Genomic DNA, 51,753 nt, shown 5'->3' with positions numbered 1-51,753 from the left:
ATAATATCCTGTTCTTGGGAGTATCAACCTGCATTGCAATCCAGCATGCTCCTTCGTCCTTGTATAGATAAAAGTTCTGCCCAAGAACAGGAAACTATAAAGATATGCGCTTATCACCAAATACTTCGGAATTCAGACTGTCTGCACTGCGGTGTGTAACTCTTATTCTCAGAGCTCAGAAATAAAGAATCTTGGTTTCACTTGGACTCCAGCAGATCCTTATTTTATAATATCCACTACAGGCCCCAAAGAAACTATGTGGGGAATACTTGTTTCATGTGGATCTAAATCAGCTTCAGGTAGCCTAATCTGCTCTAAACAAAAACCTTTCCAAAAAAAGACAATATACACACTCACCCTTGCAGATAAAAAAAAAGGAAAACCACTTACAAAGCCATAAATAACTGTTTTACATAAGTTCTGTATCAAAACAATCCACACAACATTATACATCTGGAAAAAAGATTTCAGAAAATAGTTTATTCTTGTCAAAAAAAGTCACTAATTTCTTTTGAAACAAAAGACTGGTAAACAAATCTTCAGGATCTTACAGTAGATCACTGACATTTCACTTTAAAAACAACACGACATGAGAAAAAATATGTAAAAATAACAAAAGCAAGACAGACTGGACAGATGTACTCCCTTTTTAATTCCCTATAGGCTGTTCAAGTGAAACAGTAGTCCAGGTGGGCCAGCAGTTCTCTGTGCTGACTAGTGGCGTATGGAGCTCTGCACTTTGGACACTCCAGGAAACTCTCGTCCAGGAGGTTTTTGGAGGTTGAGGTGGGGATGGGACCCTCAATGGACAGCCTCTCAAACTCAGGCTTGTAAGAACTTGGCTCAGAGAAATGAGGCTCGCTCTGCTGTTTCTATAATAATAAATACAAATTAATAAATTGGTCTACAGTTGCTTATCTGAAGACAGCAAATGTATTCATGATGACTCATTTGAAAAGCAGAAATGTCAAAAGAATTGATCCGTGAAGCAACATTTCACAACACTTACTTGATTGCTGGATTCTAGTCTTGTGATTTGGTCCCGAGCCTTGTGCAGCTCTTTCAGGACCTTGTGCAGCTGATGCTGTAAACTCTGTCGATCAAGCTTCTCGTTCCCAAAGTCTTTGGCAGACTGCTGGATCTGGGGGGAATAGACAAAAGCAAATCAAGAGAGCACAGCAGATCTTGGACGTTCCATTGCATAAGAGATGTTATATAACTGATTATTTCACAATCTAGAGTCAGGAATGGTTTACGTTGCCAACACATACATGTTGCTCCAGTATAGCAACTCTCCTCTGCTCCTCGTTTTGGTTTAACAGAGTTTTCTGGAGTAGATTCACCTGAAGAGAAAAGTATTTGTCTTAAAAATAAAATAAGGAGATTGGAACAGTGGGAAAGTGTACAGGGGGGGGGGGGGAAAGAAGGTAGAAGGTCACAGACGGGAAAGTGGCAGAGAGAAAGGGATCACTCCCTTCTCCAGAGGGTATGGTATACTAATATATATATACTGATATATATCAGTTGAAGTCGGAAGTTTATATACACTTAGGTTGGAGTCATTCAAACTCATTTTTCAACCACTCCACAAATTTCTAGTTAACAAACTATAGTTTTGGCAAGTCGGTTAGAACATCTACCTTGTGCATGACACAAGTCATTTTTCCAACAATTGTTTACAGACAGATTATTTCACTTATAATTCACTGTATCACAATTCCAGTGGGTCAGAAGTTTACATACACTAAGTTGACTGTGCCTTTAAACAGCTTGGAAAATTCCAGAAAATGATGTCATGGCTTTAGAAGCTTCTGATGGAGGTGTACCTGTGGATATATTTCAAGGCCTACCTTCAAACTCAGTGCCTCTTTGCTTGACATCATGGGAAAATAAAATGAAATCCGCCAAGACCTCAGAAAAAAAAAATTGTAGACCTCCACAAGTCTGGTTCATCCTTGGGAGAAATTTCCAAACGCCTGAAGGTACCACGTTCATCTGTACAATCAATAGTACGCAAGTATAAACACCATGGGACCACACAGCCGTCATACTGCTCAGGAAGGAGATGCGTTCTGTCTCCTAGAGATGAACGGACTTTGGTGCGAAAAGTACAAATCAATCCCAGAACAACAGCAAAGGACCTTGTGAAGATGCTGGAAGAAACAGGTACAAAAGTATCTATATCCACAGTAAAACGAGTCCTATATCAACATAACCTGAAAGGCCGCTCAGCAAGAAGCCACTGCTCCAAAACCGCCATAAAAAAGACAGACTATGGTTTGCAACTGCACATTGGGACAAAGATTGTACTTTTTGGAGAAATGTCCTCTGGTCTGATGAAACAAAAACATAACTGTTTGGCCATAATGACCATCGTTATGTTTGGAGGAAAAAGGGGAAGGCTTGCAAGCCAAAGAATACCATGCCAACCGTGAAGCACAGGGGTGGCAGCATCATGTTGTGGGGGTGCTTTGCTGCAGGAGGGACTGGTGCACTTCACAAAATAGATGGCATCATGAGGAAAATTATGTGGATATATTGAAGCACCAGCTCTAGACATCAGTCAGGAAGTTAAAGCTTGGTCGCAAATGGGTCTTCCAAATGGACAATGACCCCCAAGACCTCAATCCTAACGAAAATTTGTGGGTAGAACTGAAAAAGCGTGAGCGAGCAAGGAGGCCTACAAACCTGACTCAGTTACACCAGTTCTGTCAGGAGGAATGGACCAAAATTCACCCAACTTATTGTGGGAAGCTTGTGGAAGGCTACCTGAAACGTTTGACCCAAGTTAAACAATTTAAAGGCAATGCTGGCAAATACTAATTGAGTGTATGTAAACTTCTGACCCACTGGGAATGTGATGAAAGAAATAAAAGCTGAAATAAATCATTCTCTCGACTATTATTCTGACATTTCACATTCTCAAAATAAAGTGGTGACCCTAACTGACCTAAGACAGGGAATTTTTACTAGGAATAGATGTTGGGAATCGTGAAAAACTAATTTTAAATGTATTTGGCTGAGGTGTATGTAAACTTCCGACTTCAACTGTGTGTGTGTATATATACAAAAACATTGGACACACCTTCAAATTAGTGGATTTGGCTATTTCAGCCACACCGTTTGCTGGCAGGTGTATAAAATCGAGCACACAGCCATGCAATCTCCATAGTAAAAGTAAATGCATGCTTTTCAATCGATCACTGCCCGCACCTGCCCGTCCATCCAGCATCACTACTCTGGACGGCTCTGACTTAGAATACGTGGACAACTACAAATACCTAGGTGTCTGGCTAGACTGTAAACTCTCCTTCCAGACTCACATTAAGCATCTCCAATCCAACATTAAATATAGAATCGGCTTCCTATATCGCAACAAAGCATCCTTCACTCATGCTGCCAAACATACCCTTGTAAAACTGACCACCCTACCGATCCTCGACTTCGGCGATGTCATCTATAAAATAGCCTCCAACACTCTACTCAACAAATTGGATGCAGTCTATCACAGTGCCATCCGTTTTGTCACCAAAGCCCCATACACTACCCACCACTGCAACCTGTACGCTCTCGTTGGTTGGCCCTCGCTTCATACTCGTCGCCAAACCCACTGGTTACAGGTTATCTACAAGTCTCTGCTAGGTAAAGCCTCGCCTTATCTCAGCTCACTGGTCACCATAGCAGCACCCACTCGTAGCACGCGCTCCAGCAGGTATATCTCACTGGTCACCCCCAAAGTCAATTCCTCCTTTGGGCGCCTTTCCTTCCAGTTCTCTGCTGCCAATGACTGGAACGAACTGCAAAAATCACTGAAGCTGGAGACTCATATCTCCCTCACTAGCTTGAAGCACCAGCTGTCAGAGCAGCTCACAGATCACTGCACCTATACATAGCCCATCTGTAAACAGCCCATCTATCTACCTCATCCCCATACTGTATTTATTTATTTATCTTGCGCCTTTGCACCCCAGCATCTCTACTTGCACATTCATCTTCTGCACATCTACCATTCCAGTGTTTATTTGCTATATTGTAATTACTTCACCACCATTGCCTATTTATTGCCTTAACTCCCTTATCTTACCTCATTTGCACTCACTCACTGTACTTTAGTTTTTTTTCTACTGTATTATTGACTGTATGTTTTGTTTATTCCCTGTGTAACTCTGTTGTTGTATGTGTCTAATTGCTAGGCTTTATCTTGGCCAGGTCGCAGTTGCAAATGAGAACTTGTTCTCAACTAGCCAACCTGGTTAAATAAAGGTTTAAAAAAAAGACAAACATTGGCAGTAGAATTGCCTTACTGAATAGCTCAGAGACTTTCAATGTGGCACCGTCATAGGATGCCACCTTTCTAACAAGTCAGTTCATCAAATTTCTGCCCTGCTAGAGCTGCACCGGTCAACTGTAAGTGCTGTTATTGTGAAGTGGAAATGTCTAGGAGCAACAACGGCTCAGCCGCAAAGTGGTAGGCCACACAAGCTCACAGAACGGGACCGCTGTGTGCTGAAGCACGTAAAAATCATCTATCCTCGGTTGCAACACTCACTACCGAGTTCCAAACTGCTTCTGGAAGCAACGTCAGCACAAGAACAGTTTGTCGGGAGCTTCATGAAATAGGTTTCCATGGCCGAGCAGCCGCACACAATGCTAAGATCACCATGCGCAATGCCAACTTCTGGCTGGAGTGGTGTAAAGTTCGCCGCCATTTGACTTTGGGGAAGTGTTAACGCGTTCTCTCGATGGATGAATCAAGCTTCACCATCTGGTAGTCCGACGGACAAATCTGTGAATGGCGGATGCCAGGAGATCACTACCTGCCCCAATGTATAGTGTCAACTGTAAAGTTTGGTGGAGGAGGAATAATGGTCTGGGGCTGTTTTTAATGGTTCAGGCTAGGCCCCTTAGTTCCAGTGAAGGGAAATCTTAATGCTACACCATACAATCACATTCTAGACGATTCCGTGATTCCAACTTTGTTGCAACAGTTTGGGGAAGGCCCTTTCCTGTTTTAGCATGACAATGCCCCCCCGCACAAAGCAAGGTCCATACAAAAATGGTTTGTCAAGATTGGTGTGGGAGAGCTTGACTGGCCTGCACAGAGCCCTGACCTCAACCCCATCAAACAACTTTGGGATGAATTTGAACGCCGACTGCTAGCCACCTAATCGCCCAACATCAGTGCATCAGTGCATAAATGCTCTTCTGGCTGAATGGAAGCAAGTCCCCACAGCAATTTCCAACATATAGTGGAAAGCCTTCCCAGAAGAGCGGAGGCTGTTATAGCAGCAAAGAGGGGACCAACTCCACATTAATGCACATGATTTTGGAATGAGATGTTTGACGAGCAGGCGTCCATGTAGTGTATGTGGTCTGGCACAGAAAACTGTCATTAAATCCCCAACCATATTGAACTGCTAAATTAAACTCCAACCTCTACCCGGCAACTTTTCCACAGGCCGTGGTTGCAAAAGAGAATGCTTTATAATCAACTCACCTAGCCAAACAACGTTGCATAATAAACACACCAAGACCACATCTCCCTGGCGTATAACTATACCTGCAGCAGCAGCTCAGCAGACCTCTTCCTCTCCTCCTCCAGCCTGGCGTCCATGCTGTCCAGCTCGGACCGCATTCTGTCGGCGCGGTCAGCCGAGTACTTCCTCTCCTCGCCGACTGTGTGTTTGCTGCTGAGGCGCTCGGCCTGGAGCTGCTCCCGGGCCTCGACCAACTCCATGCACCGCTCCTCGTACCGCCTCTGGAGCTCGCCCAGCTCCCCCTGGGCCCGCGCCGCCGCCTCCTTCTGGGCCTCCACGTGCCGCTTGGCCTGCAGCAGCAGCTTGTCGTAGTACTCCTGCAGCTGGGACGAAGACTTCTCTGGTGCTGGGGGAAAAGGAAGCAGGGTTAGAGTCTTACATGCTCCTCTATACCAGGGGTATACAACTCTTACCCTACGAGGTCCGGAGAATGCTGGTTTTCTGTTCAGCCTGAAACGTAACATTTCACCCACCTGGTGTCCCAGGTCTAAATCAGTCCGTGATTAGAGGGGAACGATGAAAGAAAGCAGTGGAACTGGCTTCGAGGTCCAGTGTTGAGTTTGAGGGCTCTAAGCAACACTTATAAAACGACCCCTAGGAAATACTATTTTCAAGTAGACTGTGCTTTACCAAAGTAATAGCTAATTAGTAATGCTTAATTAATAGCTAGTTGATAACAGATAATTAAGTAACTTTCTAGTCCAAACACAGATTAACAAGCATTAGCCCCTAGAGTAGGTCCGGAGCATGCTGGTTCTGTTCTACCTGATAATTAATTGCACCCAACTGGTGTCCCAGGTCTAAAATCAGTCCCTGATTAGAGGGGGAAAAATGGAAAAAACGCAGTGGAACTGTCTTTGAGGTCCAGAGTTGAGTTTGAGGGCCCTAAAGGATAATTATTTTAACCACATGGGAAAAAATGTCTAGTGTTGAATCAGCCTTTATAATGCATTTTGGGATCTGCCGATTTAACAGTGGATTTACTCTTGACAGCAAACGCCCCTTTTTTTACCGTCCGAACAGCCTTCTTTGTGTTGTTGTTGGAGTGCTTGGTTGGCTTGATTTAGTTGCTGCTCCAACTCAACGGTCCTGGCCAGGACTTCCTTCACATAGGCCTCTCGCTGCTGATCATAAACCAGCCACTGTTGGTTCTTCTCCAAAGCCTTTTTGTAAACCGAGGAAAAACACATACTTTGGGGGGTTAGATTACACAATTTTCCTTAGCACTCAAAGAAAGACAATGGCATATTTAATCTTGACAAGTTGTTCAACTCACATCTCTCAAGTGATCCTCAACTACTGCAACCTCACCGGTGAGTCCCTGGCCATTCTATCAAATTGTAAAGAAAACACAGGTATTAGCCTATATCAAAACGATGACATAGGTGTTAACAACCTCTTTCTACATGAAGACTTGGTCTGTTCTATGTGGACCAGAGTGAAGGAAAAGCAGCCAACAAGTGCTTGGCATATGTGGGAACTGTTGGAAAAGCATTCCAGGTGAATCTGGTTGAGAGAATGCCAAGAGTGTGCAAAGCTATCATCAAGGCAATGGGTGGCTACCTTGAAGAATCTAAACTATATTTTCATTTGTTTAACACTTTTTTGGTTACTACATGATTCCATATGTGTTTTTTCATAGTTGATGTCTTCACTATTATTCTACAATGTTGAAAATAGTAAAGAAAGAAAAACCCTTGAATGAGGTGTGTCCAAACTAATACATCTAGTGTATAAGAAGCAATTATTAGTACCATAATTGTCATATATATATTTTTTATATATATTTACACGATGATTGACCACTTTTCCATTCACAGTCATGGGAGATCCTGTCTTCTGCTAACAATGCCTTCTGCTAACAGGGCAGTCGTTCTCCCCTGGCTCAGGCCCTTAACTACACTTCGAGAGGAGTCATGGGTTCATAAACTCGTAAACTTCTTCCAGATGGTAATCCCATCCTGTAATACCGAGACTGGCTGATCATATGACGGGGGAATTATGTACAGCATGGTAATGCCGTCGGTGAGGAGGGCCTGTCAGGAGGCGGATTTCCTTGACCTCATGGATATTCCAAAGTTGGAGACGGAGAGATGTAAAACGAGCTCTCTCTTGATGAATAAGACTACTGGCTTTCCTCATATCACAGAGCCACCTGATCTGAGAGTAAACAAGTATTATGTCAGACGACATGACATTCTGAAAGCAACTGCTGCCATCTAGAGTGTAAAAAGAGAGTTTCACCTTGAGATTTGGAATGCCCCATGACCACAACATTCATACAGGAAACTGTAACACATCTTAATATGGAGGGGAGTGAACTTCAGTGTCATCTTGTTACACGTACACTACATGATCAAAAGTATGTGGACACCTGCTCGTCAAATAGCTCATTTCAAAATCATGGGCATTAATATGGAGTTGGTCCCCCCCTTTGCTGCTATAACAGCCTCCACTCTTCTGGGAAGGCTTTCCACTAGATATTGGAACATTGCTGCGGGGACTTGCTTCCATTCAGCCACAAGAGCATTAGTAAGGTCGGGCGCTGATGTTGGGCGATTAGGCCGGCAGTCGGAGTTCCAATTCATCCCATAGGTGTTCGATGGGGTTGAGGTCAGGGCTCTGTGCAGGTAAGTCAAGTTCCTCCACACTGATCTTGACAAACCATTTCTTTACAGTTGGCACTATGCATTGGGGCAAGTAGCGTTCTCTTGGCATCTGCCAAACCCATATTCATTCATTGGAATGCAAGATGGTTAAGCGTGATTCATCACTCCAGAGAATGCATATCAACTGCTCCAGAGTCCGGCTTCTCGGCCATGGAAACCCATTTAATGAAGCTCCCGATTAACAGTTATTGTGCAGATGTTGCTTCCAGAGGCAGTTTGGAACTCGGTAGTGTGTCTCGCAACCGAGGACAGACTATTTGTACGCGCTACAGCACTTGGCAGTCACGTTCTGTGAGCTTGTGTGGCCTACCAATTAATTTACACTTCTCAATGACATTTATTTTTTGGGTACTTTTTGCCTCTTTTTCTCCCCAATTTCATGATATTCAATTGGTAGTTACAGTCTTGTCCCATTGCTGCAACTCCCGTACGGACTCGGGAGAGGCGAATCACGACCTCGCCAAGCCAGACTGCTTCTTGACACTGCCCGCTTAACCTGCAAGCCAGCCGCACCAATGTGTCGGAGGAAACACCGTACAGCTGACGACCGAAGTCAGCTTGCTTGCCCCCAGACCGCCACAACGAGTCGCTAGAGCGCAATGCGGCAAAGACATCCCAACCGGCCAAACCCTCCCCTAACGACGGTGGGCCAATTGTGCACCGCCCCATGGGTCTCCCGGTTGCGACACAGCCCGGGATCGACCCGGATCTGTAGTGATGCCTCTAGCACTGCGATGCAGTGCTTTTGACCGCCGGCCACTCGGGAGGACCCACTTCACAATAACAGCACCTACAGTTTACGAGGGCAGCTCTAGCAGGGCAGAAATTTGACAAACTGACTTGATGGAAAGGTGCCACATTGAAAGTCACTGAGCTCTTCGGTAAGGCCATTCTACTGACAATATTTGTCTATGGAGATCACATGGCTGTGTGCTCGATTATATACACCTGTCAGCAATGGGTGTGGCTCTAATAACCAAATCCACTCATTTGAAGGGATGTCCACATACTTTTGTATATATAGTGTACATTCTCTCCATAACTCAGCCTTGGCTAACAAAATGGATCAAAGTCTAGGCACCCTCAGCAGACTGAAAATTCCTCTCACCCACCTGTAAATCAGGACCCTGTTTCTCCAGTGCCTGACACCTTGCCGACACTGCCACCAATTTGTTCTTCAGATTCCCTGTCTCCTCCGAGAGGGACTGGAACAGTTTCTCTCTGTACTCGGCCTCTCTCCTCCCCTGGTCCAGCTGAGCCTGGAGCGAGGCCACCACCTCTCCCCCATTGGAATGCAGATGTTGTCTCAGAGTCTCTAGCTCCTTGTCCTTAGCCAGCAGCTGCTGAGTGTTCCTCTCTCTCAACGTCTCCAGAGACAGAATCCTCTGCAATCAATTGTAACGTTTTAATGAATTGAATGAAATGTGGTAGTGCACAAAAATGCTTAAATGAGCATATCACAACTCCATCAAGACAGAATTTCAAAAGCAACGGTTTACAAAATGACACACCCATGATGCGCAAAATGCTAAACCCAGACTTCCACAATGTCATATGGTCAAGTTTATGAATATATTGAGTGAAAAGGTTGTTTTGGTTTAAAATAGTTGCTGTTTATGAATGTAGGCTACATCAGCACTACTATATCAATCCTATTACATTTGGACTCTATAACTTAATAATAATAATAATCATTGGGCTGGCAATACTGCTTAGCCCAAACGTCTGCACAAACTACTACGCTTTAGCTACCTCCAGCAGTTTGCTTTTGTCTGAGTCTGGTGGCCTCTCTGTTCGTTTTGACATTTCCTCCATCTTCTGCTTCAGATGAGCATTCTCCTTCCTGAGTCTGTCCATTTCTGCTTCTGCCTGTTTTGAGCCACTGGATTTAAAGCCTAACTTGTTGACAATGGTCTCCTTGGTGCCTTTTGATGCCATGTCTGGAGTGTTACCTAGAAAAACGATTTTGAAGTTGAATGTTTATACTAAACGTTAACAATTAAATCACTCACATTTCATTCAATGGCACATTTCCAATCAAGTCTAAATATATCTAGTTAGGTAGGCAATAGAACAGGCAATACTAAAGTTTATTTCATTAGGCCTAAATGAAATTCATTTTGCACTTGCAGTGAGGCCTAGTTATTGAAATTAGCATGCCAGACAAAACAGACACTCAAGCACAAACCAACAGAAGAACATGCCTAACTGAAAAAAAGTTTAATAGGTACTATAACTTCACAACTGAATGTTATAGCTAGTTATCTAGCTAACAAACTACAGAACATAATCTTACCAAAAAGATACAGATCATTTGCTAGAATTTGTCGGCCATATATTTCTCTTGAGTTGGTGACTAATGCTAGCTAGTGACGTTACGTTATGTGCCTGTCAAAAGTATCTGGTCTGGCTAACAACACAGCTAACTAGCTAAGCGTTTGATCGTTCAACCCAAACTGTTTTCTAGTGTTAAGAAAACATGTATGCATCTTTAAATACTCATAAAATATAACTCACAATATAGACCACTGTTTCCAAAATAACATTCTAGGACGCTTGACTTGTGAGAATGAAATGGCCACTTTCTACCTTCCTAGTTGAAAAGTTTGAATACAGCGCGTCTGGGCGTCATATCCGGGAGTCAGATCATGACGCTGGCACTCCTTTTTTTTAAAAATCAACCACCACTAGAGGGAAAATTGCTATCAGTAACAAAGTAAAGGAAGTTTCATTTAAAATGCTACATAGAATTTATCCTGTGAAACATGTTTTGGAAAGATTCAAGCTGAATATTGACTATAAATGTGATTTCTGTGGAATGGAGTAGACCATTTTGCATTTGTTTTTTGCCTGTATTTATAGTATAGTAATAGTATAGTAATTTTTTGGATTGACATTCAGAATTGTATTACAGAAAAATAGGACCGGTTGTACAATTTAATGGTTTTGATATAATGATTTATTTCAGAAATTCTGACATTGATAAAGATGTAGTATATGTAATTCAACTGCTAATAATATTAGGTACATTTCATATTCACAAATGCAAATGGTCTAATTCAAAACCTAACTTATTCCACTTTATAAATGAATTTAAACAATATTGCACTACTTTAACTAAAATGAAAAACAAAAAGGCAATTAAAACTTATATTAGTAATTAATATAATTCGTTTGTTTAGGATTCCTGGCAATGTAAATAGTTTGTATGTATGCTTGTTTGCATGTGACTATTCCTCTTTTGTTTGTTGATATTTGTAAAAAAAAAAACACAAAATAGAGACAGAGTACTTTTATTGACCAGTCCAATAACAATAGAGCGCCAATTAACTTGTCATGGGACAGACATTAACGTACAAATATGAATGGAAAAATAGAATTTGCTCAGTCTAGATTTATTTTTGTCCTATATATCCTGTTTTAATAGCGCCATGCAAGTACTAGCACTTTTTTTTACAGTATTTTCCTACTTATTTCACTGAGCCAATATTTTCCTCTGTCAACACTTTACACAGGATGGCAGCACACTGCCCTTCCCCCCAAAATCCCCACCCACCCAAAGATCTGTATAATGACGAGATGCTCATGTCTCCGTCCTAACAATGGGAGTCGTTGCCTCAAAGGCGGGAAGGCAGGCAACAAGTTTAGAAACGCATTGGGCTCAATTTTGGCGAGAGTGAAACCTCTCTCTTAGCCCATTCCTCTCTGACCCACCCTTGTTATTTACCAAAATTTAACACGGGTTCAAATTGGTGCTGTTAGCTTTAGTGATGGGCTGGTGGTGATGGTGATGCTGCGCGCTATTTGGGTTGTAAAATAATTCCAGAACAATACTTATTCCTATTAGTGAGTATCATAATGTTGCGGGTTGTGGTAGAATCTGCTAAAGGTCTGCCTAAAAATAAACTTGGAAGTACACCGGATCCCGTAGCATCTATTATTTTTAAAGGTAAGGAAGTGCTCTTACTTTTTATGTCCCAGAGATTATATTTCTGTATTTTGATCCACAAATCTGATGGGCTGCTTTATTGGGCTACTCCATCACCTTACGAATAGAAATGTCATAACGTTTTGTTTTGTGGCATTCCTTGAGAAAGAACAAAGGTTGTGAGATGAAGAATAACGATGGTGTAACCTATTGATTGGTTAAAGCAGGATGTAGACTTTTTAAGTAGGCAATAACTTTTCATTGGACCTAAACTGTTGAATGTATCAATTCAATATTACCTGAGTTATATTGACTGCATTGGCATTCTTTTACTCTGTACAAGTTGCTAAGAATGGAGTACTTTCTTAGCAACTGTAAAATGTGACTGAAATAAGTGAGAAAAAAAAACAAATGTTACTTTCAGATGAAAAGAAGAAAACCAAATCAATTGACAGTGAAGTAAACCCAGTTTGGAATGAAGTAAGTACTTTCTGTTCAAACAGAGTATTTGTCCTTGGGAAAGTTGTATTGCCAAAGCAAGACTAGATATGCTCAAAAAAGCTACAACTCTGATAGTGTACTATTGTAGGCTTCTGTATAATATTGTCATTGCCTGCTCTCTAATAGGCTTAATAATATAATTTGTGTGTACCTCAAACACCTTGGCAGTGCCCCTGATTTGATAAGTAATACATGTCATGTTTGATTACAGGTCCTTCAGTTTGATTTGAAGGGCTCTGTGCTTGATTCCTCATCTTACATTGATGTGATTGTGAAAGACTACGAAACTATTGGGAAAGATAAGTAAGTGGCCCACACATACACCTCAACGTTCCTTTTTGCAACTTAAACAAGACTTTCTATTGGACAAATTCAGGTAGGTCCCTCACTGTTCCATTTGCTTCGATTTAAGAAATGTTTTGCAACAGAATAGGTGGAATGAATACACCCCTGCAGTAATAGGGGGGGTTAGGAGAGAGAGAAACCCAGTTTGCTCCACCTCATTAAAACAGAGCAGAGCCGTCCTCTAAATGAAGTTGTAAAGAGCTGCCTAGTCTGCAATGTGATTACAGGAGGTGGTAAGACTTCTACGACTACTACAAGATCTCTTAATCTGTTCAATTTTAATGAAGGTATACTGTAGATTAGATCAACCTCCTGCAAATTAACCCCCAAAAGGAAAGGGTCAACTGCAGTCTTGAAACGGTTCAACCAGAGCTACATAATGACATAAACAGATCAGGGCTTGTAGCATTGCGTACGATTCAATTCCCAATATCTACTGAGAATACTACAATGCATTCTAGTGATAATGTTCATGGAAAAGTAAGTTAGCATAGCCACTGTTTCAGGAGACCTCATTGTTGGTTCAACATGTAGCTCCCACACCCTACTTGCCATGCTCAGACTCCCTTGCAGTGAGTGGGAGAGGTGATCCATCTTAGGCGACAATGAATGAATCCCTGTTTTTTCTGTTGGCATGAGCTGGATGGCACTTGCTGATAGGGAAAGATTGTATTCATGTAGGATGAAAAAGTTGGGAGAGTTCAGGCCACTAAGTATAGACCAAAGTTAAAATGTTGTGGTGTCTGTAGTGTTTTCCATTCACAGAGGAAAATACATATGGTAACGATCTGGAGATGTAACCACAGAAAGAGCTTCCACGGTTTGCCAATTAAAATCATGAAAGCTTTGTATGTTATGAAGACAACACACAGTTTACAGAATGTAAATGTTTTAGTGAGATTTATTCAGTAAAATGATCATGTCTGTGAGTCCTGTGTATGTAATGTAGATTAGCTACAGTATTCTGCAGCTCAGCACATTTGAAATTGGATGTCTGATTTTCCAGTTTTGTCAGTTGTATTCATGCATCAGTGCAGGCCATGTGATGTGAGTAAAGCTTTCCATTGAGTTAGCCTAATCTGACACACGCTCTGACGATGTGGGGGAGTATAGGGACTCCTCTCTCACAGAGTTTTCCAGGGTTTGTTATGGCACTTTGTAACCCTAGCAACTTGGGAGAGAAATGTTTAAGCTTGTGATTCTGGACTTATTAGATTTGGGCAGGAATTCCTCAAATGACCCCAAAAAAACCAACATCCCCGGGTTTATTATCCTGCATTCCAGAAGAGTATCAATCTCCAGAGAATTCAAGTTTCAGCCTCCCAGATGTAGAAGAGATCAGTCTGAACACTGCATAGGAAATGTAATATTCCCCATAAGCAGAGTGACCAGTAAAGATAAATTGCAAAGTGTGAAAAGATCAATGACATTATTAACAATAGCCACCAGGATGTTAAATAGTATCCTGTTTGTAAAGACATGAATCATGATTGGAGGGTACAAGTTCAAATCCTTGAAAGGGTTGTAACAATTTGTTAGCAAGTAATATACTGTAGGAGAAGATGGCGTAAACTGAGGTTTCGTTTGAGTGTGAAAATGAGTGGGTTACAGTGGTGAAGAAGAAGTCAATCAAGAGAAGGAAAGTTGTGGTGGAAACTAGGAAACCCCTAGATTAGTGAGGGTGTTGGATCTATGCTACCTGGACAATCCGTTTAACATCGCGAGGAAAATCTGGAATGTGTTGGAGGAAAGTGTGACAAGAAGTTGTCTTATTTCGATTTTTTTTGTGTATCTGCGGAGCAGAAGAAGCATGTTTTAAGCCTCAAAAAGATATAGGAGTGGAATGTCAAGGGGGTTATATCTGGGGTGGCGCAAGAAGTGAAGGTCAATGATATAACTGAAGACATCGATGGAGTGGTTGGTGCATGTCGACTGACCCGTATGGTGGATGGAGAAAATAAATTGACTTTATCCATACTACTGTTCTTTGATGAAGAGTCTCTCACATCTCATATACAGTTAGGATTCATGAGATACCCTGCAAGAGCTTTTGTGCACAAGCCCCTTAAGTGTCATGAGTGCAAAATATTTGGTCACGTGTCATGTGTGTGCGGAAGGGAATTGTGGAGGCGAACATGCGCCCAAAATCCTGGAGTGCCCTGTTAGGGTGAAGGAGACCGAGGTGGCAAGAGCAAGGTGTGTCCAGTGTGTGTCCTATCTGGAGGCGGTGAGAAGAGTGGAAGGAACGAGTGGCGGGGAAGAAAACAATAGTAGTAGCGGCACCACAACCAGTTAAGGGTTCTCATCAAGCGAGGGATCGTGAAATGTTACATGTTAAAAAGGAGGACTTTTTATATAATTTATTGCAATGGTCTCAAACTGTACATCGCAAGTGGAGAAACATTCGGAGAAAATGGAAATCATTGTGAATGCAGCTGAACGTTTCTTGGGTCTTCGTGATTTCACAGCCGAGGCCTTGCGAGAAATCCTGTCTGTGAATGTTTCGCCCTCACAGGCCCCTCAGCCTGTGTAGGGATATATTTTGGAATGGACTGTGATTGAATAAGTGGGATGGGTTTTGTTTGTTGATGTGTCTATTTTGTATGATGTCATTTTCCCCCCTTTGCCGCAATGGGTTTTTATTTTCTTGTTGACTACCTCATCCAGCTGGTGGTGGTAATGCACCATCAATATTGGATGTCGAACGCCATCATCGAAGAAGAGCAGATGACGGTGCTCTACTGATATGGATATTGCTGCAGTATTTTAATTTCTTACAGGCACCTGATGTTTAATCAAAGATTGAACTATTCATTATCAAAAGTAATTTCAACCCTCACCTTTTGTATAGTATGAAAGCTGTATTTGTTTTTACACCTAACCGTATCTGAAGTTTACCCTTGTTTTGTAGGTTTCTAGGCTCTGCAAAAATCTCACTGAAAGACCTTGCAACTGGTCAAGTCAAATCCTCTCCATCTAAAGATGTGGCTCTTGTCAATGAAAAGGGGCAGGCTATTGGGGTATGTTTTTCACTGAGGGGATTCTATTAAACTGGCCCTGGGCACACCGGTCTATGGCCCGTCATGTGACCGGGCATAGCCGGTGAGGGAGGCGCACCCTGCTCAAATCAAACAGCAATCTGTGCCGTTCGGTTATGTTGTCAACAAGGCAGCATGATCCATCGTTCAGAAACATACAACATCTCTGTATCATAAAATATATGCTCTAATTACTTTCAATTGGGAAGGCAGATAAAGCATAAAAAAAAAAATCAAAAGCAATCACTTTTGCGTGTGAACTCAGAATCCTACTCATTACTCTACGTGCTTAACCTATGTCACTTTTGTTTTGAGCAGACTTCACCGGCGGCCAGAACGAGGCAGCCCGGTTCCAAAACAAACACAATCACTTTCCACCCAGTGCAAACTACGCCTACCCAAGCGATGGGCCAGATTAATGCAATCCCCTCACTAGTTATTAATGGGGAGTGCAGCCACTCACCAGCTCCCAAGGATGTGGGGAAAACAATCATGCAATCAGCTCAAATTGAAACACCTGTTTTCCCTGCAATCCTTTCAATCCCTATTACCCAATTTTAATTCAACAGTTATTATCTTAACTACAATAACCACATGAGCATAAAAAAAATCTGTTGTAATTTTCCAATCTGAATTTTGATACCAGCTTGTTTTAATGAGGTGATTGATTGATTGATTCCACCAATTATTCACCTTCCAGGCCACGGTAAGCCTTTTGATTCGCTATGACCCTCCAGCCAATGCCGCTCCAAAGCCAAATGACCCACAGGAAGGAGCTACAGCTGGTGATTCTGGTACGTCATGTGGTCTGTAGTGCCACAGTAGCATTTGTCTTTGGGATCATGGAGGACTTTTGTTTGCTCAGCTCTGTGGATGAATACTTTGATTGCACAAAAGAGCTATCTGGTATGCTTGTCTTAATCATCAAAATCATCGAATGAGAAAGAAACATCGCAGAGCTATTAGTATTTTTGCTTTGTTTTCCTGTCAACCATGAAGTGGTAGGATTATGGAAGGCCTATGAGTTTTTGGATCCTTGTATTAGCTGTTACTTCAGCAATAAATCTTTGTGCAGTTGAATATACTTTATCTGGTGACTGGTTAAGGTTGTGTGTGTGTGTGTGTGTGTGTGTGTGTGTGTGTGTGTGTGTGTGTGTGTGTGTGTGTGTCTGCGGTGGAGGTGAAGAGCGGGATGGGGACTTTATTGATGGAGGACAGAGTGGCTGTGCAGGGGGAGTCTCCTCCAATGGTCAGCCTGGGAACCCTAACCAAAGACTGGTCAGTAGTACCAGGAAACGGAACCGTCCCCTGGCCAATAAACCCCAGGACTTTCAGGTGAATTCTCCCAAAGCGGTTCTAACATCTATCTAAACACAACTGTCCATACTGCGTAACATTGTTTTCACTCCCTTTTCTCATTCTCATCTCTTACCCTCAGATCCGTGTCAGGATCATAGAGGGGCGACAGCTCCCTGGGAATAACATCAAACCTGTTGTGAAGGTGAATGTTTGTGGACAGACTCACAGAACAAGGATAAAGAGGGGAAACAATCCCTTCTTTGACGAGGTAAAGACAGCCATGTTGATTAAACTTGAATAAGTCCATGTGTGCAGTACATTTGTCCTGAAGGTTTATGTGGCTTTGCTTTTCTCATTAAACCACGCAGATTCATTTCTCTTTACAGATGTTCTTTTACAACGTCAACATGTTACCATTAGACCTATTTGATCAATATATCAGCTTTCGGGTAAGTTGAACTCAACATTGGTCATTTGGCACTAACTGATGAACTTTTCAGTTACTATGTATTGCATTTCATTCTCGCTTGAATTAACAGTACTCTCATTCTGTAGGTGTACGACTCCTTCTCTCTGAGAGCTGACAGTCTCATGGGGGAGTTCAAGGTACTCCACCTTTCCTCTCCACCTCTTATTAAAACATTCAAGGATTAAGGACACGAAAGAGTCCAACTTTACAATCCCTTACTCGATTTATGTATTTTATCAGTCTGAGGTATTACCCATCTTTCTTTGCTTCCCACAGGTTGATATCGGCTTTATCTATGATGGACCAGGTAGGTTTATGGAGGTGACTCTCTGTATTTGCAATCTCAATGTTTATTGAAAACATAAGTGCTCATTGTTCAAATGTGTATATATCTTAAATGCATTGTTAGTTGTTGGTTGTCTAGCTAGCAAATTTGAGCCATATTAGTATAGACATCAGTCAAAACATCTCTAAACAAGACATGGTATCAATAACTGAAATTAGCCCCTTATGATTCCCCACATGGCATCAGCTTGTCATTGTTGTTAGCTGTCTGAACATTCAGAATCATAAAAACTCACGCCTTCCGGCCACATCGATCCACGCGCGTCATTTATGTGATGTCAGACAACCTGTCTATGGAGGTAAATGTTGTGCCCATCTGTCTCACAGCTCACTCTGTGATGAGGAAGTGGCTCCTTCTGAATGACCCTGACGACTACAGCTCGGGGGCCAGGGGATACCTCAAAGTCAGCATGTTCATAGTTGGGACGGGAGACCAACCGCCGGTATAGTAATACGTTCAGTAATACAATCTTTAGTTTGGGTTTACCTCCCACAGTTCCTCAGTGTTTCCCCTATATGCATTTAACATCGGCGCACCGCTACTGCTAAATCGTGGCCGGCGCTGCAATTAAAAATAAATGATGTATATGCCCCAGGAAGACCCCCATACGCTGCACCCCCCTGTCAGATTTACACGGAAATAACGTCTGTCCCTACCATGGCAAAGTGTGACACCAGTTTGTGTTTGTGACTTCTGCAGGTAGAGAAGAGGGACGTTAGCGATGACCAGGATGACATAGAGAGTAACCTGCTGATGCCAACGGGGGTCACTCTGCGTTGGGTCACCCTGTCTCTCAAAGTGTTCCGGGCCGAGGACATTCCCCAGAGTACACCACTCCTATATCTAATGTCGTAGCTATCACGTTCCGCTGCTGTTGTGGTTGATTTGTTATGCTTTAAGGTTCTTCAGCACTGACTTTTCAGTGCTTGCTCTCTACGCTTAAGATGGGTGTGCATCTGTGCTAGCTATTCATTTAGAAAAGTGTCTCTCTCTCTTGAAACTGAGATTCAGATTGATGTGGTATATACTTGCCTCTCAAAACAAACTTAACCAGTATGTTTTTTTGTTGTTTTTTTTTCATAGTGGATGATGCCTTTGCCCAGTCAGTGAAGGATATGTTTGGAGGGGACGGGAACAAGAAGAATCTAGTAGACCCTTTTGTTGAGGCCCGCTTCGCTGGCAAAAAGGTATTCCCATTCCTCTCCACACAACTCAAATCAAGGGGAGGATTTGTTTATTATGGAGATGGTTGTGAAGTTGATATGTATATGTTTGTTGTAGCTGTGCACCCAAGTCATTGAGAAGAATGCCAACCCAGAATGGAACCAAATGCTGAATCTTCAGGTTAAGGTAAAAAAAACACACTTGTGCACTGGATTTCTGCTTTGGTAAATTGATTCAAAACAATGATTTTACAAAATCTTTCTGCAGTTCCCTTCCATGTGTGAACAAATCAAACTGACCATATTTGACTGGTAAGTCAACAGTATCTCCTCTACTGAACACTAATGTATCCATTTTTAAAGCACTTCATTTGCGCTCTGTCAGTTTTGTTCCACCCTACCTCACTGTTTTAGAAAGTATGCATCTGAATACTGTTCTGAGGTTCTGCACAAATAGGGCCAGGAATTCTTCCTGGTCACATGGGTCAAAAATACCTAAGGAAAACCCCATATGTAAGTCGTGTATAGTCAGCCCCCTTTAGAGTGCCTCCCTAGTGCGCTCCCTGCCTGTATGCTGTGTAATGGTGTCTCCAGAGTGTGGTCAGTCCGTTGTTATTTGGCCTGGGAGGAACTTGGCCGTACTATAGTATGAGTCAGTCAACTGCCACTCCCTGTTCCAGGCTGGGATTCTGTTGGCAGGGAAACGCCACTGTTGCCTTAGTCTGTTGCTAGTGGGAATGGTGGGAAATCAGGGCAAGTCAAAGGTTAGGAAAACCGTGTGTCCTCTAACGTGTGTCCTCTAAATGTGATGAAAGTGAAGTTGACGGTGGATAATGTTGTGATATTGCACTTCTTATGCAGGGATCGCTTGACTCAGAATGACTCAATTGGCACCACGTACTTGAATCTGGGCAAAATAGCATCCTCTGGTGGTGAAATTGAAGGTATGGTTCGATTGAGGTCTGTTACACTACGCCCCACTATTTCTCTTTCACCATCTATAACTCAAGTATATGATTTCTATGCCATTGTAGCTTCTAGTATAACAGTATTAGTTGTCTAATTACAATATGTCCATTCACTTTGGTTGTTAAATGAATAGGTCTATTCTATTCATCTCTATATTCCATTGTAATTGTCTAATATACAGAACATGCCTTTTCTTTTTCTCTTTGTCTAGACGAACATGCGGGATATGGGTTCTCTCAATCACGTAAAGGTTCAATAGATGCGATACATTTATTAAAGTACCATCCAGTGCAAAAATCTTATTTGGCCCTGTACCACTAACAAGTCATGTCAAGGATACTGCAATTTGCAGTACTGTATACATCACATTAGTCAATTCCTCAGATTATAGCCCAGCAGGACCTTTCAAAGAATTTAGAATGGATTGAATTTGACCCCAGACAATGATTACTGCACTGAAGTTACTTGGTGAATGTGTGACTGCTAAGAGTTGTGCCCGGTCAATTCATTTCTGTAGACCTTTGAGTACAATAGCATGATATTTGAGTGTAGTGAACACCTATAATTTCAAAGTTGTCCTTCCTTGGTACTCAAAAGGTTACAGCAAACAATTTTGCTTCCTGTCTAACCCTTCATATTCAGTTATGGAATTTTGTGACTTGAATATCATTTGCGTGCTTTGTTTGTGCTGTCGGAGTTGCCTGCGCTCCTTTTGTTTGCCAAAGATGGAGAGAAAGCTCATTTGCTGCATATGTTGCATTTCTAAGTTGCTGTGTGAGGCTGAGATTCTTTGTGTAACCTAACACTCCAATGAGGGGAGAAAAAAAACACAGCATAAGTCCCCTGTGAATTTGCATGGGCAGATGCTCTAGATTTGCTACTGCTGTGCTAGCCGTTCTCCATCCAAGAGATCAGCTTCTGACATGCAGAACTAACTCCACAGCTTTGTGCAGCTCATCATTTAGACACATTAGTAAAAAAATGCTATTTCCTCCACAGGGAAGACTGGGGAGTCTGAGGTGGGTTTTCTGCCAGCCTTTGGGCCTTGCTATGTCAACCTGTATGGGAGTCCCAGAGAGTTTACTGGGCTTCCTGACCCTTATGAAGAGCTGAACTATGGCAAGGTAGGTCCTGCAAGGGAATTGAATACATCTCCAAGCTTGGAGATGTTGACAGTTCTCTACATATGGACTTTATAAACTAATGTTGACATTCAAATGATCTATACTTTTCTTTTTGACAGGGTGAAGGGGTGGCCTATCGAGGAAGAATCCTGGTTGAGCTCTCGACTAAACTGGAAGGCAAGCCTGACAAGACTGTGGATGCGATCCCTAGTGACGACATCTTGGTGGCCCAGGTACTGTAACCTGTACTCCCATTGGATCTTAATCAATTTTACCTTACCCTTTTCTCCTATAGGCATGTCCTGTTTTGGTGGTTATGACCAAAGGAAAAACAAAATACATGCTACATCTTTGAATAATAAAGTTTTTTGAAATGTAAGTCAATTAATATTTTTAATCGAAACCAAACACGTTTTATTTTCTGTTCAGAAATACCAGCGTAGGAGGAAGTACTGTCTGTGTGCCGTGTTCCACAGTGCCAGCATGCTCCAGGAGCCTGGCGAACCAATCCAGTTTGAGGTCAGCATCGGCAACTATGGCAACAAACTGGACACCACCTGTAAACCACTGGCCTCCACTACCCAGTACAGCTGTGCTGTTTTTGATGGTAAAGGACCAAGCCACCTTAGAAATTAAACTCATCTGGTAATTGGTACCTCTACAAGAGTATGGCAATTTAACTAATTTGTTTATTTTAAACAGGTAACCACTACTATTACCTGCCCTGGGCTGACACAAAGCCAGTGGTTGTCATCACATCATTCTGGGAGGACATCAGTCACCGTTTGGATGCAGTCAATATCATTCTGTACATATCTGAACGCCTGGTAAGATAATGTGTTAATTATTATTTATTTTTTGCCATGGCAAATTTTATTCATAGTATAAAAATGTATGCACACTACTGTAAGTCACTCTGAATAAGAGCGTCTGCTAAATGACTAAAATGTAAATGGTATTCTAATATTATTCATAGAATGTATGACTACAATGTAACATTTTAGTCTATTGCTCCTTTCAGCAATCTAACATCACTGCAATGAAGACGGCCATCTTGGCTAAAGCTTCTGACGACTGTCTGGCAGACATCTGGCTGAGGCTGGTGAATCAGGTGATCGACGATCTTGACAGGTAAATGCTTCCTTGTTTAATGGATTTAGTTAGTGAACATTGGGATAATCTGTTGGGGTTCAAAGAATAACTCCATGCTGATCTAGCTCAAACACAGCGAATATAACTCTTAACCCAGTATTTGTATCTAACCCAATCCCCATCATACCAGTTTCAAAGTTCCAGACCTGGAGGGCCAATCCAACCTGACTGCCCTGGACATCCAGATCAAGAAGCTGCGTGACAGAGCCCTGCAGACCATCATGGAGGGGGCCGACCGTATGAGAGACGAGCCCACCGAAATCAAGGACACCCTGGTGGACATCGAGGGCTGGCTAGACAAACTGAAGCAGCTTGCTGATGAGGTAGGTCAAAGGTCAAGCTGTTTGTCTGGGCATGATATACTTTTGGTAAAATGCTATCAATAATCAGCGATTTTATAATGGTTGAAAATTGGGGCTATAGGCTCTTCACATTTTAAGTACAGTACCAGCCAAACATTTGGACACCTACTCATTCAAGGGTTTTTATTTTATTTTTACTATTTTCTACATTGTAGAATAGTAGTGAAGACAAACTATGGAATCATGTAGTAACCAAAAAAGTGTTAGCTTGATTTGTTTATATTTTAGATTCTTTGCCTTGACAGCTTTGCAAAGCTGATCTGTGGTTTTTGGTTACTACATGATTCCATATGTGTTATTTTGTAGTTTTGATATCTTCACTATTATTCTATAATTTAGAAACTTGTAAAAAAAACTAAGGGAAAAACTCTTTGAATCAGGTGTGTCCAAACGCTTGACTTTTACTGCATGTTTCCATGTACAATTCCCTCTAAATTACCCTTGAAGGTAGTGGTAGGGTTGTATTAACTGGGAATGCACAGTAATTGACATTGTGTGTTTACACGTGTCCCCCTCCAGCCCCAGAACAGCATGCCTGACGTGATCATCTGGATGCTGAGGGGGGAGAAGAGAGTGGCGTACAGCCGCATCCCAGCCCACCAGCTCCTCTACTCCACCTACAGCGAACAGGCCTGTGGACAGTTCTGCGGCAGGACCAGGACTATCTTCATGCAGTACCCTATGGATAAAAACAAGGGACTGAAGGTTCCAGTCCAGATCAGAGTCAACCTGTGGCTGGGCCTGTCTGCACACGAGAAGAAGTTCAACACTTTCTCTGAGGGGACGTTCAGTGTGTTTGCTGAATTGGTATGGTTCTATGAAAATTACTCCCTTTTGAGTGTTGAACTTAATAGAAATGGTGTGGAGATTATTGTATAATGCGTCTGTCCACCCCCACCCCCCCTTTTGGCAGTATGAGAATCAGGCCTACATGCTGGGAAAGTGGGGAACTACGGGTCTGGGTTTACGCCACAAGTTCACCGATGTGACTGGCAAACTGAAGCTGAAACAGGAGTACTTCCTGCCCCCGCGAGGCTGGGAGTGGGAGGGAGAATGGTTCATCGACCCAGAGAAGGGGTAAGACGCATGGTTGTGTTTTTTACAGTGGTAGAATATTTGTAATCTGCGCTCCTTTATCACAATCAAACGAAATCAGTCATGTTCAGCAGACAGGGCACACCATTGTGAAACGTTTTGAAACGGAAAATGTATTTTTCTTCATATTGGGTAAATCTAGGTAGGCCTTCCCTGTTTCTTGTTCTTTTCTTCCCTTTGGTGCCTAATGAACATGACCCAGCTGCCAGCTCATTGGTTGTTTTCATTTCTCATTCCATCAACCACCCATTAGTGAGGAGTGTTGTTGTACCAGGTCTTTTTGAGCAGGTTTTAAGTCTGTGTAATAATCTCTTTGTGTGTCTGTACAAGTCTGTTGACAGAGGCAGATGCGGGACACACTGAATTCATGGATGAAGTCTTCCAGAACGAGACTCGCTTCCCTGGCGGAGAGTGGAAGCCTGCTGCCGAGCCCTACACTGACGTGGTTAGGGAACACACAACAACACACACAAATCCACACAACAGTGTTCAGGTAACTGAGGTGTTGTTCGTTGTGTTTGCAGAATGGGGAGAAGACCCAGAACCCAGGGGAGATGGAGTGTCCTGCAGGCTGGAGCTGGGAGGCTGAGTGGACTGTGGATGACAACAGGGCTGTGGATGAGAAAGGTCTGCTTTCACACACTGCTTGACCTTGCAGTGGAGGACTTGACATTGGGCTCTGTAATGTCTACTACTGTAGAAATGACCTGTAGTATTTTCAAGCATTGTGTATGAATTTCTAAGGTGTTTATCTGAATGCAGGCTGGGAGTATGGAATCACCATCCCTCCAGATGAAAAACCCAAGTCATGGGTGCCAGCAGAGAAGATGTACCACGTCCACCGACGGAGGAGAGTGGTCAGGCCCAGGAAGAGATCAGCTGCTGGTACAACCACTGAGGTCAGTGCACACTGTGCCAATAGGAAACGGTAATTAAATGTTGTGGGTGTCTAATATATTCCCCTGCCTTTTCAGAAGCGAGACCAAGGAGACCCGGAGGGCTGGGAGTTCTCCTCTCTGATTGGCTGGAAGTTCCACAGGAAGGCACGTTCCACCGACACAATCCGACGCAGACGCTGGAGGAGGAAGATGGCCCCCGCCGACCGCCTGGGGGCATCCGCCATTTTCAAACTGGAGGGGGCGCTGGTGAGCAACTCCGGTCCTCACGGGCTGCAGCTTCTGTTGGTTTTCTCTCCTCTCTGGCATGACGACACTGTCTTGTCCAACAGTTGTCCATCCCTGTTGAGTGATTCATTCTGAGGGATTTTTGATTGTCTTTGCAGGGGGTTGATACAGACGAGAAGAGAAAAGATGATAAGGTTGACGCATCCAAGCCCTTTGGTGCCAATACTCCAACTGTTTCCTGTTCATTTGACAGTGAGTGCTTTAGTTACACATAGTTGGCATGAATTTCTCTCTGCCTGATACTGGCCTTAACCTTGGGTGTTTTTTCTTTCTGCAGGGTCGCACGTCTACCACCTCCGCATCTACGTTTACCAGGCCAGGAACCTTGTTGCCATGGACAAAGACAGCTTCTCGGGTCTGCACATCTCCCTGTCTCGAATCCTCTTTTGATTTGGTGGCAGTTGACACGTGAGATATTATGAAAATGTGGACTTATTATCTAACACACAATGTGTTTTATCTCCTCCTAGATCCATATGCCCATGTGTCTTTCCTGCACATGAGTCAAACCACAGAGACCATGAAGGCTACTCTGAACCCCACGTGGGACCAGACCCTGATCTTCCATAACATGGAGATCTACGGGGACCCCCAGAATATCGCCCACTATCCCCCCGATGTGGTGCTGGAGTTCTATGACAATGACCAAGTGGTGAGTGTGATCAAAGTCCCGTCAGTTACTCAAGTTATCAACACAGTCCCCTATTGACTGTGATTTTCATCCTGGCTGTAGTTGGTTAACATGTTGCTCTCTGCCCCAGGGGAAACACGAGCTGCTGGGTCGGAGCACGTGTGTCCCCCTGGTGAAACTGAACCCAGGCATGGACCAGACCCCCCAACTGCTGTGGTCCCCCATCACACACAAGGGCGAGCGGGCTGGGGAGGTGCTTGTGGCTGCTGAGCTCATCCTGAAGGATAAGGTGTAGTACCAGGAGGAGGATGTGGAGCAGTATTGGTTAGTGGGGTAGGCTTATAAGAAGAGGGTTATGTGTATTGTGTAAACTCTGTCTCCAGGGTATTGGGATGGACCTCCCTCTGGTTCCTCCCAAGAGGGCAGAGCATCTGTACATGGTGCCTCAGGGGATACGGCCTGTGGTGCAACTCATGGCCATTGAGGTAAAACTACTATAATTCAGTAATGTCATAACATCCCATAGAAATGGCAAGTTTACCTGCAATTTCCCACTATATATATTGTGTTACCCTGTGTGTGTGTGTGTTCCAGATTCTGGCCTGGGGCTTGCGCAACATGAAGACCTACCAGTTGGCCACTGTGTCCTCCCCTAGCCTGGTGGTGGAATGTGGAGGAGAGGTGGTGCAGTCTGCTGTCATCAAGAACATGAAGAAGAGCCCCAACTTTCCTGGATCTGTCCTCTTCCTCAAAGTGGTAAGAGCTGCTTGCTTTGGATCTCAGGCATGTTTTTTTTTTTTTGTTGATAAAATGTTGACAGTGCTAATGGGATACACGTGTAGGCATCCTCTCATTCCCTCACTCGGGGGATCGATGTCAAAGTTGTCTCGTCTTTATCCTCAGCTCCTTCCCAAAGAGGAGATGTACACCCCTCCCATCGTGCTGAAGGTGATCGACCACAGGCCATTTGGCAGGAAGCCAGTGGTTGGACAGTGTACCATAGACACTCTGGAGGAGTTTCGCTGCGACCCTTACATCATCCAGAAGTCATCCATGTCATCCAAAGGTAACTTGTCTCTATCATACACTTACTACACATGCATACTACCACCCTATGTTGAGATTGAAATGGTTTTCCAACATATGCGATGTACATAAGAAATTGTCTCGACTTGTCTTTGTTAGTGGCTCTGATGGCCGCTTCTCCTCGGGACATCAGAATTGACATGGAAGACAGGAGGCCTCTACTTGAAGCTCAGGTATACTCTGGCATCCCTCTCATTCACCATATTTTGTTGGACATTACACTCAGAGCTTTTAAGGTTTATTCTATCTAATAAGTGTCTGAATTTCACGTCGACACTTTGACTTGCAGTTTGTGTAGAGTATATCAGCAGCAGTCAACAAAATGGCTGCCACCTACTTCTCATCTTGTATGTATGGTCATCTATAGTTTAACTCTATAGGCTGGACAATGACACTGCAGGGTTGAGGTTGCCTCTCTCAAATCCATGTTTAGATAGATGAAATGACAGCTGCGGAAGGAGTGAGTTTGAGCAGAGTCAAAATGTGATTCATCCAAAGAAGTAAACAAAATGAAAATAACTTTGAACCTGTTTTTTTTAAGTTTGAGTTTAATCTAATAGAACAGGACATCTGTGTCCCATATTTAGAACTGAGCAACAACAACAAAAAAACGTATTGAAACTATTCTCTTGATTTTGCATTCTCACATCTTGCCTACTCATTCCTATAATCCAATGGATATTGCTGATCAGGAGAACATATTAAATTGTGTGTTATAATTGTATGCATTTACAATTATTTAAAATGACAGAACTGCAAATTATACCACTTTTGTAATCAATGATCAGCCTTCTAGTCAATCTTAGCTCGTGCATTCAATGTCCAATCGTGACATTGGGGATCATTGAATCAAATAAATAAGCTGTTTTTTTTTCCCTTGACACCTTGTTTACTTACCTTTCCTTTCATCCCATTCACCTTCCTTAAAGCATGCAGAGAAGGTAAGATATGAGAACGTTTACGCACAGCTCTCTATCACACTGATGTACAGACTTGAATTTGATATATTATCTTCGCTTTCTCACATTAGGAGAAGGAGACAGTTGATTGGTGGAGTAAATTCTACGCTTCCATTGGCGATCAGGAGAAGTGCCGTCCTTACCTTCAGAAAGGATATGACACTTTGAAGGTGAAGCCTTGACATCTCACACAGAATACATCTGAATTAGCTGCACTGATTAATTGGAATATAGTTTTTCCCCCCCCCCCCCATACACTCGAATATAATTTATCATCTCTGTTCTCAGGTGTATGATAACGAACTGGAAGAGATTCCTGAGTTCAAACAACTCACCGATTTCTGCAGCACCTTCAAACTGCAAAGAGGCAAGAATGAAGATGGGGTTGATGATCCATCTGTCGTTGGCGAATTCAAGGTGGAACAGCAGTTGATCACCGTTGTTTCACAAAATCCCTACACTTACATGTCTCATGCATAACATGCCACATTTGGCTCAGTTATACAAATGGATGGAATGCATCAGTCATAAATCAGGCTATTGCTGTGTTCTAGTGGTAGAGTTGATGCACTGCTACCTGTCAGTGATGGCTGACTTTTTTTTTCAGGGCTCTTTTAAGGTGTACCCTCTCTCAGACGACCCGGGTGTGGCTCCTCCTCCTCGCCAGTTCCGTGAGCTGCCTGAAAGCGGGCCTCAGGAGTGCCTGGTCAGGATCTATGTGGTCAGAGGCATCGACCTGCAGCCCAAGGATAACAATGGCCAGGTGAGTCTTTGGAGTTATAAGTTTCTATCTGTAAAAATGTGATTCTTTAGATGATTGGCTTCAAAGTTCTAAACCCATGTTGGTTTGACATTGAATGGTGTGAGCAATATTCATCTCGGATTTTTAACTTTACAACATGAATTGGGGTATTTTGACTTATTCCACATTTTGTTGCAGCCTGAATTCAAAATGGATAAAAAAAAGTATAATTCTCACCCATCTTCACACACTACCCCTAAGTGAAAACATGTTTTTAGAAATGTGTGAAAATGTATTAAATTAAATGCAGAAATATAATTTGCATAAGTATTCATACCCCTGAGTAAATGCATGTTAGAGTAAGCTTTGGCAGCGACTACAGCTGTGAGTCTTTCTAGGTAAGTCTCTAAGATTGGCCCACCTGGATTGTGCAACATTTGCCCATTTTATTATTTTCAATATTCTTCAAGCTCTGTCAGATTGTTTGTTGATCATTGCTAGATAGCCATTTTCCAAGTTCTGCCTTAGATTTTCAAGCAGATTTAAGTAAACTGTAACTAGGCCACTCGGGAATATTCAACGTTCTCTTGGTAAGCAACTCGTGTATATTTGGCCTTGTGTGTTAGGTTATTGTCCTGCTGAAAGTTGTATGTGCCTGGTGGAAAGCAGACTGAACCAGGTTTTCCTCTCAGATTATGCATGTGCTTACTGCTATTGCGCTTATTTTGATCAAATAAACAAAACTCTGTAGTCCTTGCTGATGACCAGCATACCCATAACATGATGCAGCCACCACCATGCTTGACCATATGAAGTGGTACTCATTGTGTTGTATTGGATTTGGTCCAAACATAACGGCTTGTATTCGACAAAGTTAATTTCTTTGTCACTTTTAAAGTTTAACTTCTTAAACAGACATTAACTGCTTAAAGTCACCATTGGCCTCATTATGAAACCCCTGAGTGGTTTCTTGCCTCTCTGACAACTGAGTTAGAAAGGATGCCTGTATCTTTGTAGTGACTGGGTGTATTGATACACCATCCAAAATGTAATTCATAACTTCACCATGCTCAAAGGGATATTAAGTGTCTTTAAAAAAAAGTTTGACCCATCTACCAATAGGTGCCCTTTGCGAGGCATTGGAAAACCTCCCTGGTCTTTGGTTAAATCTGTGTTTGAAATTACTGCTCGACTGAGGGAACTTACAGATAATTGTATGTTGGGGTACAGCGATGAGGTAGTCATTCAAAAATCATGTTCAACACTTCTTGCACATAGAGTGAGTCCCTGCAACTTGTTAAATTAGCAAATATTTACTCCTGAACTTATTAGGCTTGCCATAAAGGTGTTAACTTACTGACAAGACATTTTAGCTTTAAGTTTTTATTCATTTGTAAAAATTCTCAAGACATACCACTGATGTTATGGGGTAGTGTGTGTAGGCCAGAGACAATTCAGGCAGTAACACAACAAAATGTGGAAAAAGGTAAATGGGTGTGAATACTTTCTGGAGGCACTATAGGTAGTGAACCTTGTTATGTCTCTGTTTTTCCCAAAATGAAGATATAACCTTAGAATTCTAAGCTCTTGCGTTGTCCATTGCCGTGTTGCTGCCCTCGTCAATTTTACGCATACTACATTGAATCGCTTTACTGTTGCAACATGTTTTCTCAATTTGCCTTTACTTTACAGTGTGATCCTTATATGAAGATTGCCCTGGGGAAAAAGTCAATTGAGGACCGAGATAACTACTTACCAAATACCACCAACCCTGTGTTTGGAAGGTAAAATCGCACATTTAATATAGATATTTACTTAGCCTCAAGATCTTGTTATGGATAATATTGTACATTACACTTATACTAAATCTCCTTTTTTTGCAGAATGTTTGAGATGACATGTTTCTTGCCTCAAGACAAAGACCTGAAGATCTCTGTGTATGACTATGATCTGCTGAGTCGCGATGAGAAAGTGGGAGAGACGGTGATTGACCTGGAGAACCGTTTCTTGTCACGCTTCGGCTCCTACTGTGGCCTACCTCAGACATACTGCATGTGAGGATACTTTTTTCTACTGTAAATCTTAATGTGGTAGTTCACTACAAAAGGCCCCTTGCCTTCTGTTGTATAGCTCCAGATACCATCTTTTATTTATATTTTATTTTACCGGGCAGGTCAATTAAGAACTTATTTACAAGGCAAAGGCCATTTGCCAGTCCATTATGGAGGACTGATTGGTTGTGTTGATCTCCCTGAAACAGTTCGGGAATCAACCAATGGCGCGACCAGCTAAAGCCCTCTCAGATCCTTCAGAACCTGGCCCGCCTCAAAGGTGTCTCTCCACCCATGACAGAAGACAATGGCAACACACTGTCATTCAATGGGGAACAGTACACCCTGGCTCAATTTGGTAATTCATAACCATTTTTTTCTTATTGTTTAATGTTCATTTTAGCGATCTGAGGACAAGATTGTTTTGTGTGACCAGAGTAGAGCCTTTATGTGACTTGAGGTAACCCACTTTTACCATCTACATTTTAGAGGCTAACAATGAGATCCACCAGCACTTGGGCCCTGCCAACGAACGGCTCCATCTGCATGTGCTCAAAACTCAAGGATTGGTGCCGGAGCATGTGGAGACCAGGACACTGTTCAGCAGCTTCCAGCCCAAACTCTCTCAGGTCACTGTCCATGTTGTCTTCATCTTTAATATGTCTAACACTGCTTCCATGTATCTGAGACTAACTGTATTTGTACTCACTGTATAGGGCCGCCTTCAAATGTGGGTGGATGTATACCCCAAAAGCATGGGCCTTCCCGGACCACCCTTTGACATTGCACCACGCAAGGCCAAAAAGTAAGAATCGTTTCTCAATTTGGTATTTCAAAGTAATCTTGTCTATAAACGTCTATTAATGAATACCATGTCTCCATTTAGGTATTTCCTTCGAGCTGTTGTTTGGAACACCACTGATGTCATTCTGGACGAAACCAGCATCACTGGGGAGCACATGAGTGATATCTATGTCAAAGGGTATCAATCAATCAATCAAATGTAGATTAACATTGAAATGCTTACCAAAAATGCAGAGAGGAATAATAGAAAAATAATAACATGAGGAATAAATGAGTAATGATAAATTGTCTATATACCCGGGGTACCAGTACCGAGTCGCTGTGCAGGGGTACGAGGTGACATGGGTGGCTGGAGTCTGGCAATTTTTAGGCCCTTCCTCTGACACCACCTGGTATAGAGGTCCTGGATGGCAGGGAGTACGGCCCCAGTTGCGGTCGGATGCCAAGCAGTTGCCATACCAAGCGGTGATGCAGCCTGTCAAGATGTTCTCAATGATGCAGCTGTAGAAGTTTTGGAAGAGTTGAGGGCCCATGCCAAGTCTTTTCAGCATTCTGAGGGGGGAAGAGGTGTTGTTGTGCCTTCAAAACTGCTGGTGTGTGTAGGTGTGTGGACCATGATAATTCCTTGGTGATGTGGACAGCGAGGGACTTGAAGCTCTCGACCCACTCCACTACAGCCCCGTCGATGTGAATGGGGGTGTTCTCGGACCTCCGCTTCTTGTAGTCCACGTTCAGCTCCTTTATGTTGTTGAGGGAAAGGTTGTTGTCCTGGCAACAAAGCCAGGTCACTGATCTCCTCCCTATAGGCTGGCTCATTGTCATTGGTGCACAGGCCTTCCACCGCAAACCTAATGATGGTGTTTGAGTCATGCGCTGCCACGCAGGTGTGTGTGTGTGTGTGTGAACGGGGAGTACAGGACGCACCCCCTGTGTTGAAGGTCAACATGGCAGATGTGGTGTTGCCTACTCTCACCACCTGGGGGAGGTCCGTCAGGAAGTCCAGGATCTAGTTGCAGAGGAAGAGGTTCAGTCCCAGGGTACTGAGCTTAGTGATGAGCATGGAGTGGCACTACAGTGTTGAACGCTGAGCTGTAGTCAACAGCATTCTCACATAGGTTTTCCTTTTGTCCACTTGATAGAGGGCAGTGTTGAGTGCAGTAGATATTGCGACATCTGTTGGGGCAGTATGCAAATTGGTGTGGGTCCAGAGTTTCTGGAATGATGGTGTTGATGTGAGCCATGACCAGCCATTCAAAGCATTTAATGGCTACAGATGTGAGTGCTACAGGGTGGTAGTCATTTATTTACTATGGTGGTCTGCTTGAAACCTGTAGGTATTACAGACTGGGTCAGGGAGAAGTTGAAAATGTCAGTGAAGACACTTGCCAGCTGGTCAGTGCATGCTCGAAGTATGCATTCTGGTAATCCTTCTGACCCTGCAGCCTTGTAAATGTTAAGCTGTTTAAAGGTCTTACTCACATTGGCTACGAAGAGTGAGATCAGTTGTCCGGAACAGCTGGTGCTCTCATGCATGGTTCAGTGTTGCTTGCCTCTAAGCAAGCATAGAAGGCATTTAGCTCATCTGGTAGGCATGTGTCACTGGGCAGCTCGCGGCTGGATTTCCCTTTTGTAATCTGTGATAGTCTGCAAGCCCTGCCACATCCGACCAGCGTCAGAGCTAGAGTAGTAGGATTCGATCTTAGTCTGTATTGAGGCTTTGCCTGTTTGATGGCTCGTCGACGGTTGTAGCGGGATTTCTTATAAGCGTGCAGATTAGTGTCCCACTCCTTGAAAGCGGCAGCACCAGCTTTTAGCTTAGTGTGGATGTTGCCTGTAACCCATGGCTTCTGGTTGGGATATGTACGTACAGTCAGGGTAGTGATGTCGTCGATGCACTTATTAATGAAGCCAGTGACTGTGGTAAACTTCTCAATGTTATCAGATGAATTCCGGAACATATTACAGCCTGTGCTAGCGAAACAACAGTGCTGTAGTTTGGCATCCGCTTCATCGGAACACTTCCATATTGAGCTCATCACTGGTACTTCCTGTTTTGGCTAGGATCTAACTACTACAATGGCACATTACAACCTAAATTATTTAACCAGTCAGTTTGTCTTTCCAGTTGGATGCCAGGTATGGAGGAGGACAAGCAGAAGACTGACGTCCACTACAGGTCTCTGGACGGCGATGGCAACTTCAACTGGAGGTTCATCTTTGGCTTTGAATACCTGCCCACTGAACAGCTATGTCTGGTCTCCAAGAAGGTGTGTTGAGGCTTGACAAAAATATTACAAACGGAATAGTGTAGTAAGATAAAATTGAGACGCATTTCATTGGCAACAATGTTGCTTATCTTAAACAGGAGCACTTCTGGAGTCTAGACAAAACAGAGTTCAGGATACCCCCCAAGTTGATTGTTCAAATTTGGGATAACGACAAGTTCTCATTGGATGATTACCTGGGTGAGACACCTCTCTAGCACTATGAATTACCATACAATACTTTCTTTCCACCAAAAATGTTCATATGTTAACGTTGCTTCAGCTGATCAATTCTGCTATTAACATGTTCTTCTGCTCATTTTATAGGCACAGTAGAGCTGGATCTGCGTAACCTAACCCCTCCTGCCAAGACTCCAGAGAAGTGCAGTCTGGGTATGATGGAGGTGATGTTGGATGCAGGGCCACACAAATCAGACCTGACCAACTCACTGTTCGCTCAGCAGTCTGTCAGAGGCTGGTGGCCCTGTGTCATTGAACAGGATGGGAAGGAAGCCCTTGGTGTGAGTACAGCTTAGCGGTCATCATTTTAACAATGACAAAACTAAGACTATAAATCAACCTGGTTTTAGGGTCTCTGCAGTAGATTACTAAATTGCAAATCAGAGGCATATGTGAAACATTGTGTGGAATAAATCTGAAATAACATCTTGTGTAGGGGAAGGTCGAGATGACTCTTGAAATTGTGGCTGAGAATGAGGTGGATGGGAAGCCTGCTGGGAAGGGCAGGGATGAACCCAACATGAACCCAAAGCTTGACTTCCCTAAGTAAGGATTTCCACTGGTCTGTGCGGATTCACCCTTTCATAGGCATATCAGAAATGTTTACCTCCAATACTGTATATACCATATTAAACTCCTGTTTTCTCCTCTTCCAACATCAACAGCCGTCCAGACACATCCTTCTTCTGGTTCACGAACCCCTGTAAGACCATGAAGTTTATTTTGTGCCACAGATTTAAGTGGATGTTCATTGGACTGATCCTGCTGATCCTGGTGCTGCTCTTCATCGGAATCCTGTTGTACTCTTTACCGGTAAGAACAAGCAGGAAGGGTCAGATTGTGTTAAATAACATTCATATTAAGGAAATAACAAACCGATAACCTACATTTTGATGTTATTCATGTTTGCCTAATTGCTATTTTTCTTTATTCCAGAACTACATTTCAATGAAAATTGTGAAGCCATTCGAATAAACTCCAGAGGAGCAGAGACCAAAGTTTTCTGATGTATTTTCAACCAAAACGATCATGACTATTTTTATGTATTCCAAACTGTATTTGTGTAATATTTCAAATGTATTCAAAAATGTACTTTGTCCACAGAATGCACAAGTATTTTGTTCAAACCAACTTCTGCCATGTTCTCTTTTCAGAAGTTAGTCAGAATTCCGTGAACGTTATGCACTTTTTCACTCTTAATGGATGTTCTGTGCTTTGCAATTCATATATTGTTGTGATTATGTACCCACTGAATGTTCAAATCTGTTTTTGTATTGTTTGGAAAAAAATATATATTTGCACTAACACGTTTTAAAGGTCATAATAAATTATATCAGTATGCAAATGGAATTGTTGGTCTTTGGTGTCTTTTAATATTCTTCATTCAGGTCACAACCCATGTCAAGGGTAAGGACAGGCCTACAGGTTGGGATGCAGCAGGTTAAGTGTAACCCTAACTCCAGCGAAGAATAAAATACAACTGCTAAAATGGGGATAGAGAGACCAATATGAATTAAAAGGAAATGCATGTTTTGTAAAGTTTTTAATAATTTGATCTTGGCTTTCTATCAGTAAAATGTAATCCAAAGGTTAGTTATTGCCCCCCCCCCCCCCCAAAAAAATGCAATTTTCCAATAAACGAAACTACAGTTGAATAGGGCAAAATAATCTTCGACTACACCAAAACCATAAAACAGAAGTACTGTCTTTGGCCATACCTTCTGTCAGAGGCAGAGGTCGCTGTGCTCTCTCGATCTACAGTATCTGTCTCAAACATGACTGGTGTGCCTTGACGCAATTTGTTCCCTTATTATTTTCGATGAATTAGAACTGCAAGCAAGTCGGTCTTATTTGTCTTACAGTATCACCTTGCAGTTTAATTTAGTTTAGGCTAGTAATGATTTGACATGAACTTGTGGAGACGCATAATAGAAATTACGAAACAACCATTTTTAAAGTCAACGAGGCAGTACAAAGTGTACTGTGAGAGCACACTGATATACCTACATGCGATTATTCATGAAGGTCAAACGCATAGAATATCACTGCAATAACATACTTTTAGGTAAATTGATTGTGATGTGGTTTTACTGCATTGATTTAATTATGTTCCAAACTAAATGTTTCATAGCGGAACTCGACGCTATGAACGGCTTTGCAGGCTCTGCTCCATTGGAACCATGGCATGTGAGCAGAGTTGAGAGGTTGGAAATCTCGGACAAGCATTGTTCTGGCGCTCCATACCCTTTCCTACCTCTCCTGTTTTCAGGCTCACATGAAGAAAAAAAAAACTGCTACTCCAAATTCGCTCCATTCATTAAAGTTTAACAAACACCCATCTATTTTTGTGACTACCTTGACCTACCAATTGGTTTAAGTATTGAAACCAATCCATATGGATTTGAATGAAAAGTATTTGAATAAACATGAAAAGGTGAATGTAAGTGAACATCATTTCAAATAGGCTACATGTCATATTAAACAGCATATAAACAATCTAAATAGGTCAGGAGCCAGACAGGGAGTCTAAGAAAAAACGAAAATGATTTAGGCTGTATTATTTCAAGGCTATAGCCTACAAAGAAATACATTGTGAAGCATTTGCAATTGCGACACAATAGGCTGGTAGGGGCATAAAGCGCTCAGCATTTAAACATTTTGTTGTATTAAATCATTTTAGTATATAAATTGGGCATATAGGCTGTGACTTACTTAGAATTAAATATAAATTAAGAGAAAAATGACCTATTAGTGCCTTTGCATTAATTTTTAGAATTAATTTTTAGAATTAATTTCGGCCTGTCTGTGGCTTCAGGGTCACGCGATGGTGCCTGGAGAACAGCTGTTGTGCGGAAAATCTCCCCCCTGCCAGAATTCCCCCACTTCTAATTTCCTTAATTTTGTGGCTAGAGTCAAATACTTTCTGTGGCACACATCAGAGTCAAATACCTTCTATAGAACAAACTTCACGTCAGGATAGGCAACCAAAATTAATAATTAATTTATGTGTGTTTATTAAACATAGAGGGAGTATAATGTTGGCAAGCAATTAACATGTCAGAACAACTATGGCTGAATTATTATCTTTACACTTTCAAAAATACTAGTCGAATAAGACATGGGAGAGATGACGAATTTTGGCAAAGAGATTTATTTATAGATTAATACAAATCAGTAGTGGATTTAGGTACGAGCTACATGGGCAGCCGCCCAGGGCGGCATCTTGCCGGGGGAGATGAAGGGGGGGGGGTTCGCCCAGGGTGCCATACAATCTAGAACCACCACATACACTTGAAACAAATAGCCAAACCGGAAACTGCAGACAAAAATGCTTTCTGCTACTAAGATCAGTGAAATGTTGGCTAAACGGGAATGGGGGGAGAATTCTGGCAGGGGGGAGATTTTTGGCACAACACCTGCCAGCAGCAGAGAATATCCTCTCCTCACTTGAAGAGCAACTGGGGATGCTAAACACCCTTTTGGCCACTCTTGCCAGGCTGGGCAGAGTTGTATTTGTATTTTTCTATAGGTAGGCCTAAGGGTTTATGGCAAAATAACCCAATCAAAACAGAAAGCTCCTTGAACATGGGAATATGCCAGGCCTATTGGGCCAAAATCAATCATGGCCTGTTGTATAGATAATAGAACGAACATTAAGGAACGTTTAAGAGATCAGATTTTTTCTTTATAAATACTTTGCTACAATGACCCACTTAGTTATCTACCCACCTCATTCCTTTCTTTTAGCATGTGCACGTAGTTAAGTACACAATCATGCTTTTGGGATACTCGTCTTTTCGGATTCCACAATGATTCTTTAGGTGTGAACTCCACATCACCGCGCTCCCTCTCTTGATATTGGTCCTCATCTTTTTAAGTCACCTTGACTTAGCACCTGTGTGTTTTATCAGTTACTTAATGAAAATATAAAGCTAACTCCATGACAGTATTTAAAACAAGGGGCTATAGCAGCACACAAGTAGACTACAAATGCATGCTGGGGCAGGCATGCCCTGAGCTCGTGAAGTGAGTGCTACTGGAGCGCTACTGGAGCGAAATTGGAGCCAGTGAGAAAGCCAATGCTCCAGCCTTTGGGAATCTTGCTCCACCCACCTGTCAAATTGGTCAGGCTCTGCTCCAGCTCCGCTCACATACTCTGATTGGAACCAGTCCTATCTGGTCAAGCCAGGACAGTGCTACAAAGGCAGTTTCCACGATCATCAACTTTGTCTTTCACTTTGATCCTTTTTTAAAATGAGATTGTATAATGTAGAATAATTTGTCAACATAGGATGAGGTCAGTTCAGTTCACTCGCAGATATACCACATCCATTTAATAAGCATACCGCAAGTTAAATAACAGTTGAATGGGATTTTTTAAATTACATTCATGCTAAAGTTATGGCATGTCTGATTTAGGCTCCTGAATAAGATAGAGGATGACGCATGTCGAGCAGCGTTGCAGTCTGGAAACATTTTCCCTGTGGCATGGAGGTTAGAATTGAGACCAAGACATTATACAACAAGGACAGCCCCCTCCCACTTCAGAATTTCTCATTTGAGAGTGACCTTATTGTAATGATATAAAAGAAACGGGCATTTCTTGACATGAACAACTTTCAACTGAGATTTATATCGCAACACGAACTTGTAGGTTGCACGTCATGGGAATATGTTTGTTCCTCTCAGACGTAGAAGGAAATCCTGGAAAAGCTTGGAGAGAACAAGGAGATTGTGAATGAATCCATTCTGCTCAACTGCACTGAACAGAACGAAGCACATTTCTCCTTTGATTATTATTATTTGATCCTGCTGGTCATCTATGAATATTTGAACATCTTGGCCATGTTCTGTTACAATCTCCACCCGGCACAGCCAGAAGAGGACTGGCCACACCTCATAGCCTGGTTCCTCTCTAGGTTTCTTCCTAGGTTCCGGCCTTTCTAGGGAGTTTTTTCTAGCCACCGTGCTTCTATACCTGCATTGCTTGCTGTTTGGGGTTTTAGGCTGGGTTTCTGTACAGCGCTTTGTGACAGCTGATGTAAGAAGAGCTTTATAAATACATTTGATTAAATTTGATTGATGTTGGTAAGAGTACATCAATACATATAACAAATTACCTCATGGCATCACTTTTCGAACAGTAAATTCCCGTTTGGAATAATAATCCATCTCATTTTCCAATTAAATTGTCCTCTGTGTCTCATGGGTCAGAGTTCAGGTTGACTGACTGTCTCTCTGTGTTGTTGTAGGGTCTATAGAGCTGGTTGATGTGGTGAGGCTGTGTGGGGGTACCTTCATAGACCTGAGGAAAGCCTTCTTCCTACTGAGAGGGCCTGAGGCACCGCTTGTAGCCAGAGTGGATATTTGAGACAAGTCTCTCCAATCTAGTGTTTTACTGTATTTCTAGTATTATACTGTACCGTGTGTGTCTCTCTGTGTGTTTGCTCTTATACCTGGGTGTGTGTTTTGATCGTCAGGGGTTTCTGCAGCTTCACTTGGCTGCCCGCCCATAGGAACCAGTCTGGCAGTCAGTGTGTGTCACAGCAGTGGGATCACTTATTACTCCATGTTCAATTAGCTATTCAGCAGATCGCATAACACGATGGGAAAACGTCACACTTCTGCGTTGTCGTGCTACTGTGCTGTTTGTTGCGACTTTTTCATCACTGTTTAATCAAAACTCTGCATTTAACACATGCTATGATCAATTTCAGCCACTGCACCCCTCTGCTCGAACCAGAAAATGGCTGCTCATTGTTCGACTCCAGGTGAGCGTAAATGGATCCGTGTCGGAACCAGAAAGAAGGAGAAGAATCGTTCTCGGCGCGCCTGCCTTCTTCCCCCGCTTCCAGACTTAAGACTTTCAAATTGCTTTGAGCCCCTGTACTAGCTGTCTTCTGACGGTGACTTGGGTGTTCCCTCCATGGCTGTGGATCTCCCAGCCTGGACCACCGCGGCCCCCCTCCGCTGGGCCGTGCTCTCTGGATCAGAGCTCTGTCCCTTTGGCTGACGTGGCCTGCATGCAGCTGGGGTCTCAGCAGCCCTCTTCTCAGGTGAGATCTGTGGCTCTGGCCTCGCAATCAGCTTCGAGACACGGCAGAGGACGGATCATTCCGGCTATTGTGATAGGGAGTTCAATGGTGAGGCATATATCTGTACCTGGTGCAAAGGCTTTGTGTTTTCCTCGGGCAAAAGTTCAGGATATCACCTGGTTGCTTCCCGAGGCTGTGTGTCAGTCACCGGGGGCTGATACCGTCATGGTTCATGTGGGGTCAAAGTTCAGGATATCACCAGGTTGCTTCCCGAGGCTGTGCGTCAGTCAAGGTTCATGTGGGGTCGAATGACATTATGAAGGGCAACTCAGAACAGCTGAAGATGGATTTTAAAGAACTGATTGGGTTACTACTCGACACCAACAAACGCCCCATAATATCTGGCCCTCTGCCCTCCCTAAATCGTGGCATTGAATGGCTCAGCAGACTTTTAGCCCTCCATAACTGGCTACGAGACTACTGCAGCTCTGTGGGTGTAACATTTATTGCCAATTTTGATACCTTCTGGAAACAAAGCTCGTATTATAAGGAGGATGAGATCCACCCAAATCATTTGGGTTCCTGGATACTTTCACAGCATTAGGCTGCATTGAGACAATGATTTGTCAAGCTCATTTAATCCCTACCATTGTGTCGCTGAGTTGTCATAATGCTTCAGAAAATGTACATTATCCCAGGGGCGCTGGAAGACACAATGTAAGTAACCTAATTTATGTCCTTACTGCCCTGAATGTCTCTGCTGATCTTACAGATATTGTATGCAGTAATCATGTGCCTATGAACCAGAGTTATACTGTTAGCACTAAGGTGGTGTGCCCTAGCAGGAAGTCCACTGTGTGCAGCTCACTCTGCACTAACATAACTAACCCGACCATATGTAACTCTGCTAAGCTTCCCAGTAAAGCAAGAAAAACAATCAAGCATCCCAGAGAAGTGTTAAAAATAGCCCACGTTAACATATGTAGCTTAAGAAACAAGGTTCATGAAGTCAACAATTTGCTAGTAACAGATGACATTCATTTTCTGACAATCCCTGAAACTCATTTAGATAATACCTTTGATGATACAGTGGTAGCAATACATGGTTATAAGATCTACAGAAACGCCAAAGTTGGAGGTGTGGCTGTTTATATTCAGAACCACATTCCTGTTAAGCTTAGAGAGGATCTCATGTTAAATACTGTTGAAGTAACATGGCTACAGGTTTATCTGACTCACCTAAAGCCCATTCTGGTGGGAAGCTGCTATAGCACACCAAGTGTTTGATAATTTATGTGATATTAATAGAGATGTATATTTTCTGGGTGGTTTAAATATTGACTGGATTTCATTAGGCTTCCCACTTAACAGAAAGCTTCAAACTGTAACTAGTGCCTGCAACTTGGTTCAGGTTATCAATCAACCTACCAGGGTAGTTACTGTAACGGTCGTCGTAAGGAGTGGATCAAAACACAGCGGTATATTAATCTTCTTCTTTACTTTATTAAAGAAAACACACTTAAACAAAACAACCGACGAAAACAGTCCCGTAAGGTGCACAGACTATACAGGAAACAACCAGCCACAAAACACAAGAGAAAACTAACCCAACTAAATATGGTCTCCAATTAGAGTCAACGACAACCAGCTGCCTCTAATTGGAGGTCCTACCAAAACCCAACATAGAAATAGAACAACTAGATAAACACATAGAAATAGAAAATGTAGAACATAAACCAAAAAACCCGAACCACACAAAACAAACACCCCCTGCCACGCCCTGACCAAACTACAATAACAAATAACCCCTTTTACTGGTCAGGACGTGACAGTTACAAACAGCACAGGAATGAAATCATCAACATGTATCGATCACATTTTTACTAATGCTGCAGAAATTTGTTTGAAAGCAGTATCCAAATCCATCGGATGTAGTGATCACAATATAGTAGCCATATCTAGGAAAACCAAAGTTCCAAAGGCTGGGACTAATATAGTGTATAAGAGGTCATACAATAAGTTTTGTAGTGAGTCCTATGTTGTTGATGTAAATCATATTTGTTGGTCTGTGGTGTGTAATGAGGAGCAACCAGATGCTGCACTTGACACATTAATGAAATTGCTTATCCCAGTTATTAATAAGCACGCACCCATTAAGAAAATGACTGTAAAAACGGTGAAATCCCCTTGGATTGATGAGTATTTGAAAAACTGTATGGTTGAGAGGGATGAGGCATAAGAAATGGCAAATAGGTCTGGTTGTACAACAGACTGGCAAACGTACTGCAAATTGAGAAATCATGTGGCTAAACTGAATAAAAAGAAGAAGAAACTACACTATGAAACAAAGATAAATGGCATAAAGAATGATAGTAAAAAGCTTTGGAGCACCTTAAATGACATTTTGGGCAAAAAGGCAAACTCAGCTCCATCATTCATTGAATCAGATGGCTCATTCATCACAAAACTCACTGATATTGCAACTACTTTAATGATTTTTTCATTGGCAAGATTAGAAAACGTAGGCATAACATGTCAGCAACAAACGCTGACACTACACATCCAAGTATATCTGACCAAATTATGAAAGACAAACATTGTAATTTTTAATCCTGTAAAGTAAGTGTGGAAGAGATAAAAAAAATGATTGTTGTCTATCAATAATGACAAGCCAACGGGGTCTGACAACTTGAATGGAAAATTACTGAGGATAATAGCGGACGATATTGCCACTCCTATTTGTCATATCATCAATTTAAGCCTACTAGCAAGTGTGTGCTCTCAGGCCTGGAGGGAAGCAAAAGTTATTCCCCTACCTCAGGATAGTAAAGCCCCCTTTAATGGCTCAAATAGCCAACCAATCAGACTGAATACTGTGGTAATTGAGCAAGTTGAGGAGACTAAACTGCTTGTAATAACTCTGGATTATAAACTGTCATGGTCAATACATATTGATATAACAGTAGCTAGGATGGGGAGAAGTCTGTCCATAATAAAGCGCTGCTCTGCATTGTTTTTGTGAGAGGTATTGACATGTTGAATGCACAAGCTGTCTGTTTGAACTACTGGCACACAGCTTGGACACCCATGCATACCCCACAGGAAATGCCACCAGAGGTCTCTTCACAGTCCCCCAAGTCTAGAATCTGTTGTGAATGTATTGTAATGTTTAAAAAAATGTATAACTGTCTTAATTTTGCTGGACCCTAGGAAGAGTAGCTGCTGCCTTGGCAGACTAGTGTCTGATGGGAAAAGGCGTTTCCTGGGGAGACAGTCCTTCTTCCCACTGGGGATGTACACTGCACTGGCAGTCTTCTGTGACAAGGGTGAGTTTCACGTCACACATATTAAACTAATGAAGCATGTGTATTGACAATTTATAACATGTCTATTTCATGCTATAATCCAGTTATTACAAATATGCGTCCCAGCTGTAAACAGCATGAGAGATGTAAACTTACTTATCCATAACTGTACTGATTAAGACTATTATATTACTGTTAGCGTAAGCACTGGTATAGGTTCCTGAATGTGTTTCCCGCAACATGTGAGACCATGGAGGGGACACTCCGCAAGGAGATAGCTAAGGATGTGGGGTTGGAGTCTATCCGGTACTCAGGTTCTCAGCACTGGCCCTTCCCACAGAGCTCCTTCATGATGGCCTGTCACGCCACCGTCAATCCAGAGAAAAGTCGCTGGTAAGTCAGTGGCTGCCTCTCTATGCTAACCCTCTCTGTGTTTAATACATTCATGTCGCTTGAGTGTGTGCAAGACATCTAGACGAAGCCTTATCCACAGGGCCGGACTAATTTAAATCTGGGGTTCTGGGCAAGAATATGTTTTAGGCCTGTTTCTGGGCCGGTGGAGATAACATTTTAGAGTTCTAAAGATAATTTCCTGCAATTCTACACATTTCGACATGGTTAATGCAGGTATATGCTACAGTATCTGAATGACACAAACATAACAAAATCAGGTTGGTAATCCGGCTCTGCTTATCCATGGTTGTAGATTTTGTGTCCAAGAACTGCTAGATCCCTATTTGTTTTAAATATTTTTTTGTTCATTTAATTTTTAAAGCGAATTTGAGATTTTACTTGTAATGAAATGCACTATATAAAATAAATATATTATTATTTATTATTATTCAAATGTTCCTATGCCAATACACAGTGTATATTGAAACAGGATATTATATGTTGAAAACGGAACTAACTGTACGGTGGACACACGGTGGTTCAGCCTTCATGAAGTCGAAGAGGCTCTGAAGATCAAGGCACCGCCTTGGAACAACAAAAGAGAGCCCACTGTGTTCTGGGTTCCACCAAGCTACGCCATAGCTAACAGGCTGATCCAGGAATGGGCCAATCAACAACCACTCAAAATCAGAGCAAGATGGGTGGACGGCGGACAGCGTCAAATCTGCAAATGTAACATACAGATGATTTTAAAAGATCAGGCAGCAATACTGTACTGTGTTAAGTGCTTGGTGACATACACAGACGGGAAGTTAGATTTTGATAAAATCAATGAACATTCCGGGGTCCATAACAGACACTGCGGGGACCAGTGAACAAGAAATACATCTCACTTGTGTAAAAATGTATGTGCGATAGGGACTTGCTTTAATTTTTGACCAGTATTTCAGTAATTCATTGAACGCCTTTAAAGGGCTAGGATAAAATGCAAAATTTTTCTTTCGTATTCAAGATTGCCATATGTAAAACACATTTTTGCATAAATTTCAAGAGATTCTGCAGTACTTTTGTATACTTTTTAACCAGCAGTCCTGAATGTAGCACTCACGAGCCAAAAGTTGTCCCAAAAATATCATACTACGTCACATACAGTGGCAAGAAAAAGTATGTGAACCCTTTGGAATTACCTGGATTTCTGCATAAATTTGACATAAAATTTGATCTGATCTTCATCTCAGTCACAAGAATAGACAAACAAAATGTGCTTAAACTAATAGCACACAAATTGTATTTTTATTGTCTATATTGAATACATAATTTAAACATTCAGTGTACTGTAGGTTGGAAAAAGTGTCAACCCCTAGGCTAATGAATTCTCCAAAAGCAAATTGGAGTCAGGAGTCAACTAACCTGGAGTCAAATCAATGAGACGAGATTGGAGATGTTGGTTAGAGCTGCCCTGCCCATTAAAAACACTCACAAAATTTGAGTTTGCTATTCACAAGAAGCATTGCTTGATGTGAACCAGGCCTTGAACAAAAGAGATCTCAGAAGACCTAAGATTAAGAATTGTTGCCTTGCATAAAGCTGGAAAGGGTTTCAAAAGTATCTCTAAAAGTCAGTCGACGGTAAGACAAATTGTCTATAAATGGAGAAATTTCTGCACTGTTGCTACTCTCCCTAGGAGTGGCCGTCCTGCAAAGATGACTGCAAGAGCACAGCGCAGAATGCACAATGAGGTTAAGAAGAATCCTAGAGCGTCAGCCAAAGACTTACAGAAATCTCTGGATTTTATTTTATTAGGATCTCTTTAAGTTGTCATTTGGACTAATCTTCCAGTAGTCCTTAAACATTAAAATACATTACAGTCATTCTCAGACACTCTTATCCAGAGCAACTTACAGTAGTGAATGCATACATTTCATTTTTTTTCTCTGTACTGGTACCCCGTGGGAATCAAACCCACCACCCTGGTGTTGCAAACACCATGCTCTACCAACTGAGCCACAATATAACTTATAATGCGATCACATTTTCACATATAACACACCGTTACAAACAGACATAATACACTGACATATTGACCAGATAAATACTCTAACAGTCTATACAGATAGATTGATTCTTCATCTACCATAGTGCAGCACAACTTTCCTATGCATTATATTTAAATGTGTTTAAAATATTGTTTAAATTTATATATTGAAAGGTTTCTGGTTTGCTCAGTTAAATTATTAAATTTCTTTATTGCTCTAAATCAAAATGATATTTTGCCTATTTCTCTTTTCTGTCTGGATAACAAATAGATGGAGGACAATCTATTCCTAGTATTTACTAAATGTCTGTCTCTTACCAACTGAATACCGTTTTGAATAGAGTTCGGCCGTTTTAACTGGTGTACATTATGAAATAAAAGAAGCACGTTTTTTTTCAATTATCTTGTTGATTGATGACCAACCAAGAGCATTGCGCATGACTACAACAGAAGAACCATATTTCCACCTTAAAACAATCTTTGCTGCTTTGTTCTGTTCAATCTGCAACCTCCTAATTTCACTTGCTGATGCATTTCCCCAGACCACAGAACAGTAGTTCACCTGACTCTCAATTACTACTTGTGTTATTTGCTTAAGAATCTTTCCTGGTAAATATTTAGCTATCCTTCTGATCATGCATGTGTAACCGATGTGAAATGGCTAGTTAGTTAGCGGTGGTGTGCTAACAGCGTTTCAATCAGTGACGTCACTCGCTCTGAGACTTGAAGTAGGGTTTCCCCTTGCGTTGCAAGGGCCGCGGCTTTTGTGGCGCGATGGGTAACGATGCTTCGTGGGGTGTCAGTTGTTGATGTGTGCAAGGGTCCCTGGTTCGAGCCCGGGTTGGGGCGAAGAGAGGGACGGAACCTACACTGTTACACATGCAGTTTTAATATTTTTTTTTTTACATAGATTAGTTATTTGAGATGACCATGATAAGCAGTTGTCTAGCTGCACTCTTAGTAGTTTGTTTTCTGTCACTTCCTGAATTTGTATTCCCCCCATACTTAATAGTATCCCATGCTGTGTTGGCCTTTTCCTGGTGGAACAGACCAACATAACTTTGGTTTTCTTGGTGTTTAAAACAAGTTTGTTCCGGCAAAACAAGAATGGAAGATGCTAACATCTCTGTTGACGAGTCTACAATATGTAAAACACTAAACAAGAATGATGTTCATGGGAGGACACCATGGAAGAAGCCACTGACATTACTGCACGCCTGAAGTTCGCAAAACTGCACCTGGATTTTCTAGCGCTACTGGCAAAATATTCTGTGGACAGATGAAACTAAAGTTGTGTTGTTTGGAAGGAACACACAACACTATGTGTGGAGAAAAAAAGGCACAGCACACCAACATCAAAATCTCATCCCAACTGTACACTATGGTGGAGGGAGCATCATGGTTTGGGGTTGCTTTGCTGCCTCAGGGCCTGGACAGCTTGCTATCATCGACGGAAAAATGAATTCCCAAGTTTATCAAGACATTTTGCAGGAGAATGTAAGGCTATCTGTACGCCAATTGAAGCTCAACAGAAGTTAGGTGATGCAACAGGACAACAACCCAAAAGACAGAAGTAAATCAAAAACAGAATGGCTTGAACAGAAGAAAATATGCCTTCTGGAGTGGCCCAGTCAGAGTCCTGACCTCAATCCGATTTAGATGCTGTGGCATGACCTCAAGAGAGCGGTTCACATCAGACATCCCAAGAATATTGTGGAAATGAAACAGTTTTGGAAAGAGGAATGGTCAAAAATTCCTCCTGACCGTTGTGCAGGTCTGATCCACAACTACAGAAAACGTTTGGATGAGGTTATTGCTGTCAAAGGAGGGTCAACCTGTTGTTAAATTCAAGGGTTAACATACTTTTTCCAACCTGCACTGTGACTGTTTACACGGTGTGTTCAAGACATGAACAAGACATGAACAATTATAATTGTGTGTTATTAGTTTAAGCAGACTGTGTTTGGCTAAATGTTATGACCAATTTATGCAGAAATCCAGGTAATTCTAAAGGGTTCACATACTTTGTATTCCCACTGTATGTGCACCACGTCAATTGCATTGCTCTTTCTTTCTCTCTTGCTCTGCTGTGTGTGCGTCAGCGAGGGGCTGAAGCTCATTGGTTGAAACTCAAGTTGCTAATAGCTGGCCCACGTGGCGGAAAATGTTGCCACACAGCTTGTGGCTAATTGAGGTAAACAGTCATTCTGCTCATAGATTATGTATGTATGATCTACACATTGACATATCCAGCCCAAAGCGGGAGGTTTAAAAAATACTTACTATTCGTGAAAGTTCCGGAGCATGTTTTAATTGTTTCATCACTTGTAATTGTTCTAAAAGTGCCTTTATTAAGGGTGTGTTCGTAAATTCATTCTGGAGTGCCAGAGTGTGCTCAGAGGGTGCTCTGGGCGTTCATAAATTCAGAGCGTTGTCAGATTGTCCATTTGTAAATTCAGAGCGTTTCGCTCTCGGAGAGTTCAGAGCGCACACTGGACGCTCTGTCCAACGAGTAGGGTTGATCCGAGCGTTCTGACCTCACAATGGCAGTCAAGCACACAAGCTAACTGGCTAAAGTTAGCTAGCTTTCTATCTACTTCCAGACAAAAACAAGAGAACACCTCACTCTGACCATTTTACTTGCCCTAGCAGAGCTAGTTAGGCTATTTGGTGACTGTAACTGTGCTGCTGGCAACAATTTAATTACGTTTTTTTGCCAACATTTACTGACACCGGCCATATACAACGCGTGTTGAGCGTTTGTAAATCTGCCTTTTTATGCTCTTTATCGACCTGGAAACACATTGACACCAAAACATTACCAGCTTAAATGGTGATATATGCATCTGGTGAACATAAAGATGTTCACACGTATCAGCTAGCTACTGTATGTCTGTGATAAGAGCACGAGATAAAACTAACTAAAAATACATTTAGAGTTGCAGTGTGATTTGCAAAGAGAAAGCATAGTCTCCTATGACATAACTGTAATCATGTCCATCAATCAAATGTATTTTTAAAGCCCTTCTTACAACAGCTGATGTCACAAAGTGCTGTACAGAAACCCAGCTTAAAACCCTAAACAGCAAGCAATGCAGGTGTAGAAGCACGGTGGCTAGGAAAAACTCCCTAGAAAGGCCAGAACCTAGGAAGAAACCTAAAGAGGAACCAGGCTATGAGGGGTGGCCAGTCCTCTTCTGGCTGTGCCGGGTGGAGATTATAACAGAACATGGCCAAGATGTTCAAATGTTCATAGATGACCAGCAGGGTCAAATAATAATAATCACAGTGGTTGTAGAGGGTGCAACAGGTTAGCAACTCAGGAGTAAATGTCAGTTGGCTTTTCATAGCCGATCATTCAGAGTATCTCTACCGCTCCTGCTGTCTCTAGAGAGTTGAAAACAATGGGTCTGGGACAGGTAGCACGTCCGGTGAACAGGTCAGGGTTCTGGTGGACTGGGGACAGCAAGGAGTCATCAGGCCAGGTAGTCCTGAGGCATGGTCCTAGGGCTCAGGTCCCGAGAGAGAGAGAGAGCGAGAGAGAACCTAAATTCACACAGGACACCGGATAAGACAGGAGGGGTCGGGAGACACTGTGGCCCCGTCCGATGATACGGACAGGGCCAAACAGGCAGGATATAGCCCCACCCACTTTGCCAAAGCACAGCTCCCACACCACCAGAGGGATAGCTTCAACCACCAACTTACTATCCTGAGACAAGGCCGAGTATAGCCCACGAAGATCTCCCCCAAAGCACCAAGGGGGGGCGCCAACCCGGACAGGATGATCACGTCAGTGACTCAACCCACTCAGGTGACGCACCCCTCCTAGGGACGGCATGGAAGAGCACCAGTAAGCCAGTGACTCAGCCCCTGTAATAGGGTTTGAGGCAGAGAATCCCAGTGGAGAGAGGGGAACCGGCCAGGCAGAAACAGTAAGGGCGGTTCGTTGCTCCAGTGCCTTTCCGTTCACCTTTACATTCCTGAGCCAGACTACACTCAATCATAGGACCTACTGAAGAGATGAGTCTTCAATAAAGACTTAAAGGTCAAGACCGAGTCTGCATCTCTCACATGGATAGGCAGACCATTCCATAAAAATTGAGCTCTATAGGAGAAAGCCCTGCCTGCAGCTGTTTGCTTAGAAATTCTAAGGACAGTAAGGAGGCCTGCGTCTTGTGACTGTAGCGTACGTGTAGGTATGTAAGGCAGGACTAAATCGGAAAGATAGTTAGGAGTAAGCCCATGTAATGCTTTGTAGGTTAGCAGTAAAACCTTGAAATCAGCCCTAGCCTTAACAGAAGCCAGTGTAGAGAGGCTAGCACTGGAGTAATATGATCACATTTTTTTTGTTCTAGTCAAGATTCTTGCAGCCGTGTTTAGCACTAACTGAAGTATATTTAGTGCTTTATCCGGGTAGCCGAAAAGTAGAGCATTGCAGTAGTCTAACCTAGAAGTGACAAAAGCATGGATAAACTTTTCTGCATCATTTTTGGACAGAAAGTTTCTGATTTTTGCAATGGACGTAGATGGAAAAAAGCTTTCCTTGAAACAGTCTTGATATGTTCGTCAAAAGGGAGATCAGGGTCCAGAGTAACGCCGAGGTCCTTCACAGTTTTATTTGAGACGACTGTACAACCACCAAGAGTAATTTTCAGATTCAACAGAATATCTCTTTGTTTCTTGGGACCTAGAACTAGCATCTCTGTTTTGTCCGAGTTTAAAAGTAGAACATTTGCCGCCATCCAGTTCCTCATGTCTGAAACACAGGCTTCCAGGTAGGACACTTTTGGGGCTTCACCATGCTTCATAAAAATGTACTGCTATGTGTCGTCTGCATAGCAGTGAAAGTCAACATTATGTTTCCAAATGGCATCACCAAGAGGTAAAATATATAGTGAAAACAATAGTGGTCCTAAAACGGAGCCTTGAGGACAGTGTTAATTCATAGTAATTTTAATTTAAGGCTGCAGAATGTGACAACTCTGCAAGGCGGGTGCAAAGACTTACCAGGCACTGGAAAAAAGCTGGTTAAGAAATCTTGACTTGAAGTCCTACATTAGAAAACATTGTTCTCCAATAATCTTCCCTATTACGATTTTGGTCAGCTTTTGTCTTTGTCACTTAACACTGCGTACACCTTCCCTAGATCCTAACATAGCAAGACATCAAACAGGACATAAACTGATCATAATCAGAGACCTGCTCCTCCTGATATACAAAACAAGGTTTGAAAGGTAAACAAACATTCACACAATTTTTTTAGGTTGGCTTGCCAAACTGGAACTTGGCAGTGGCTTGCTCATCACCTGGTGCTCATGTCAGGGTGGACTTTTAGTGAGACTTTATAATAACCTGTCGAACGTCTGCTTCTGATGCATCCTTTGTGACACCAATTACATCATAAGGGTTTGACGTCTTGTACAGCTCCTCACACTGATCCATTAAACCCATATCTGCTTCCCCTAGCATGTCAACAATGTGTGGGAAAGCCGTCTGCCGCCTGAGCTGAGGGAAAGCCCTGATGCTCAGACACTGCCCAAATGCTCTGTCTAAACGCAAATACGCCTAGCATGCGATACAGTTCTGGAAACATTTGGAACTTAACTTTCATATAAGTGAGAAATATTTTTTCAAATACAACCAATAAACTTACTGTACGCAGTTTAGGAAAGTTACACCCGGCTATATTTTGAGAAACACCAGAAATGTGGAATGGAATGGTCTTATGGAAATGCGAGCGTAAGGTAAGAGGATGTGTTGTAGCCTAGGCTGTGCGTTAATACAGCCAGGTGCAACTTTTCTAAACTGCATACATTAAGTATATTTTGTATTTAAAATAGTCTTTCTGGAAAGTTAAGTTCGAAAGGGTTACAAAGCCGTATTGCAAGTACCGTAATTTCCGGGCTATTGAGCGCACCTGAATATAAGCCGCACCCACTGAATTTAAAAAAAAATATTATTTTGACCATAAATAAGCCGCACATGTCTATAAGCCGCAGGTGCCTACCGGTACATTGAAACAAA

The 51,753-nt window shown here is 42.4% G+C and overlaps 2 protein-coding genes across 5 annotated transcripts; one reads left to right on the top strand and one right to left on the bottom strand.

Annotated features, from left to right (window-relative positions):
- Positions 1 to 452: 452 nt before the first annotated feature.
- cep55l (centrosomal protein 55 like) lies at positions 453 to 10,825 on the bottom strand. 4 transcript variants are annotated; one of them, XM_029764465.1, is made up of 9 exons: positions 10,724 to 10,825; positions 9,959 to 10,158; positions 9,319 to 9,591; positions 6,814 to 6,867; positions 6,550 to 6,700; positions 5,561 to 5,883; positions 1,272 to 1,343; positions 1,010 to 1,141; positions 453 to 872 (listed from the first exon to the last, which is right to left on the bottom strand). In XM_029764465.1, exons 2-9 carry the CDS (start codon positions 10,142 to 10,144, stop codon positions 669 to 671), a joined length of 1,395 nt encoding a protein of 464 aa, XP_029620325.1. In that variant the 5' UTR covers positions 10,145 to 10,158; positions 10,724 to 10,825; the 3' UTR covers positions 453 to 668. The 4 variants fall into 4 exon arrangements, with proteins under 4 accessions (XP_029620325.1, XP_029620327.1, XP_029620326.1 ...); XM_029764467.1 differs by having other exon boundaries at positions 5,561 to 5,877; XM_029764466.1 differs by lacking the exon at positions 10,724 to 10,825 and adding an exon at positions 10,503 to 10,694.
- Positions 10,826 to 12,271: 1,446 nt separating this feature from the next.
- LOC115201136 (myoferlin) lies at positions 12,272 to 35,308 on the top strand. Its single transcript, XM_029764464.1, has 53 exons — positions 12,272 to 12,614; positions 12,847 to 12,938; positions 15,892 to 16,000; positions 16,719 to 16,812; positions 17,029 to 17,035; positions 17,194 to 17,353; positions 17,457 to 17,585; positions 17,704 to 17,766; positions 17,873 to 17,923; positions 18,063 to 18,093; positions 18,459 to 18,574; positions 18,832 to 18,958; positions 19,216 to 19,319; positions 19,414 to 19,482; positions 19,564 to 19,607; positions 20,157 to 20,239; positions 20,476 to 20,508; positions 21,264 to 21,388; positions 21,508 to 21,621; positions 21,818 to 21,995; positions 22,091 to 22,215; positions 22,410 to 22,519; positions 22,671 to 22,863; positions 23,422 to 23,709; positions 23,816 to 23,979; positions 24,328 to 24,442; positions 24,522 to 24,624; positions 24,760 to 24,896; positions 24,972 to 25,142; positions 25,280 to 25,373; positions 25,459 to 25,536; positions 25,652 to 25,833; positions 25,943 to 26,101; positions 26,196 to 26,297; positions 26,407 to 26,568; positions 26,716 to 26,878; positions 26,998 to 27,071; positions 27,828 to 27,839; positions 27,929 to 28,027; positions 28,146 to 28,274; positions 28,465 to 28,620; positions 30,292 to 30,383; positions 30,483 to 30,653; positions 30,860 to 31,008; positions 31,140 to 31,279; positions 31,367 to 31,455; positions 31,537 to 31,632; positions 33,580 to 33,721; positions 33,820 to 33,919; positions 34,046 to 34,239; positions 34,395 to 34,504; positions 34,624 to 34,771; positions 34,895 to 35,308. Exons 1-53 carry the CDS (start codon positions 12,546 to 12,548, stop codon positions 34,931 to 34,933), a joined length of 6,084 nt encoding a protein of 2,027 aa, XP_029620324.1. The 5' UTR covers positions 12,272 to 12,545; the 3' UTR covers positions 34,934 to 35,308.
- The last annotated feature ends 16,445 nt before the right edge of the window (positions 35,309 to 51,753 follow it).

Source organism: Salmo trutta, chromosome 10 (genome assembly GCF_901001165.1).
Source record: "Salmo trutta chromosome 10, fSalTru1.1, whole genome shotgun sequence".
Lineage (NCBI taxonomy): Eukaryota > Metazoa > Chordata > Actinopteri > Salmoniformes > Salmonidae > Salmo > Salmo trutta.
The sequence above is the reverse complement of the archived record's forward strand: the minus strand, read 5'-3'. Positions and strand labels throughout refer to the sequence as shown.

Coding starts and splice junctions, on each gene's coding strand:
- LOC115201136 (XM_029764464.1), top strand. CDS start 12,546: ATGTTACTTTCAGATGAAAAGAAGAAAACCAAATCAATTGACAGTGAA. Junction 17,767..17,872: donor ATCAATATATCAGCTTTCGG/GTAAGTTGAACT, acceptor CTCATTCTGTAG/GTGTACGACTCCTTCTCTCT. Junction 19,320..19,413: donor CCCGCTTCGCTGGCAAAAAG/GTATTCCCATTC, acceptor TGTTTGTTGTAG/CTGTGCACCCAAGTCATTGA.
- cep55l (XM_029764465.1), bottom strand. CDS start 10,144: ATGGCATCAAAAGGCACCAAGGAGACCATTGTCAACAAGTTAGGCTTT. Junction 6,701..6,813: donor TTGAGGATCACTTGAGAGAT/GTGAGTTGAACA, acceptor GTTTACAAAAAG/GCTTTGGAGAAGAACCAACA. Junction 873..1,009: donor GACTAGAATCCAGCAATCAA/GTAAGTGTTGTG, acceptor TTATTATTATAG/AAACAGCAGAGCGAGCCTCA.